Below are 70,313 nucleotides of genomic sequence, written 5' to 3' on the forward strand. Positions count from 1 at the left end.
CAGAAGAGTCTCCACTCTTTCATTCATTCAATTTTATATCATTCTTTTGGAGCTCTAGTTTAGTTCTATGCTCTGAATACGTTCATGTTCTCATGCATTCTAAATGGGTTGCATCACCTTCGAGTGTCAGTCAGCACGTGCTTACCTTGGTATTCGGGGAATATCGAGATCGGGACGTGTCAATGTTAAAGTTTTATCTTCCTTCCATTTCCATTCACCCACTCTCCTTCAATTCGAAACCAATTCACGTACCTAATAGTCCTTTTGAGCTCTCTCCTGAAATGTGGTGAAAATAATAAGGAAAATCTTTCACAAACAAACAAATATATGTTAATTTTTAAATTTGAAACACACAAATGTAAGTGACACTTGATATTACACGATAGTGATATTTCTTTTAATTTGTAAATAAAATGTTTTGAATTTAATTATTGTGAATGCCAAATTCGATTTCAATTTATTTTATGAATATATGATTTATACAGAAGGAAAAAAAATGACGTAACCAACGGCAGTGTTTTGAGAGTTTTTAATCATTTTTTAATCGGCGGTTAAATAATCGGTGGTAGGCGGGTGAAGCTATGGCCCGCTCTGCTCTGCGTCGCACACAGAGAAGCTGGGAGGGCAGAGATGACTATTCTCATCAAGTCAACCTTCTCTCTCACTCTTGAATTGTTGCATACAAATATCCAAAATTAATTTTTCTCCTGCTTTTCTTTATTTTGTTCGTGTTGGTACTTGGTATTGCTGCTGCTGTTGTGTTTCTGTTTAGGTTCTTGCCTTTGGGCTTTTGGCTCTCTCTATCCCTCTTCCTTTTTCTCAGATCATCAAACTTCATACTTGATCATCAACAACCACGTATTACAAAAAAGAAAAAAGAAAAAAGAAAAAGAAATTCTTAGACCTAAATTAGAATAGGGATTAGGGGTCTCTCTCAAATCAAAGCATCCTTGGACCTTGACCACCACAACTCTATAACTACTCAAAGCATTAGGTATGCACTTGTTTCTTTTTTTTCTTTCTTTTCTGGTAATTTAGTTTAAAAAAGCATAAACCTTTTACTAAACTTAATAATTGGGCATGGTTTTCATTCACAACTATGTAATTTACTCAACTTTTTGTTGAATCTGTCTGAATTACCAGATTAATCTAATCTAATCGAAACCCTGATCTGTGCGGTGATCAATCTGGATCCACCTCGGCCCCGTGGAAGACACTTCGTAAAGATGATGAATTTGCAGTTTCTTAGAACGCATTGTTTCTGGGTTAGGTGTTGTTGTGCTTTATCTTACCGATCCAATGCTCTGATTGTGTCTTTTTCACTTTACTCTGCTCCCTATTTCTACTGCTTGTAGTTCAAGTGGGAAATGCAAATATTGCATTTTGTAGCTTCTTCCTTAAAAGCTGACATCAAGCTGTTGGCAACACCTAGAGTTCAGTGATTCCACATATTAGTTTTGTTGATCCGCAAGATATAGGAAAGTTGGAATGTTTGATTCTAATTTCCAGTTCTTAGTCGAACGTGATAATTTTTGCTGCTCTAGTGTATCTTACTGACCCAATCTAGTGTAGTTTGTCTACAACATTCGTGCAATGCCAACACTTGCAGTATACTACACATGTGTAGTTAGAAAACAGTTCAGTTCATTTCCTATACACTTTGCACCCGTTCATTTTGGTTTTCTTTTGATTTTAGGGCTGATTCAGTTTTACCGCTAGTTTGTGATTGTTGGTGTGCTGTTCTAACCGTGTGCTATCTTACTTTGGTGCAGTAGGAGGATTTAGGTCAGATGGCTGACAGTTGGCATGGAAACTATGATACTGGCAGTCAGTCAGATGACAGCCATAAATTTGAGAGAATGCACATAGAGCCTATTTATGATGCATTTTTTTGTCCTTTAACGAAGCAAGTTATGCGCAATCCTGTTACCTTAGAAAACGGTCAAACATTTGAGCGAGAAGCAATTGAAAAGTGGTTTAGGGAATGCAAGCAGAGTGGAAGGAAGTTGGTCTGCCCACTGACACTACAAGAATTGCAAAGCGCTGAGCTAAAGCCTAGCATAGCGCTGAGGAACACCATTGAAGAGTGGAATGCTAGAAATGAATCTGCTCAGCTTGATATGGCTCGACAGTCGATGAATCTGAGCAGCTCAGAAAGTGAAGTTCTTTTGGCCTTGAAGTTTGTCCAGCAAATCTGCCAAAAAAGCAGATCAAATAAGCACGATGCCCGCAATGCAGGGCTGATACCTATGATAGTTGACATGTTGAAGAGCAGCAGTCGTAAAGTAAGGTGTAAAGCCTTGGAAACCCTTAAAACTGTGGTGGAGGAGGATTCCGATAATAAGGTAATCCTAGATTTTTCTGGTTCTCTTTTCGTTTTCCATGAAATTGTAAACATGGATGTTTTGTAGGGACTCATATTAATATCTGTTTGGTTTTGGTTATAGGAAGTATTGGCTGATGGGGACACAGTACGAACTATAGTGAAGTTCTTGTCTCACGAGCAATCCAAAGAGAGGGAGGAAGCTGTATCTTTGCTGTATGAACTATCCAAATCTGAAGCCTTATGTGAGAAGATTGGTTCAATTAATGGAGCGATTCTTATTTTGGTTGGAATGACAAGTAGCAAATCAGATAACATTTTGACTGTTGAGAACGCTGACAAAACACTGGAGAATCTGGAGAAGTATGAGAACAATGTGAGACAGATGGCTGAAAATGGTAGACTGCAGCCTCTTCTGACACAAATTCGTGAAGGTACTTGTACTTTCTCTTATCTTTACACTTTTCTCAGTATGTTGCTAGAAGTAGGGCAACCAAACAGCCAATACTCTTTGGACAATTTATTTCGCACTTAGTGATGGGCTACAAGGCCTGCAAATATGGTAAAGAAACATTTATTTTTATATATATGCTTTTTTCAAAGACAATACAAAAAACCGTGCTGAACTGAACTATCGTAATTTCTGCACCTTGCCTATCGTCTCCAGTCCACCATAGCTTGCACGATTCTGATGAGTATTTGACCCAAGATGAGTTTTCCTACTTATGAGACAACTATCCATTTTTTATTTTTTGTAATAATTAATGTTGCTGTCCAGCCTATGACTTCTTGGTCTAAACTCGAGTACACATTAATTTCCTCTATTTCCACCTCTGATATTGTAGTTCATGGGGGGGTTTTGCTGTATGGTGGACTGTTGGTATTAGTTTGAGCTATACTTTTCTTTTATTGTTTTAAACTAAGATATTTAAGTTTTATCTCTCTTAAAAAAACTATGTTGAGCATAACTCAAATTTCCTTGTTGACATGATTGCAGGCCCTCCAGAAACCCAACTTTCGATGGCTAATTTCCTTGGTGAATTAGTTTTGGACAATGATGTAAAGGTCCTAGTGGCTAAAAGTGTTGGTTCAGCTTTGATCAATATCATGAGAAGTGGTAATATGCAGTCAAGAGAAGCAGCTTTGAAAGCTCTCAACCAAATTTCATCTTGTGAGGCGAGTGCCAAGGTGCTGATAGAAGCAGGAATACTTCCGTCTCTGGTCAAAGATCTCTTTACCGTTGGGACTAACCAGCTTCCTATGCGATTGAAAGAGGTTGCTGCAACAATTCTTGCTAATGTTGTTAGCTCGGACTATGATTTTGATTCGATCTTGGTTGGACCTGATCAGCAAACGCTAGTCTCTGAAGACATTGTCCATAACCTACTACATCTCATTAGCAACACTGGACCAGCAATCGAGAGCAAGCTTCTCCAGGTTCTTGTTGGACTCACTTGCTCTCCTTCAGCTGTTCTGAGTGTTGTTGCCGCCATTAAAAGCTCCGGTGCCATTATTAGTTTGGTGCAGTTTATTGAGGCTCCACAAAAGGAATTGCGTGTGGCTTCCTTTAAACTTCTCCAGAACCTCTCCCCACATGTGGGTCAGGAGCTAGCTGATGCCCTACGTGGCACAGTGGGCCAACTTGGAAGCCTAATTAAAGTCATATCAGAAGATATTTCAATCACTGAAGAGCAAGCAGCAGCCATTGGCCTCGTAGCTGAACTTCCGGAGAGGGATCTAGGCCTTGCCAGGCAAATGCTAGATGATGGTGCCTTTAAGCTGATACATTCTAGAGTAGTTAAGATCCGCCAAGGGGGGAGTAAGGGTGGCCGCTTTGTGACGCCATTTTTAGAAGGACTTGTACGAGTTCTAGCAAGGGTTACGCTTGTGTTGGCTGATGAGCAAGATGCAGTTGCTCTGTGCCGTGAACTTAATCTTGCTGCACTTTTCATTGAACTTGTACAGGCCAATGGACTGGAGAATGTGCAGATGAGTTCGGCAGCAGCATTGGAGAACTTATCACAAGAATCCAAAAATTTGACAAGATTGCCCGAGTTGCCCACACCAAGTTTCTGTGCTTCAGTTTTTCCATGTTTTAGCAAACAACCTGCCATAAATGGATTGTGTCGGCTTCATCGTGGGACGTGTTCACTTAGAGAAAGTTTTTGTCTCCTGGAGGGACATGCTGTGGAAAAGTTGGTAGCTCTTCTCGACCACACAAATGAGAAGGTGGTCGAAGCAGCACTTGCAGCACTCTCTACTTTGTTGGATGATGGGGTTGATATTGAACAAGGGGTTATGGTGTTGTGTGAAGCAGAGGGTGTGAAGCCTATTCTTGACGTGTTGTTAGAGAAACGGACAGAGAATCTGAGGAGGAGGGCAGTCTGGGTAGTTGAAAGACTATTGCGGAGTGATGAGATAGCCTATGAAGTTTCTGGGGATCCGAACGTGAGCACCGCACTTGTTGATGCCTTCCAGCATGGTGACTATCGAACGCGGCAGATTGCTGAACATGCCCTGAAGCACGTTGACAGGTTACCGAACTTCTCTGGTGTCTTTCCGAACGCAGGATAGGCATCTTTCCGGTGGTTTTTATTGTTATAGTTTGCGAAGGTGCAATTGGAGGAGGGTATATATTTGTTGTATACAGATTTTTTCATTTGTTTTTAAGGATGGTTCATGGTGGTGTGTCCATCGACTTGGGTCTGTTAATGAACTGCTTTTTGCGTAGAAATTCCCAAGGAAAGTTGTGTTTACGCTCGAGTTTCGTCTTTGGACGCTTATGTTTAAATTTACAAGTTTTTTTGGGATACCCTTGAAACTTAAATTATATTCCGAATTTTACCCCAAATTAAAGCTTGTTAAATAAAAATAAAATCAACAAAATTCAATTCAATTCAATATAATTGCAACATATGAACATGATGCGGGGGGAATAATTATTACAGAATCAATTTCATGAATGTTGGTGAACAAATTACATCCGCGACTACATGAGCGAGCGAGCGAGCATACCATATATTTCCCTACTGGTCGGGGTTTTTATCAAGAACATCCATTCAAACCGTTCAACACTGAAATTGCCAGTAGCAGGTACGCCCACAATGCTCTTGAGAAGAAAGAGAGAACAACAGCGTTGATGATCATGCGTGTAATATTTTGTTTCTGTGATTTACAATGTAGAGAGGACTTTACAGTCTTTACCTTACAGATGTAGCACAGCCATTGACTTGGACAAGCACGAAGAAGCATCCAGCTCGCGAGTTACAAAGTTCCTTGAGATATGACTCCACTTCATCCCCATATCAGACACATCACATGCAGTCAAAAAATCCAATACTTGACCAAATATTTTGAACATCTCAATACCGAATATCACGTTTCTGTCTGCCACAAACGCAGCATTCCAGTCCATTGGAGCGTCAGGATGTATTGAGACCTCGGTCCAGTTAAGGTGCATGAGATCCAGCTCCCATACTTTTCTAACGGCCTTGTTTCTCCGGCCTATCTGACCATCCCCTTCGCACCAGAAGACAGAAAGCATGAAGAGCCGGCCATTACAAGATACCAGTTTTGGGTAATATTCATGAACGCGGGGTGGGAAAGGAGTGGTTTGGATTCCAATCCAGAAACCCCTTTCTATGTCATATCCTGCGAGCTTGTCAGTTTCAGAATAAACATAAAACATCCCATTACAAACAACCCCAGAACAAGCAAACCCAAAGTCCACAGGCAACCCTCGAATTTCTGTCCATTTCTTTGAAACGGAATCATATATTTCTCCAGAATCCAAAGGTTCATCCCAGGATCCAAGACCACCTACAGCAATGAGCACAAACCTTCTACAACCCTTCATGGATGAGTGATCACTTTTTTGTTTCAAAAATTTATACGACTTTCTATTGGGCAACACCAAAGACTCATTGTCGTCAGCAGAATGTCTGTGTTGACGCCTAAGAGAAAGCCTGTGAGGATCTTCATAAACCTCTGACACTCCACCTACCCGTGATCTGGAAATACGTCTATCTTGGCGACTTTGATAACTTTGACTGGTGGAAAAATCTGAAGTTACCTCCGAAACTCCTAAAATAGGCATTGATCTTGCATACTTCATTGGAGCAACTTTGCGCCAAGATTTTGTTAGGGGACTAAACAGTATCACCCCTTTGTGTGTCTTAAATGAGCTCCTATCCACCCTCCCAAAGTTGTTCAAGCTAGAACAACCTCCAACAATGTAAATATCATCCTGGACACTAGCAACAGAAAACATGAACCTTCCCTTTAGAATGCCAGCATCTATACCATGCCATTGGTTTAGAGACACATCCAATGCATGTATCTCCCCAGAGCAATAACCATCTTTAACAGCACCAAAAAGAAACAACCATGGGTTCTGATGTGAGCCTTCCCGTCTCATCTGCAGGAAACGAGTTGTAGTAGTCAAGTGTTTCCATTTCTTGCACACGAGGCGTGCAGTCATGAGACTGGTTAGTGGGAGCCTCACCAAGCACATTTCCAGTATGTCATCTGGAAGAAAAATGTGCATCCTACTATTTCTTATTGATTCTTCAAGCTCAAAATCCTTTCTGTTATGTTTCTTCAAAAATCTCTCCCTCACCCCATACGAGAAGCAATCAACTCCAGAATTATCGGTACCACATATTGGCCTGTATCCTTTGCCATCATCCCTGGCACTGGAAGGCCTCCTCCTGTTACTGGTATCCCCAAAATCATCACCTGTGTCAACGCCTACTCTGCAACCTCCACCCCTACCATACAGAGTAAGACATCTCAAAGATATTCCCCTCACACCATCATCATCATCATCATCATCATCATCCTCATCTCCTACAGATCTCTGATTCTTCTTCCTCAACTTCTGGCTAACACTTCTCATGAGACGCTTTGACACACTCAAAGCTTCAACATCTTGATGAAGAGATTCTCCACCGGATGGTCTCCCAGAGTACATTCTGTTCTGTAATCATTAGCAAGCAAAAGAACGCACTCTCTTGCAAGAGTCATCAACCCTAAAAGATGAAATAAAACCACAAGCATAAGATACTGAGCAAGAGTTGAGTAAACTTCAGAACGTATTTGCACATACGTTTGGCACTCACAAAAATTCATATAGAACACGAGCGGTGAAATCATGTGCAGCAGCATACTTAGCAATTGGTTAGGTTGTTTAAAACTATATGCCCTCGAAAAAAAGGAGATAAATTGAAGCATTCCGTTGTCTAATCACAAGAAAAGAAATTTGATTACTCAAACAAAACTCGGTTGACTTTACAACCTCGCAAATCTTTGTGGCTCCTAAATTCATTAACATCTCATTAACCGATAAAAGACAGGTACTTAAACTTGCACAAAAATGAGAAAACAAGCACAGAACAAACATTCAAATTAAGAATTTACCTTTTTTTTGGTTTCCGGGGTTCTCCCTTTCCCTTCAGTTTTCTGGGCAACCCAACACAGAATACCATATTCAGTCAAAATCACCACACAAGGACTCCACTACAAGACGTCGATGAGATCGACATTTCCAGACACGGAACGTGTTTGGCTGGCGAGAAACGAGAGGAGAGGAGTAATGTCGAATTTGGAAACGATTGATATGGAATGAATTGAAAAGAAAATAAAAAGAAATGGAGAAAATAAAAAAGGGAAAGGAAAAGAGTTGGAAAAGCAGAGGGGGCAACTGAGGGCAGCACTGTTGAGTTGAAGAGAGCGATCTGAGAGCTATGAAATGGGATTGAATGATGGAAAAGAAGATAAAGCGACGAAGAAAGAAAAAAGGGGATGAGATTCTCCGATTTTAAAAATTCAGCTGCAAGTATTGTTATAAAAATTGAATACTGGGAATTTTTTAATCAAAAGAGGTCCGAAAGATTAACGGTGACCTGAAATGATTAATTTTTAAATTATATTTTGTAAATAGTATGATTTGGTCTAATATTAATTGTCATATCAAATGATCATGAAAGATGGTCTAAAATTTGCTTCTTATAGAATTTTTCACAGATTAAAATGTATTATTTTTTGTAAAATGATTGATTACAAGATTCGATTAGTGTACCTGTTTGGGCCCAAAATATTATTGTTGGGCCGAGCAGCAGGATGTGCTCGGCCCAAGGTAATGACATATACTATGGGCCGAATAATAAATCCCGGGCCAGTTGGTAGGGTCGGCCAAATCCTATCCTAAGTAGTCCGGATAAATAGAAAGGGTCGAGGAAGTCCTGGTGCGACCAGGATTCTCGACCGGCAAGGAATAAAGCCTCGAAAAGAAGGAAAATTTAGAATCCCAGTGGGAGTAGGTTTATTCGAGTTAGACTCGAAATGGGACAAGGACTCCCAATCCAAATCAGAATTGGTCTCAAGGAATGGGGTGCTATAAATACAATAAATCATGCAACAGAAAAGCCCCTTCAAAATCAGCATACAATTGCCCTGCGCAAAACCTCTCAAACATCTTGAGATTTTTCCTTTTCTTTTCCTGCCGACACACCTTCAGTTTGGATAAACAGCACTGTGGAAGCACCTGGCGAGCTTCTTCAGTTTGGATAAACAGCACTGCTGCCGCAGAATCAGCCGACCGAGAAGCACCTTCAGTTTGGATAAACAGCACTGCGTCGAGGTCGACCAGTTATCTATCTCAGTCTCGGGCGAGAAGGGTTTTCGAACCTTTGTTGGCAGAGGTCACCTTACTAGCCTTCTCGGCATAGTCAGGTGTTACGAATTGCATTACTCGGCGTACTGGACGCCGACTGGTTTTATGATTGGATACTCGCAAGTAAGTTTCAGGGTTTGGCATTCCGACGGCCGAACTATGTTTACCATCAAGACATATATCACGTTTGAGTACCTGTGCCCATATAGTTTGGTCTCGATTCGACGTGCTTATACTCTGACGAATATAATCACAGTGACCGAATCGGGCTCCGACGATTTGTGAACTTCGCAGAATTAGTAGCCTTGTCTTCAGGCTGTAGAACCCAGAGACCGAGAGTGTTCCTTCCTCGGTCGCAATCGCAAGATAGAGAAGTCAACAACGCTCTCAACGCAACATCAACAAATTTTACTCCTCGGCCAAGCTCGGCCGACGAGTTGGCACGCCCCGCATTCGACCGAAGGACGTAGTTAGCTTATTAGTTACTCGGCCTGTGCGCCACGTAGGTTTTGTAATTTTTAGAGTCAACAGTACCTACACGATTATAAGATTCAGTTAATGTACCTATGCCTTCTAAGCAAGATCACTAGTTTTTTTCATCATCTAAAATAATACAAGTCCAAAGATATACTCTCACTAAAGTAGCTAACTATTTTTCTCTCCTCTTTGGTTTGCGTAGACCTCTTGTTCTCTCATAGAAATGATAAGACTTGGTGACGTGTTTTTTTTTATTTTTATGTTTTATTTTTATTTTGGCAAAAGACTTGGTGACGTGTTTACAAATAAGGTCTCCACACCTATTTAAGTAGATGATGTGAAGTACGAACAAAATGGCTTTGTTAGTGATTTGTAGGTGAATTGTGTGTGGCTTTGTCATCCACCACTTGTTTCTTCTTCTCCTTTCGATGTGTGGGCATTCATATTATTACAACACTCTTCTTTGTATGCCTACATATTATTGATAATCACATTAATTTGTTAGAAAAATGACCAATGTGATAAAATAGTACACGTACGATATGTTTGAAGTTGCGTACTTTTGGAGTGGAAACTCCTCCTCATCGATATCTCTTCCTGATTATATTAAGTTTAACGAACCAATCGTTATAGTGGGTATTGGAATTTGTCTTAACTTCAATTACTTTGGCCTTTCTAAGCTTATGTGTATTGAAAAGCTTTGAAGATATACATTTAGTTTTATCACCCTTGATGAATATTTTCTTCATTTGAGCAATACAAGTTGCATTATTTTCATAAATGATAGTTGGAGTGTTTGTGTTTTACGGTAGACCACATGCCTTGCAAATATGAATGGAACATTGGTCTTAATCAAAGACATTCATGACTAGCTGAGGATATGTATTTCTAAAACATTTGAAAATGTAGCAACAAATGTTTGCCTCTTTGAGCATTGTACAACCAGATCTATTTCCATTGGTAAATGCAAATCATTTTTGTAAGTGATCTTTATGCAGGCTAAATATATTCAGATTATGCCCTAAGATCATGGATATTAGTAAGTTAATTGAAATAGAACAAGCACATGTCTATATATTCATAAAAAATGAAGCATTTGATTTAATATATTGTGTTAAATATAGTAAGGCACATCTTTCACTAATATATGTTACTTCTAGATTAAAGAGGGTGTATTCAATTGAAAATTTGAGAGATTTTAATGGATTTATAAATCCATGGATTTTTATAGAGTTTAATTGATTTGTTGAGATTCCATATAAAATTTTGATTCGATTACCTCGAAATCTCATGGGGAGAGGTGAGATTTGTAAATGCTTAAAATACACTACGAAATATCTCCAATTCCCTCTAATTCTTCAATTTTCTCAAATTCTTTAAAATTAATTTCTAATTGAATACACCTATAATGTTATATAAACTTCTTTAAAATCCTAATTGAATACACCGGATTTCTAAAGATTTTAATAAACTATCTTAAAATTCTAATTGAATACACCTTAAATTTCAGAGAATCACTTAAAATTCTGATCGAATACCCCTAGATTCATTAAAAGAATTAAAATCTCTCAAAATTACAATTGGATACAACCCCTTAAGTATCAATACATCATTTCCATAAGGAGAATGAATGATCTTGTGATAAATTACCCTCCATAGTTGTTTATGGAATAATTGAGTTTAATTCGGAATGGCTATTTCAAAACTGATATCAACAAAGTGGGTACCCATTTTTGGTAAATCGAGCAGATTGTGGTGCTATGGTGGCTTGGAGGTCGTAGTGCAAGAGGGAGGTGTAAACACGGAAAATTCCTGAAACAAGAAACAAGAATACGTGTACAAAATATATTTTTGTATTTAATGATTTTGGGGTTACAATCTCTTTGTAATTTGATCCTCTGATTCTATCTTCGTAGGGTGTAGGTTTGTGGATGAGCTGTTGATCCAAAGGGCCGTCGGGGCTTGATCTAGGGATGAACAGTTGATGAACGGATCTTCGAGGGCTTTTGGGCTTGATCTTGAAGACTGGGTGTATGGATTTCTTCAAGGGGGCCGTCGGGGCTTGATCTTGAGGGTTGATGGATGAGCGGATCTTCAAGGGCTTTTGGGCCTAATCTTGAAGACTGGGTGTATGGATTTCTTCAAGGGGGCCGTCGGGGCTTGATCTTGAGGGTTGATGGATGAGCGGATCTTCAAGGGCTTTTGGGCCTAATCTTGAAGACTGATTGGATGTGTGGATTTGTTGAGGTTGTTGATCCAAAGGGCCATTGGGGCTTGATCTTAGGACGAACGGATGATGAACACTTTCTTCAAGGGGCCGTCGGGGCTTGATCTTGAGTCGGCGGAAGTTCTTCAAGGGCCGTTGGGGCTTGACCTTGAAGGAGGGTTTGACGAAGAACGAAGAGTGTTTTCTTGATCCTTCGGGATTTTGCTTGAGAGCTTTAGAGTTTCAAGGCTTCAAGGTTTTGGTGTGATGTAAATTCCCTTCTTTCTTTCTCTTCTTCTTCCTTCCTTTCTTTCTCCCCCTGAAATGAATGCCTTGGCTTCCTATTTATAGAATTCTAAAACTTGATTTTTGGATTTAAATAATCAGATGAAATAAATCATTTCTGCCAGGTAATGACACGTGTCCTATTTGATGACCTTTCCAATTTATTTCGATTTTTTGTTGAGTCACACGCTACATGTAAAATTTATGTGACACGTGAGCGTTGAAATTTTAATTATTGGTCAACATTCATTTCACCGAAATTTTGATGTCTACAGGAGGTATGGAGATGGAGATGGAGGTCGTGGGGCCGTGGTGGTGGGAGAGAGAGACTTGATCTGCAAGTGGGTTGTTTGATGAGAATCGTAAAGAGAGGTTTGAATATTAAGATGGGGGGAAGGAATAATTGTTGGTGGTTGAAATGCAGGAGTGGTGATGACTATACTGGGGTGGCACGATGAATTTTGGTGGCGGCGGCGATGAGGGGTGGCATGATGAAGGGAGAGAGAGAGAGAGAGAGAGAGTATGGTGATGTGGCGGTCAGAGAAGTAGGAGATATTTTTCATCATTTATATAAAAACACGTGATGTATCATTTTTATTCCAGTTACAATATTTTATATATAGAAGGTTTTAAATTCGAGTCGAATGAATAGTCTATTAAAAAAGGCAAAATAGGTAGCCTATGCGTTGTAGACTGCTTGCGCTCAATTTGCTCCCATCAATTTAGGGTGCTCAAGAAGAGTTAAGCGAAGAAGACCTTTAGATGTGAGGAAACTGTATTAAATTGAACAGCAGCGGTTGGATTGGACAAAATCTGATTCAAATTTTGAACAGAAAACTCTGATGATAATAATTATTTCAAAAGATAATCATTCAGAGAATTGTCTTAATTTGTAATTTACTTGATTTTGTTCCCCCTCCTCAATTGTCATTCAATTTGTTGGAACTTGTGTTTTATGTGGGACTTGGAGTCCCACATCGCCCAAACACTCCTTGAACATCACCTTTATAAGTGAATGGACTCACTTATAGTTTGAATTGATTTGGGCCAAAGCCAGGACTTTGGGCCTTAGACTTGGAGGGTTTGGATGCATATATTAAATGTCAAATATGGGCCTTGGGCCTTGGGGCTCGGATGGACGAAAAACCCAAGTATCATTTTTACGTTTTTGATCTTTTCATTCAGTTTTTTTTTTTGTTGAAATGATAAAACCGATCATGGGCTCGGATGGACGAAAAACCCAAGTATCATTTTTACGTTTTTGATCTTTTCATTCAATTTTTTTTTTTTTGAAATGATAAAACCGATCATGGGCTCGGATGGACGAAAAACCCAAGTATCATTTTTACGTTTTTGATCTTTTCATTCAGTTTTTTTTTTTTGAAATGATAAAACCGATCATGGGCTCGGATGGACGAAAAACCCAAGTATCATTTTTACGTTTTTGATCTTTTCATTCAGTTTTTTTTTTTTGAAATGATAAAACCGATCATGGGCTCGGATGGACGAAAAACCCAAGTATCATTTTTACGTTTTTGATCTTTTCATTCAATTTTTTTTTTTGAAATGATAAAACCGATCATGGGCTCGGATGGACGAAAAACCCAAGTATCATTTTTACGTTTTTGATCTTTTCATTCAGTTTTTTTTTTTTGAAATGATAAAACCGATCATGGGCTCGGATGACGAAAAACCCAAGTATCATTTTTACGTTTTTGATCTTTTCATTCAGTTTTTTTTTTGTTGAAATGATAAAACCGATCATGGGCTCGGATGGACGAAAAACCCAAGTATCATTTTTACGTTTTTGATCTTTTCATTCAATTTTTTTTTTTTTGAAATGATAAAACCGATCATGGGCTCAGATTTACGAAAAACCCAAGTATCATTTTTACGTTTTTGATCTTTTCATTCAGTTTTTTTTTTTTTTGAAATGATAAAACCGATCATTTATGAACGGTTTCAACTGCTCGTTTATGAACGGTTTCAACTGCTCATTTATGAACAGTTTCAACTGCTCGTTTATGCCATTATATATGGCTGTCGGATCAGAAACAAGATACAAATCTTCCATCAAATTCTTCACAGTTTACAGAGAAACACCACAACTAATTCGCCAAGAATCCGAGTTCGAGTGCAAGAACTTGGATTAGATAGTTGTATCCTGCAAGATAGACGTCCAAGGACTGCTGCACTCGTGTAGGGACGAATTTCTGTCTTAGGAGATTGCTTCTGCAAGCCTCTATCTTCAAGAAATAAGTCAGTGATTTGTGATTTTATATATAATCTCATTAAGTGTTTATGTTCTAATATATTGTGTTTGTCGTTGAGTTTTTCCATTTGAAATAAAACTGTGCAAATTGTTATATAATATACACTTGACATTTGATTGGTTATAACACAATTGTCATTACAAAACAAGCATTTGCTGATAACAAATACTGCTAAACCCTGGCTCCTCTACAATTAGCCGAAAAGATAGCCTATGCTTCATAGACTTTGCACTCCTCGTCAGCCGGGTTTGTCTTGCAGAAATCCTCCAATGGGTCTCCGCTTCCCGCTTGTGCCGTGCCTGGCCACTTGCTTGCCACCAAATGTGCCAAATCCACAACCCTTTGACTGCAAAACATAATGATCCACAGGAAGATCAACACTCAATCGCATAGATAGTGACTTAGCATTCGACGCAACATTAACTTTGTTTAGTGGACAACTCTTCGTAGATTTGTAATGACTGATCTCACCTGTATCCCCATTCGTTGTCGTACCAGGCCACCACCTTGACCATATCATCACCCATGACCATGGTCAAGGAGGAGTCTATGGTGGAGGAAATATCCGTGCACCTGAAGTCCACAGACACAAGAGGAACGTCGCACACTGCCAATATTCCCTTAAGTGGTCCGTCCGCTGCCTTTCTGAAGGCTGCATTGACATCTTCTGCTGAAATACCCTTCTTTGCAACGTTGATCACAAGGTCAACCACCGATACATTAGGTGTTGGCACACGGAGGGCAATGCCGTTGAGCTTGCCCTTAAGTTGAGGCAGCACAAGGGACACAGCCTTTGCTGCACCAGTGCTTGTAGGGACTATGTTTAGCGCTGCCGCTCTAGCTCTCCTTAAGTCCCGATGAGAAGCATCCAAAAGCCTCTGGAATAGGCCGTGAATAAAATTATAATTCCAATATACAATAAGATTGAACTACATATATCACCACACGATGCTACTTGTTCCATCGTCAGGAATATCAAAATGTCAATGCTTGATCGTAAACGAAAGAATGAAATCTGTATGCAGAGGAGAATGTAGGCGCCATTCATTACCTGGTCTCCAGTGTAGGAATGAGTAGTTGTCATGGTTCCCTTGACAATGCCTGCAAATTTTCATAAGTAAGAAATGATTAGTCCTCGAAGGTGTACCGCTGAACATACAAATGACGCCTTACCGAATTCTTCATCCAGGACCTTTACGAAAGGAGCCAGGCAGTTTGTTGTGCAAGAAGCGTTGCTGCAGATACACACACAAATAAAACTTTTATACCTCTACAATATGAAGTGAATTTACTCCGAGCTCAGTAACTGTTTTCTTTTTGCTTTTCCCCCTCTCTATCTGAGAACACTGACCTTACAATGTTGGCAACGTTGTGGTCATAGTCTTTTTCATTCACCCCCACAACATAGGTAGGAATGTCTGCACCTTTTGCTGGAGCTGTAATGATGACTTTCTTGGCACCTGCTTGGATATGTTTGCCGGCACCAGGGCCATCCACAAAGACTCCTGTTCCCTGTATGGTTTCAAATTCTGTTATATAAGGTGCTATTTACTATACTATCCAAGGCTCCGTGCTAAGTAAAGACTAGACTTATTTTGTAATAGATATCTGGGCAACCTCGGTCTTGATATTCAAGTATTAAGAACAGCATTCGGTTACCTCGATAACAATGTCAATGCCCATCTCAGTCCATGGAAGCTTCAGGGGATCTCTGTTAGAGACAACCTTGACGGGCTTACCATCAACGCTGATGGTCTCATTGTCCACGATTTTCACGTCTGCTTTGAAAGTACCCAGCATTGAGTCATATTTCAGCAAGTGCGAAGCCTGCATTCAGATTAAATTAAATTTCAGTATATATACATTTTCCAAAACCATATTAATTTAAGCTAATATAATTCCAATAATTTGGTTCTCCAAAAGTATATTAAATGAAAATAATACTCATAAGTTCCCTTACGTTCTTGACACCACCGCTGTCATTAACAACAATGACTTCTAGGGGTGAGTCCTTGCGGCCATGCCAGCATCGGAGGAAGTTCCTGCCAATGCGTCCAAATCCATTGATTGCCACCTTCAATTTGGCCACTGTTTCACCCTTGACAGGAGCTGGTCCTGCAGTCTGCTATGAATCAAACAAAACATTATAAGTACAAAATCAATATAGCAGAGAAACCACCCAATACATAATGTCGATCAAAAGTTAGCGTCCTTGGATCATATTGGCCATTGCCGAGAGTCCACAAAAATATTTTCTGGAAATGGAAATGTAACCCTTTGTACTGAATCAATGTGTTATAGCCGATATCGTAAGCATGGTAGATGTAGCACTTAATAGTTGTGAGGCATCACGACACCATTTCAGTTTGTTAAGTGCAGATATGAGTTACGGTTTTCAGACATGGCTTTATTGTGCTTGTGGTACTGGTTCAGTCAATCAACTAAAGCTCAGAAGCATGCTCAGAATTCGGTGAATCATATCTATACGAGATGTTCTAAAGAAATGTAAAACAGATTGCATATATTGCCTAATGAAATGAATAAAAATGGGAAGATAAAACCTTGGGAGTAAGCTGGGCAGCCACAGCATCAAAGAAGGATTGTTCTCTGCCATTGCTTGCATAGGTCACACATGAACTCGATCTTAGTCCTGAAAACTCACCAACTTCACGCCTCTGCACAGCTAAAAAAGAGTAAGCAAATTATACCAAACTAGCAAAGCCAATAAATAACACGACGCAATGAACCCTGCTCAGGAGAAAGAGAGAGACCTTGGAGAAGCATTGGATGGGAAATGAGTGGGAGGGCTTGGAGGGAAGCCTGGTATTAGCCGGGACTCTTAAAGAGGTGAGAGCTGCGTGTGAGGCCATGGCTGCAAGCAACTAGAGCTAGGGGACTGACTTGCCAACATACATATATATATATATATTTATTTATTTATTTATACACAGTTGAAATGCTTACCATTGGCATTGTGGACGTTACCTTATTTTAAATTATGGTTGCAACTGGATTAAAGGAACCTGTGGTTATAGCATGGTACATGAAGACATAGGAGATAAGATCATGTCTAATGTCTATGGGCGGATTACTTCCACCCCTCCCTTCCTAGAATGCCCCTTCGTCGAATTTCTTTCGAGACAAATATAGAAATCCGACCCAAAAACAAACAAAAATACAAGAAAAATTATTTCCAGGAAAAGAAAAGAAAGAAAAAGGCATGCAACAACCAAGTTGATTAGAAGTTAGAAGAGTATGCTCTCCTTTGCACCCGAGTTTAAATCCCCCTCTCCGTTGTTTAAACAATCTTGCTTATATCAAAAAAGGCATGTAATAGCCACAACTAAGGACTGAAGATCTCAGCCACAAAGCATGGATATGGTATTATTTTGTTCCTTTTGTTTTTGTATAAAGTATATGGTATTATTTTACGGTACAAATTACTAGAGAAAAAAATACAGCTGAAAAGGAGAAAAATCCTATATTTCGCATCGTCCAAATATTAGAAATTTTGAGATTCCACAGAAAAGAAATACTACACTGATTATTGATATCGAAACACTGAAATTCATGAAATTTAGAGCGACTCATACAACAGCCTCAACTTCTTCTGAGTTCACAGATACTTCATCTGGGTCGTCCTCTGATCGGAGCTGACCAGAAACATCATCAATCGCAGAGTTCAGCTGTGCTATCTTCTCAGCCAGTATTTTTCGTGTTTTCTGCGATGCAAAAACATATGAATAATGTGAATTTGCAAATAAAGAAAGAAAAGAGACAGAAGATTACGGGATTAGAATCACAATGGTCTCTCTCCCTATAGTCAACATATAACCGAACATTTTGGCAAGTAATGGTTATTGAAGATAATTGAATTTGCAAAAACAGATGAACAATGTGAATTTGCAAATAAAGAAAGAAAAGAGATGGAAGATTATGGGATTAGAATCACAATGGTCTCTCTCCCTCTAGTCAACATATAACCAAACATTTTGGTGCAAAAACAGATGAATAATGTGAATTTGCAAATAAAGAAAGAAAAGAGACAGAAGATTACGGAATTAGAATCACAATGGTCTCTCTCTCCCTATAGTCAACATAAAACCTAACATTTTGGCAAGTAATGGTTATTGAAGATAATTGATAAAATTTGAAACAAATGACCAAAACCACAACAACAACAAAATAGCATTTCAGCATCTCCAAAGAATGCGTAAATATAGGGAAAAACAAAGAAAATTAACAAACAGAAAGCAGCAAAGGCCATTTCAAATAATCCTCGTAATTGATTATGTAAAGATCGGGACAACCATTCAAGGGAAACTTCTCACCTCCAAAGCTTTGTCTTCATCATATATGAACTTGGGCAATTTTCTCATCAGATCCTTTCGGTCAGCTCCAGCCAGTGCTTTACTGATCTGTTGATTAAAAAGGAAAACGCTCAGTGGGAAAAATGGTTTCATTAGCTTAATGCAAGGGTGCACCAAGTAAAGAAAACTCTATAGCCCACAAACTGCAAGATTTATATATCACAGAACACAATCCACAACAGTTGTGCGGTACAGAGTATACACTTAACGCTTTGTTAAAGTGGATAACTCATTACTAACAAAATATAAACATTAAGAAAATTAAAATAATTGACTGATGAACAAGATGGACACAAAGTAGCACGGAACAAAATAACAATCATATGAGAATTTGCGGGGAGGAAAAAAGGTAATTAATATAAAATAAGAACAGCAACCTGAGGTGCATAGACAGCGCCCAGTGTGCCAACTATAAGTCCTCCCAAAACAAAGCCACTAACAAAGATCCCCGAACTGTTTGACCTACCACCATCACTGTAATTGCACAAGTAGGGATTGACATTACAATATTACTGAAATAACATGTGGTGAAACTGAAAATGACATATAATGGCCAAAATACAAAATTGAATTACGAAAGACCATATCTGATATCAACGATATTGTAAGATTGTCAAAACACCACCAACTGACAGCTGGGAAAATGAAATTATTACTATTCATTACTGAACACAACACTGGATGGTGAGAAAGAGAAATTAAACAGGCCTTTGTGTAGGAGAGAAGACACAATGTGACATATAATAATACTCTCATCACTTCAAAGGTCTGTCACCATTATCTCCTTTATTTCAAAATGGAGAGATTGTAATTCTCTCTCATTTCTCATTCTTTCATCATAGGAGAAGACAAGACACATGAAAATATATTTTCCAATCCTTCAACCAATTTGTGAAACAGGAATGTGTAGCTCGTGCCGTGAGGTGTTGGTTTAAGTCCTGCAACGAGTAATTAGGCAAATATATCTTATAGAAAACGAAATTTTGATCTCATTTATATCTTTTACCGATTTAATAGTTTGAGTTATGATAACTAACATGTCCAGAAATCTGATCAATTATAATCATCATATACATATTGTCGGGAAAGACACAAATCCAACACAACAGAACTCCACTGAGAAAGTCATGCTTAAGGAAAATCAGCAGCAACCATGGATTTTGCATTAAACTAGTAGCATGTGCCCTGAAAAACAGTCGTGATCACAACGCAAGACCAAACGGAATACCTATATGCAGCCTGAACTGAGATAGACCTCTTGGAGTTAGAAAGTTGAATTTTCCCAATACGTTTTGAAGTGAGCGAAAAGTTTGTCGGGGTCACACTCCCAAGATACTGTTGTGGTGGGTTCAGAGAAGATCCTGGCGAAGAATTTCAGAGGAACAGAAAACGAACCATTATTCCAAATCGAGCTCAAAAACAGACATAGTGCACAAATCAATTACTTTCTGACATGGAAAATGTCACAAGAATGTTAAACGAGTTCTAACACTCACGACTTAGATGATGGAAACCGATATATATGTAAAACCCTTAAATCAGCAGGGGATATTTTGAATAAACTAGAACCACTTGCACACCTGTAAGCTACAACAGTTTACTCCCAGATTACAGAATATCGCATCGAAAAATCTAAGCCTAGCATCTATAAGATCATGGGTCTCGTAAATCGAGAAAAGATTTTTTAGGAAAAAAAAAAGAGAAAAGAATCCAACAAAGCAACGAATCGAGTTCTAGTTTAATTAGATGATGGGGAGGAACTTACCTGTAAGAGCCAGCGAATTGGAAACAGCAGCCATGCTTAATGCTTTGAGGTCTGGATTTCGCACGCCACACCAACAAAGAGAGTCTCCAATGTAAAGACTGTCGGGAGAGTAAGGAATTAATCGGTTCGATATTAACAGTGCAATGTTGCTTCTTTGATATCTCAAATGTTGACAAAGAAATTAATTATTAATTAATATTTTTTTTGGGAGCCTTTTAAGAGACACAAATATATGGAATAGGATCCTCTCCGGATCCTCTTTGTGGGGATCCGAGAAATCAATCAATCATGTTTGTTCATCATACATCGTGTGAATTTTAAATTTTAATTTTAAAATTAAATATAAATAGTACTCAACAAAAACTAACCGCACGATGTATGATGAACGAACACGATTGATTGGTCCCCTTAATTCCCACAAAAAGGATTCGGAGAGGGTCCTTGTCCCAAATATATACTATATTTTGCACAATTCCACAACTTTTAAAACATTTCAAGGAGGGACAAAAGATCCAATAACAGAAATCCAAGCCCAACATAAAAAAACCATAAAAACGAACCTTTAATAAACATACATGTTAACCATTACATGACAAAAAACCATAAAAACGAACCGGTTTCCCTTATTCAATACCTTAAACTAATGGCTTCATCTTCCTCAAACCTATCATTTCAAACACTATCATGCAAAAGATACTTTCGCAAAAAAAACCCTAAAATCTCCATAGATTGCGATACTTTCAAGCCGGATTTTCAGTAAGTGGTACACACGTTTAGCCAGATTTCTAGAAGATTAGTGTTTTAAAGGTTTTTCTATTACTCAAAATCGTTTGCATGATTATATTTCAAACTCTGTAAAAAATGAATGCATTATCAAAGTTTTGGTTGCATTATCAAGCGTTTTTGCACTTGTTTTTGCAAATACTTTTGGAAAACTGTCAAAAATGCATGCATTATCAAGTGTTTTTGCACTTGATTTTACAAAAAATTCAGTGTTCCAATTCGAGAAAAAACAATTTCAGTGTTTTGGTTTCACTTTTTTAGTTTATATGTATACTGATTCTTCAACAACATTTGAAAAAAAAAATGAATATGCTTCTAAATTTTGTGAGTAAAAACATTAACCGTCTAGTTTGATGCTGTACTTTGTACTGATGCTGCACTTTGTAAATTAATTATGGTTCTACTTTCAGTTTGTAAATTGGTTCTGCACATAAATATGTTGTAGAAAAAGAAAAAAGGAATCTGCATCAAGCTTGTGTTAAAAACAAGTATGCATCTACATTGTGCGTTAACAACCAATTCTGCATCTACCTTGTTTGCTAATTGATGCTACATGGACTTGTGCGCTAAGTGATGTTGCATATAGCTTATGTGCTAAGTGATGCTGCATCTAGCTTGTGTGCTAAGCATCTGCCCTTTGCATTTAGTTTGTCATTTACATGACTTCATATTATTTAATTAAAAATTATACTCATTATCGTTTCATTTTTTTATGAAGATGTCGCCAAAAGTAAAATATTTTGCAACAAAAAAGAAATCAACTCAAAAACCTCCTATCGTAAAGCGTCGGGCGACAGATGATATGTTCAAATAAGACTGAATCTCATGGCCTTTGCAGAATTATTACAAGAGCTCAAGCCAAAACTTGATGAAAAACCAGAAGTTTTGGCATTCATATATAAGTCACCTTTTTGCAAACTTGTGAAAGCTTACGTAAAAGGTGAATTACAAATGAAGAAATTAGATTGCGATGTTATACATATAGTGAACTGGTATGACATTGAACAGGGATGTTCAAATTCAAAAATGGATATTGCAAAGCAAATGCTGATGATGCCCAATGCATATTTAGGATCCCAAATCGAGGCAGAGAAGCCCATCTGTCAACAAGAGACTCAAGAATCCCAAAGCCGAAAGAAAACAGATTTGTTGATAAATACTTCTCAGCAATGACAATAATCGGTAGAAGAGAAATTGCACAAGCAATTCAAGTTGCATTTGATACTGGGACAACATAAGGGAATTAAGATGCAGCCTGCCTTATAATTCTATATTTGCTCAACACAAATTTGCTTGGGAGCTCAGCAGGGAAACTCCCTTGTAGTTTGGCCAAGAATTGTAACTCCATCAATAACATAAATTAGTACAACTGGGCCAAGGAAACGGTAAGATACTTGATGGAATCAATTGATAGAACACAGAAAAGGAAAATAGACAAACAACCAACCTTCAGTGGCGCTATTGTGCTTTTACTAGTAAGCAAACAAAAACTAATAAAAAAAAAAAATCAGTTTTGTCTTATTTTACAAAAATATACAAATCTTTAACTTTTATTTTGTCTACAACATTGGTTTTGTGATCACACCCCAATCATCAAACCAATAAAAGGAAAGGATAAATGCTTGCCAACAATAGTGAAGTGGGATTTGGCAGTTTTGCATGAAAAAATCTATAAAGAAGCAAATGAAAATTTGGAGGTAAAGCTGATATTGCATACACGTTTATGTAAAACATGATTCTACATGTACTTTGTGTGAAAAAATATTCTGCATGTGCCTGTTGTGTGTTGTTTTCAAAGTATATGTAAACACAAAAATTCTGTAACGAATGAAACGAGAACACATGTATAAAGTAGACTTGTATTGATGAATTTGTAGGGTTACAATCTCTGTTTACAATTTTCCTCTGATTCAATCTTCAAATTTGATGTAGATGCATAAGTTGTTCATCCAAGGGCTGCGATAACTTGATCTCAGACAAACGATTGAATGATTGCTTCAACTTTTGAGCTTGAAACGATGCTTGGATAGTCTTCACCTCAAAGTTGCGGCAAAGGTGATGTTGATGTAGGATTTCGTTGATTCAAGAGTCTTGGTGACTTGATCTTGAATCAAATGTCGTTGCAAGTTTTGAGCTTCTTGATTCTTCGGCTTTGGTAGAAAGAAAGCTTCGGCTTTGGTTATGCGTTCTTCAAAGAGAGCTTTGGCAGCGTATTAGACTTCAAAGATTTGGCATAAGTTCTCCTTTTGTGAGAATTTTGGACCTTCAATGTAGAAATTGTTGACCTTGAATGTAGAAATTGTCGACCTTATGCTTATCTTGGGACCTTGTATTTATAAACTTCCAAAGCCATGCCTTTGGGTGGATTTGGCTTTGATTTATGTCTTGATTCGTCCATGGGAGAATTTAGGCATGTTTTGTGTCTTAATTTCAGCCATTTTCCCTTGCTTGGCCGAATTATAGGGCTTTCTTGCCTATTGTGTGAACAATGCTTTCTTGCCTATTTTATGAACAATCTTCAATTCTTGCTTGTTTTGTGAATATGCTTTAGCTTTCATTCCAGTTTTGGGAGCAACTTGGACCCTTTGCTGATTTTAAGAGGGATTTTCTCCCATTTGCCTAGTTTTGGGAATGCTTTTGAGTTTCCTTTGCTTGATTTATGCCATATGTCATTGATGACTTGTCTATTTGTGAAGATGCTTTAGTTTTCTTTCCGGTTTTGGGAGCAATTTGGGTCCCTTGTTGATTTCAAGGAGATTTCTTCCCCTTTGCTGCATTTTGGGAATGTTTTTGAGCTTCATTTGTTTGATTTGTGCCATATGTCATTGATGACTTGTCTATTTGTGATGGGTCATATGCCACGCGGAATTTTGTCATGCATCATTTGTATGCAACGAAATTTACATGTCTACATGCGGTTAACTAAAATATGAGTGATGTTATGTAGTTTCTAGAGACTTTATAGACTCCGAGCAATATTTTCACTAACGATAAAATTCTGAACATAATATCAATAGTCCAACCTGTTAACCTTCCTGCATCCTCTAAAAGATATTTTCTAAAAAGAAAATATGAAAAAAAAAAAAAAAATTTAGTGAGAAGAATTGAGTGTAAATGTAAACTACAATCAAAGGTTAAATATCTATCTACAATTTATGTGATTATAGTGACTAATTTCGAAGTTGAGCCTTTTATGAAAGTTGTAAAGCTTGTCAATACGAGCATTTATATATATATTTTTCAATATTTTTCACACTTCTACATTTATTAGTATTTATGTGATACTTGAAAGACAAATATGTTTTTATGTTTTGAAATAATATATATGTGACAATGTGTTATGTATATACTAATTTATTATTATCCTTTTCATTTGATTATTTATTGATTTAAAATATATTTGCTTTGACGGGTAACAGGTCGAGTCAGATTACTCATTAATATTAATAGGTCGAGTTAGGTCGGGTCATATTACTTGTTTATTATAATGGATGTTTCGTTGAGATAAACAAGATGTATTCTATCATAACTCGTTATAGCCAAGAAAAAAATGCAGCACCAATAAATCCATGAGATATTATTTGTAAAATGGCACATTGAGTCCTGTTACATGTCATAACCTGTTAAGATATCGGATATAACATAAAAACGATATGAACACAAAAAACACGATACAAATGTCAGAGGTAGGCAATGGCAAAAAAGCAAACCAGCCCACAAAATACGCAACAGCCCATAGCCCAACTCAAAAGCCAACCCCCAGGCCCCAGCCCAGCCTGTGAGACGCAGAGCCTTCGTCCTCCTCGTCCTCGTCCTCGTCCTCGTCCTCGTCCTCCACTCCTTTTAATTTGCTCTTCTCTTTCCTCCTCAACTATTTTTCTTCGACAGTCGATGCTTGATTGATGTGGCTGTAAATATCAACATTATCCCAATTGAAGAGGTAAATTCGTTGCAGCTCCAATTCAATTGCTTCATTACTTGTCTTTCCATGACCATCTTATTCTCGATAACTCGTTTTTTTTTTTTTTTTTTTCCTTCTAATTTTACAGGTTTCCTGAGTTGTGGGCATACTCGATTGCCTTCACAGGGGCATCAGCATATGTGTATACACACACACACACACACACACACACACACTTTATAGGTTTTGATTCTCTGAGTAGTGGGGAACCGGCATATATCTTAATCTCATTATGGATCCCTCCATTATGCAGAAGTTGCTTGAAGACGATGAGGTTCTCTCTCTCTCTCTCTCTCTCTCTCACATCTGTTGCTCTTAATTTAAATCTCTACCTTTGAATATGTTAAATTCTGAAGCTTTTTTGTTTTTCTTTTTGAATTGTGCGAAGGACGAAACCATGCATTCGGGGGCGGATGTGGAGGCCTTCCAGGCTGCCCTCAATAAGGACATTGAAGGAGATGTCTCTGCTTCCCAGCCATCTGATTCCGACTCCGGTATACCTTATTTCTCACTCAAACAGCTTAATCATAGACCTTTTGCTGATTACCCTCTCAACACTTTGTTACAATTATATTACTTTTCATTATTTGTTAGCTTTGGTGTTTCTAATTTCGGAAAGCATCAGTATCTTGGATACAAAAGCTTCAATTTTCCATTTGATGTTTGTTGCGATTCTTATATCTCTTGGAACAAAATTTAGATCAGATTTTCCACTCTAATTGACTCTGCTTGCATGGTTCTTTTTATGTTAATAGTGTTCGGCATGAGTTATTCAAATATGATCTTAGGAAGGATTTTACTAATTTCAATTGTTTATTCTGTGAAGACCCCATAAATTGTGGACCAAAATTTGGGTCTGTATGGAAAAGGTTGCAACTTTCCATCCTTTTTTCTTTTGGTTTACGACAGAAATTGCGTTAAAGTTACTCTTCACCCTCATTCTACCCATGCTATTAATTTAAGCCTTATGGCGTAACTTGCCATCTTTACTTCTATTTTGATCCTTGAGTTCTTATACTGTAAGTGGTTATAAATTGAAAATTGAAACTAAGCATCTTCATCTTTCTTGCCTGTGTCCAACAAGGTCAATACCTTGGAATTCTAGTCGTGTACTCCTTTCATCAATGCCTCTCAAATTTCGGTCGATATCTCACTTTTACCCCTGGAACTTCAATATGTGATAAATTATTTTGAATTAGTATGTTTGGATTATCTAGGGCCCTATGTAATCGGCCAGACATTAAGGTGCATATTTATAGATTGCATAGCCAGTTGATGATTAAACACTTCGGTTTTTCGAGCTTCCACCTTTCTTTTTTGCCGAAAAACCATATCCATGTTAGAATTAAGTTGTTTTTCTTACTTTTCTTATGGGTTGCGCTTGCATGTAAGGCAATCATATTTTGAAATGAAGATGTAGATTTTCTATGGATTGGTCTGGATAGTTATTTTAACCTAATTTCAAATAGAAAAAGAAGCCCTCTTAAGAATATAAAAGTGATCAGCTAAAGTAATTCATTCCTTAGTTGCTTCCAAAGATTCAAAAGACCTCGAAGTTAAGCCATATTGAGTGAAAGTATAATTCTTCTTCACTTTTGTTTTAGGCTGATGTTATTGACACTCCAAAAAACTCATGCACTCCTCATAATTGTATTTTTCTTTCGAAATATAGAAGGTTTGGGTTGCACAGTGAGATTTTTGGAGTGCCAATTACTGCACCCTTGTGTTATAAACAAATGAAAAATCCAAAAGAAGGTTTTTTTTTTCCTTTAAGCCAATCAGCATTCTTGGAAAAACACGAGAAACTTTTTACTCAATATAACATGAATGCACTATGTAATGTAAAAAATTGAAAAAATCCTCGTTACCCAACACCTTGCTTGAAAGAATACTAGTACAACAACAACAACAACAACAAAGCCTTTTCCCACTAAGTGGGGTCGGCTATCTGAATCCTAGAACACCATTGCACTCGGTTCTGTGTCATGTCTTCTGTTAGATCCAAGTACTCTTAAGTCTTTTCTTAGAGCCTCTTCCAAAGTCTTCCTAGGTCTTCCTCTACCCCTTCGGCCCTAGACCTCTATCTCATATCTTCTAACTGGAGTGTCAGTAGGCGTTCGTTGCACATGTCCAAACCACCATAACCGATTTTCTCTAATCTTTCCCTCAATTTCGGCTACTCCTACTTAACCTCGGATATCCTTATTTCTAATCTTATCCTTTCTCGTGTGTCCACACATCTAATGAAGCATCCTCATCTCCGCGACACCCATTTTATGTACGTGTTGATGCTTCACTGTCCAACATTCCATGCCATACAGCATTGCCGGTCTTATTGCCGTCCTATAAAATTTTCCCTTGAGCTTCAGTGGCATACGACGGTCACACAACACGCTAGATGCACTCTTCCACTTCATCCATCCAACTTGTATTCTATGGTTGAGGTCTCCATCTAATTCTCCGTTCTTTTGCAAGATAGATCCTAGGTAGCAAAAGTGGTCGCTCTTTGGTACTTCTTGGTCTCCGATCCTCACCCTTAACTCATTTGAGCCTCCATTTACACTGAACTTGCACTCCAGATATTTTGTCTTTGACTGACTTAGGCGAAGACTTTTAGATTCTAACATTTCTCTCCAAAGGTTAAGCTTCGCATTTACCCCTTCCTGAGTTTCATCTATCAACACTATATCATCTGCGAAAAGCATACAACAAGGAATATCATCTTGAATATGTCTGTTAACTCATCCATTACCAATGCAAAAAGTTAAGGACTTAAAGATGAGCCTTGATGTAACCCTACAGTTATGGGGAAGCTTTCGGTTTGCCCTTCATGAGTTCTTACGACAGTCGTTGCTCCATCATACATATCCTTTATAGCTTGGATATATGCTGCTTGTACTCCTTTCTTCTCTAAAATCCTCCAAAGAATGTCTCTTGGGACCCTATCATATGCTTTTTCCAAATCTATAAAGACCATGTGGAAATCCGTTTTCATATCTCTATATCTTTCCATCAATCTTCGTAAGAGGTAGATTGCCTCCATGGTTGAGCGCCCTGGCATGAACTCGAATTGGTTGTCCGAGACCCATGTCTCTTGCCTCGGTCTGATGCAGGACATGAAATAAGATCATCGAAAGATTCAATACATTTGGCTTTTGAAATTCAGCCGATATACATGGAATACAAGGGCTCTGAAGTAATGAATTTTATGTAATAATTCAATCTTTATTGAATGTAATAAATATATGTTAGTGGGGTAGATTAAGTGGGTTAATATTAATGAGTTCATTAACTCTAGTAATGATGCATGTATCAGTAATTATTAAGAGGGGGTTTAAGCATCTATAAATTCATGTATTCGTAAAGAAAAGGGGAGAAGTTTGAATTATCATATTGATATTTGAGTTGTAAACTTGTTTTTTATGTGCCTTTCTCTTGTTTGAGAGTTTGCATCTTTGTTCTTTCTAGTGTCTACATTGTAGGCTGGTAGTAGAACCAAAGTTTATAGGGTTTTCAGGCCTCTCCTCGCGCTAGGAGATAGTGGAGCCTACCTATCAATCCTATTTTTCATTTTATTTCATTTCTATTTACTGCGCCCTGCATTAGTCTATGCTCAATGACTCTCTCCTAGAGCTTCATTGTATGCGGGAGAATGGGTATAATGCAACGCTATATACTCATTAGCTTAATACCCCTATAGTTCATGCAATTTTGTACATTCTTGTAGATAGGCACCAAAGTGCTCTTTCGCCACTCATTTGGCATCTTCTTCGTTTTCAAAATCCTATTGAAAAGGTTTCGTCTCTCCCAAGACTTTCCACACTTCGATTGGTATATCATCTGGGCCCACTGCTTTTCTATGCTTCATCTTTTTCAAAGCTACAACCAGTTCTTCCTTCCTAATTTGGTAGTAAAAGGAGTAGTTTCTACACTCTTTTGAGTTACTCAATTCCCCCAAAGAAGTACTCCTTTCATGTCCTTCATTGAAAACATTATGAAAATAACCTCTCCATTTGTCTTTGACTGCGTTCTCTTAGCAACAACCTTTCCATTCTCATCCTTTATGCACCTCACGTGGTTTAGGTCCCTTGTCTTCTTTTCCCTTGCTCTAGCTAGTTTATAGATATCCAACTCTCCTTCTATAAACTAGCTAGAGCAAGGGAAAAGAAGACAAGGGACCTAAACCAAGTGAGGTGCATCAAGGATGAGAATGGAAAAGTTCTTGCTACAGAGAACGCGGTCAAAGGTCTCAACTGAGCCTGGACAAAGACGTTTCTTTCATGGGAGAGTATTATCCAGTAATAAAATAAGGGAAATGATTTCTACACTCCCCTTTTCTCCTTCTGCACACACCTATTATTTTTGCCCCTTGATTTGCCTTTGTTTGATTTGGTCCAAAGGCCAGAAATAAGCAAGGTGTACATGGGAGAAAAATGGTGTGTGAGATTCTTTTTCCTAAAATAAAGTAAGTTGCAAATTTGCCTCTAGAATGGCCATCAAACAAATGTTTTATTGAGATTGATTGACCCAAAGGTTATGACATCATAGATTTTAGAAGTTCATTCTTCATGTTTCAAATTTTGGACAGATACCAATATACTTGTCATCCTATTCAACTTCTACTTATTACATCGTCATCAATTTATTTTGGGCATTTTCTAACCCTAAAAATATCTGAAGTGATTTGAAAAGTTTGTTCAACTGGTTGTGCCCACAATCTCTAGTTAATTGTCATGGAGTTTGCATATGTTCATACCCAGAGTAATGTGTGCAACTGAATAATGCAGTGGTTTTGTCTCAAGGAACCAATATTACTTCCAGTCAGCCATTACCACAGTTCCAAACAACTGGTCAGGATGAAGGTACAGCGTGCCAAATGCAACATGACCAAAAAATTGCACAATCACAAGAACTGCATTCATATGAAATGGAGCTAAAGCAACAAGGATCTGTTGCTGAGAATATGCAGCTAAAAAGTGATGCCCCACAGGAACTTAGTCACTTTTCATTGTCCCAGAAGCAACCCCAAGGTTATCTTCAACAAAGGCAAGCTGAACAAAAACCCCTCCAGGTACCTGAAACAACTAGCATGCCGATTTCTGGAAAAATTCCCATCTCAAAACAGGAGCAGGACATTACACCTACTCCGCAAAGTGAATCTCAGTACTTAAAGCTTCAGAGGATGAGCAGTCAACAGGCAATGATCACTGAGCAGCCAAGCAACCCAATGAATCGTAGTAAACAAGTACCATTTGGCCTGTTACTGCCTGTCCTGTTGCCCCAGCTTGATAAAGACAGGGCCATGCAACTTAATACTCTATTTGGTAAACTCAAGGTTGGTCCTACCCTTCTATATCAATGTGTTTGGTTTTTTGTTATATTTTCTGGTTCTGACTGTTTCTCAATTGTAGAACAATGAAATCTCAAAAGACGCTTTTGTTCGGCACATTAGAAGTGTTGTTGGGGACCAGATGCTCAAATTGGCAGTAATGAAAGTACAATCGCAGGTATGTGTATAATGAGTTTAATATTATTTGAATGAAGTTGTAATGTATCCTTTTTTGATAAACTGAAAACCAGCATGTAAAAACCTTACAGCCAGGTCCTAAACACCAGTTACCGCCTCCGGCTTCGGTGCAGCAACAGCCTCCAAGGATGCCATCTACTAGTGCGGGTTCTACACAGTTCCTTGATCCTCGTTCATTTGCACTCCATCAGAGAGGCACCAAATCTCCGACAGACCCATTGTACATTCCATCTTCAACAGTTCAAATGCAGTCTGATTCAAGCCATTCAGTCACTGAAAACAGTGCTAAAACACTTCAGGAGGCAGAACATCAGTCAGACTCTCATGGAATGCAAGCAAGTCAAATGTCTTCTTCTAGTGTGGTAGCTGGGAATCAAGAAAGGGATCGCTCCTCAGGTCCTATGCCAATACTTAATAAGCAGCAACAACAGTTGCATTATCCACAATCATCCCTTTCCATGTATGGAAGTACTGGTGGTAATTATCACCCATATACAGGCACAGGTATCAATACATCGCCTCTCAAACAGCAACCTCATGATTCGCAACTAATGCAAATCCCACAATTTCAAAGCATGGGTTCAGCTCAGTCAGGTGGGGAAACAAAGGGAGGGAATGTTATGGGTGTGTCCAATTTGGAGAGGCAAAATTCGATGAAGGACCCTAGTAGAATGAAGGGTGGATCTGTTTCTCACTTTACAAATAATTCAACTTTACAACAGAATATAGCTCCTTGGAAATCATCAAATAAAGAGCCACATGCTGGTCCTTTGTCATCAATGCCTTCTTTTGTAAAACAGGAACCGACTGATCAGACTGCTGAGCAGCAGCACAAGCCCCCATTATCTAATTCACAGGAATTGCCTTCTGCTGCGCAACTTGAGCAGGGGAATGCGTCACCTGGAAATACAACAGACGAGTGTTTAGATAAACAATCTTCAAGAATGGGGCTTCAAGCATCAGTAGGCATTGGGACTTCATCTTCTACAAGCATAGTGCCCCCGAATTCTGTTTCTTCTTCCATGACAACACAAGCTGATCCCAATGTCTCGGTACTTTCGTTCTTCTCATATATGGTTCTCCGCTAAATATGCATTATTATGTTGTGTTGCCGACTTATTATGTTTTTTAGTGATGTGTTTTCTGTAAAACAAGAGATAATCTATTTTGTTACAGTGTCTTGTAATTCGTATCCATTTGCGCAGGTTATGTTATATTTTAATCGATAACAATATGCTTTATGGCCACATTATATTGTTTTATTGTGCCACAACAACGAAAGCACATTTTCACTCTTTGATATACTAGGGGATTTCACTTGGAAAAGAAAATGTTCCATACTAATGGATTTGGGTCCATAACCATGGGTTCTCTCTGATGCTGGATGAGTTAGGGAATTGAAATGAGGTTGTTTTAACTTTGTTATATGATTTAGTTACCTGTTTGTAATAGAATTTTAATTACTTTCCTGTTCCTAGTAGATTTAGGATTACTTTATTAACATGTGCTTTGTAATTCTATAGACAGACTTGAATGATTGATTAAACAGATTTTTCTCCCGAGTATCTTTATCTCTGAGTCTCTAGTCCATCTTGATCTTCTTCTCAACAGTTCTGTTTCTAATCCTGTGTCTTTTTTCTGGATTCTCGTCGACCTATCTATTTCTTAAATCTTTCTGTCTTCTAGTCTTAAAATTCCTCTAGTTCTTGTATCTTGAATCCTAGTTCTAGTTTTGTTCTGGAATCCCTGTCTATATTCTAAATTCTGGTTACTTGTTCTACATCACAAGTTCACAACCAGTCCCAGCCTTCAACTGTAACATAAAAAAATGGTTGGGTGGACTAACTTCATGTTGAATCCATTTTTGCCTCATTTTCTTTGTGCTGAAATATATGTACCTTTTAAAATCATGTGTTACTTGATATGTTGATTATCTTTTCACTTAGTTACTTATCTATTTTTGCCAGTTAGGCCATCGAATACCATCTGGAACTTCTCTTGCTGGGATTAGTAATAGAGCACCTCCCAAAAAGCCTTCTATTGGCCAAAAGAAGCCTCTTGAAGTACTTGGTTCTTCACCACCTCCGTCAAGGTATAATAAATCCATATTGTTGTGTTGTATCGTGTGGATGATTGATTTCATTGCTTCTTCAACATAACTTTCTGTTAAACCCTTGCACATTTGGATCTCTTTCAGTAAGAAGCAAAAGGTATCTGGGACCTTTTTGGATCAAAGCATTGAGCAACTGAATGATGTGACTGCTGTTAGTGGAGTTAATCTCAGGGTACAGTATCGTGTCATTTCAAATCATCTTACTGTGGAGTATAAGCTAATTAAATGAACAATTTCTATCTTTAAGTAACATGCTCAGAACCTTTTGAATTTTTGATTTAAATAGGAAGAGGAAGAGCAGCTGTTTTCTGGGCCCAAGGAGGATAGTCGAGCTTCTGAAGCATCTCGAAAGTTTGTGCAAGAAGAAGAAGAAAGACTGATTTTGCAGAAGGATCCCTTGCAGAAAAAGTTGGCAGAACTTAGTTAATAAACTATCTATCTATTTATCATTGATTTGTTGAAAGAGAGCTTGGCACACCAAAAAGTCATTCTGCACTTTTTATTATTGTATAAGGCATATGTTGCACATGGAGGAGTGCAAGATGACCTTTTTGGAGTGCCAATAACAGTTCCCATGTTAAAATTACATATTTGTTCCTTTCATGAAGGAAATTGATATCTGAAATTTATGCTGGTCTTGCAGTGATCAAATGTGGACTGAAAAGCGTAAGCAATGATGTGGAGAGGTGCTTGTCGCTGGTGAGGTGCTAGCTGCTATGTTCTTTTCTATTGTGATAAAATTCCATGTTGTCTTACTCTTAAGACGAATGAATTTTCAGTGTGTGGAGGAAAGAATGAGGGGACTAATTAATAATCTGATCAGACTGTCAAAGCAGGTTTGTTTTTAGTTTTTTTTCTTCTGCTGAACATGAATTCTCTTGCATCATAATAATTGCTGACTTTGAGTGAATCTCCTTCCGCAAGCGAGTTGATGCTGAGAAGCCAAGACACCACACTATTATTACCTCTGATGTTCGGCAGCAAGTCATGAATCTCAACCAGAATGCCAGGGAAGAATTTGAAAAAAAGCAGGCCGAGGCAGAAAAGCTCCGAAAGCTTAATGAAGTGAGTGTCTAGTATGCATCTTACATTGCTATTCTTACAAGGCAACCATGGTATAAACTACTACTGTGCTAAACACACAGAATATTTTTGTATGAGTGTAGGGGTGTTTATTTTTCTCAAGTATTTAATATGACTGCATACAGCCTGAGGTTAGCAATGGAGTTGATGGTGATAAGGACAAGGATGAAGGTCGTTCTAAATCATTCAAGGTATTGAAACCCTGCTCAGCATTTATATGTTTACCTCTACAATAAATAGAGAGATTAGTCCTGTAACTTTCTGTTTGATATAGCCAAACAAAGAGGAAGATGACAAAATGAGGACAACAGCAGCAAATGTTGCTGCCCGAGCTGCTGTTGGAGGAGATGACATGTTGTCAAAATGGCAACTTATGGCTGAGCAAGCCCGGCAAAAACGTGAAGGTGGGATTGATGTGGCATCTGTGTCCCACCCAGGTAAAGATGTAAACCGCAAGCCTACATCAACAGCTGGAAGAACTATGAAGGACAATCAAGAAGCAGAGAAAAGAGGCGGTGGAACTCCTGTTGCTTCAGCTGGTAAGTTTCATTAAGCTTGAATATATGTCTGATCATGATTTTGTAGTTTGTAGTATCCATAGTCATTACCTTGGATGCTGCTGCACCAAACAAGATTCAAAGTACCATAGAGTATGCCACCGTCGTTAGTACTGTGTTAGTGCTAATTGTACGAGTTATGTTGGCAAAGGTGATGAGATTGATGCTAGTAGAGAATGCCCGCACCTTGTGATGCAGGAGCATCCAAGGCTTTCCAAGACTGCTGCTAATAGGGCCAGCTAGCCAACTAGGGCAGGGTTCTAAGTAGTCTGGGATTTTAGTTATTTTCTTCTTTTATTATTTCACTTCTTTACTCTTTTTGTTTTATGTTTTGGTAGATGATACTTACAAGGAATGGATTTAGAAGGTATGGGTATCATTCTTGTACATGTGTTCATTAACAACCAATAGAATGAAAAAGTAGATGGGTCCATTGATTTTGGGTATTACATATCTGAAAAATGAAGGTATGAGATACCCAAGGGGGTTTCCTTATGTTTCTCATTGGTCATGTGACATTTTAAGTACTTTGGAGGGCTAGGATTTATTAGGTGTTTTGGTAATTGAATTATTAAGACACTTTGAACATGCAGTTTTTATCAGTATATTCCAGAAAATCATATTAAAGTTGTTTTGGGTCCCTTTGCCCTAGAACTCAAGTATATCCCTAGTTATGAAATAATCAAAATACAAAAGCATATAAAGTGCTATATACCCATTAAATTTTCAACATTATGGATCCTGTGGATAGGATGTTAAGGAAACTTGCGGCTGGTGGTGGTTTTCTTCTAACTTGAGGCCTTCTTCTGCATTCTCTTTGCTAATTAGATGTTTCTTTTCTTTAATTTTTGCTATTTTGGAAAGCTATTCACATGTAGGCATGTGTGAGCTATATAATAAGATTATCCAAGTTCACGAATCATATTATAGTCATCTAACGGCTTTAGTGAGATGTTACTGACTTGATTATATTGTTATTTTTGGCACTGCATCTATTATGAAATCATCCTTATCCGTTGTTACTCGCATATTTATTTATTTATTTTATTTTCCCTAACAGGGACTATTAGGAAATGTGGAAGGAACCAAGTTATTGTGCCTCAAACAAAGGTGGCTCGTAGTATATCTGTTAAGGATGTGATTGCTGTCCTAGAGAGAGAACCTCAGATGTCGAGGTCTACTATGATATATCGCTTGTTCGAGAGAATTCAATCGGACAGCACTGGTGAATAAAGCTAGAAGTTTGAAACCTTGTAGCAGAATGATAGAAAGGAAAAACAAGAGTCTTTGAACCAACCCAGTCTATCGGACTGCCGCCAGCCGTGTGCTTTCCGGGGTCATTATTTATTCTTCTGATTCATTTGGTTGTAAATGTAATTATGGTGTTGTTGGTAAGTTTGCCGAACCATAAGCTTTTATTGTTGGTATAGGCAAACGCTGGCCGATGTTGGTTTTACTATTTCTTCCCTTCATTTGTATACTACAAACCCTAACCCTGATTAGCAATTACCTGTTGGTCATGATTTATCCGAAGGGATCTCATCTGACGTGTTTTTATTCGTTACAACTTTCATACTAATCTATTAGTGCTAAAAGTCAAATTTTAGCATTTGGTTGGGCGAAAAATAATGTGATGCGCAATGACAAAATCAGAATGCTCAAGTGCTAATCAGTTAGTATTTTAATATGGCACTAATAGCACGTTTGGGCTGGGCTCAGTCATCAGTATGTCCCACGATCCAAACCGTTTTTTATTGTTTAAATCCTTCATTTATGGATTAACTTTACAAAAATTCGTCTAAACGAGAAATTGTTTGGTCAGGCTTTTTATTTATTGTCTTGAACATTTCTATCATATTTTGAACAGCACTGTGTATTTCCTCGTGTTACCCTTGGAAGCATAGATCTTCCAAATGTTGTTTGTATGTTGTGGTTGATGTTTCAATGTGACGATCATAGTTGTAAGCCGACAAACCGGTTCTAATTGAAAATTAAATATTTTTTGCGTTTGTTTCAAATCAATTCAATATTCTGACACACGTAGTATGTGACACACGTAGTATGTGATTAAAAAAAAGATCTTTCGCATAATTAATGAAAGAGTTGTTAAACTCACACCAAAGCATGAAACACAAACTACTGCCAGTTTCTTATCAAATAAAAATGTAAGAATAATTGAAAGAAAAGTCTCTTGCAACCTATATAAAATATGTATTATTCACGTTCTGATTACAAAATGTTCGTTTGATAAACAACCTAAGGATTCAATTACAATATTTACATGTAAGCATGCATTGTTGTTAGTTTCACAATTTTGAGAATTTGGATTTTGACTCCTTGTTTCAACTCCAATCCAATTCTACGCACTTAAATTGCAAATTAATAAACACGTCATAAGATGAATGAAAAAAATAAAATTAGTCATCAAATTTAAGAAAGAACAAAGATGACAATAATTGATTTTTGACTCCATTTACTGAAAGAATGAGTTGAGTTAGACCATATTTTATCCAAATCACCAGAATTACTGGCGACTAACACTTGTACAAGGATTTGATGATTTATTGATTGATTGATTGATGAATTTGCTACTGCTAGTTTTCATAAAATTCTGTTAAATAGTAAAGTGTTGTAGGCATAATTTACAAAACAATTATGAAGGCCAGAGAGAGGTTGCGGCACATTGAGAGAAGATAGATGTGTAATTGTGAGGTGTGTTCTATTCCACCCTATTGTGCCTTTATTTATAGTAGTAGGGAAGGTTAATTCCTTACTCTAATAGGATTACAACTCTAATAGGATAATATCTAGTCTAAGAGATATGGTAGAATCCCAAAAGGATATCCTAGATATGTTAGGATTTACACAATCACATTCCTAATCTAATAGGACTGCAACACTCCCCCTTGAGTGTGTAAATACTTAAATAAATGGTGCATCAGGTCTTCAGCGTTGAAGTAAGTACAATTGATGAAGTCATCGGCACAACGAGCGAATGTGAGTCTCAAATCAACGGAAGAATGCTTCAATCTCCTAATGCTTTGTTGATGTAGATGTAGATGCAATGTGTCTTGGCATTGACTTTGTTGATGTATCATGTTTTGGTCAAGTTGAAACACGCTGCATAGTCTTCATGGATCGTCGTTGGGACTCAACGATGGATGAATACAGCAAGTACTTTGAATATGCTCAACAAGAGCTCTCAATCATTTCTCACGTGTGGCGTAGTGAAGTAATGTGAGTCTTGGAACGATTCGAAGGTTTCGCAACTAAGGTCATATTGTGAACCTCCAAGATATTGCAATATTCCTTAACGGTAAAGACATAACCATTCGGGGATGTGCCTTGTGCGGGTCTGATAAGTAATCAGCGTTAGCATAACAAACAAGGCAAGCATTATTCCAAGGATCAGGGGGTCGGATCCACTCGAGATGCGTTGGGATTAGCCCAAATTCGTAGTACCTTCATGGTGGCGAAAAAAATCTTTAATACTAATTCAATGGTTGCGAGTAGGCGTGGTACTGCATCTTTACCAACAAATCAACAGTGAAGGAGATGTCCTATCTAATGCAATAAACTAAGTACAACAGAGCACAAAGTTGAACTTAGATATAGAATTTCAGATTCCTTAACCTCTTCAAGGGTCTCATTTGCATAAAGTGTATGGAATATCATAGGTATGCTCAAAGGTAACACCTTCAGGGTGTAGTTCGACTGGTAGACCAAAGTACCGTTAGAACAATGCTTCAACTTCAGGTCAAGGCATAAATGAGTTTCCCAAGATCCTTCACCTCAAATTCCGTCTTCAAGTGCAAGGTAGTTTTCTCAAGCTCTTCTAGAGTCTTAGTGAGATTCATGTTATTTGTCATAAACTATAACTCTAGCAATTCAGAATAAGACTTCATAGTTTAACACGCAAAGGCATTCATTCATATCCCTAACTGATCAAATAATCACTTAGACGGGTATATCACATCTGCTGGATTGCTTCAATCCTTAAGTGAACGCCTCAAATGAGTTAAGAAGGTGTTCCGTGGTTTGGAACTATTTGAGTCAGTCCATGTAATTCTTCAAGAACTTACATGTCAATCTCCGTATCTACATCCCCATGGAAAAACACTAACCACATTTCATAATGCTGTAATCAATCATAGGGCATTTGAGAGAAACCTTGCGCCATAATGCGTGCATCATATCACACTATTTCATTCATCTCATTACGTTTCCTTTCCCACTAGTAACACAACAGGGTTACCTTGGGTAGTGTAGGAACGATAGGTCCAAAACACACTTTGGTAAGGAATTTATACCTGGATTGTGATTTCGATTGTCCAATCAGTTCTACATTGTCACTAATTAACGAAACACCATTCGATATCATTGCTTTTCATTTATGTTGGTAGCTACCATATAAGTGAAATCATCATCGATGATAATCTCATTTCAATTCCATTATCTCATCCAAACTAGTATACTAGACCAAGAACTTCAAGTCTCAGGAGTAATCCGAATTAATCTCATGAGATGGAAATAATTTGAGACAGCGATCAAGTATAGATTCATTTTGTGTTGTGTCTTCCTCTTATAGGGAAGTGAATCCTATGAACCGAGCCATTTGTTTTGCTTCAGGCCAAGACAGATTGATTGGTTATTCGCCGGTGTATCAGACCGTCCAACAGGGGTGGCACATCCTTTGAGAATGTTGACTCGACATCCTTTAAGTACGTCTATCCTTGCAAGCATGTTTGCAGCTTGTAATGATCTCGTCACTTTAGCTAGATCAGAGGAATGCGTCTAGAGCAACATTTTGAAAGTTAGAATTCATCGCACTTGCTTATCACACTTGTGTGATATGGGGATCGAGATGAAACATAGTGGACAACATCCAAGCAATTTTGTGTCGTTTTATAGGAACGTTGATGTTCTTATCTCCCCCTAACGGCAAGAAGATTGTCTCATTGAAGTGACAATCCGCAAATAAGTGGTAAAGAGATCGCTTGCAAGGGCTCTAAGAGAGCTAGTGTGAAGGAGAATCATGATTGACAAAGATTCACAACCTTCTGTAAGGACCCATATTGGTATGTTGCGGCGGTGCAACTTGGCACATGGAATGCACACCCAAATGTGTAAATACAAAGTGTCAAGTTCATACCCAGTAACCAACTGTAACGTCAAATAAGTTGTGGTGGCAATGGGCCTCAAGGTGGACCAACATAGCTGCCTACAAGATTGCATTGCCCTAGGCAAAAACCGAAAGCTTGGTGTGTTCACCAAGGTTTGGGCGATCAATTAAATTGCACTTCATGATCGCACTACGAGGTTGTTTTTGGGTGAACATGGGAAGTCGATGTTCAATTATAAACCAAAAAACAAAAAAAAAAAAGGCGCAATAAACTTTATCGAAAACCATCGATATAAACTCTCCGGCATTATCCAATCTTCCAGACTTCATGGGATAAGTAGGGTGGTGAACCCTTAAAATCGGCCAAGAAGTTTAGCAGCAATGTGTGTGGACAAACATGTAACCAGTTTGTCGATTCATCAACCAAAACCATAAGTATTTATATGGTCCGCATTTTAGTTGGATTAGTCCACATATATTCCCTTGAATCCACTGTGAAAAGAGGTTCATTTCGTATCTTTGCTAAGGATGATGTAGAAAATCAATTTCCCCAACGAGTAGGCTTGGAAAATTATGCTTGTAAGCATAAGATCCTTACTTAAAGTAAGGAGATGCATCGTAGCATCATTGTTCAACCTAAGTGTCCCAAATGGTCGTGCCAAGGCAAGTAAACTGCTCGAATCACCAAGCTCTAGGCCGGCCACATGTGGTGTATCCTGATCGAGAGGTAGCCTATTGGCCTTAAAATGAAGCTTTGGGCTCATTTTTTGAGGCGGTGCAAAGATATTTCACTCTATTTTCCATCAGTGGTTTTATTCATAATCACTGTCATCTCGAATATCCTTAATGCTTAATGACGTTCTTCCAAAATGAAGAGAATATAATGTCTCTAAAATGGTAATTTAGTACCTTTCATACAACGAGAAGCATTCCAATGCTCTTAATCAGGTTGGATAGACCTGAAGTCTTTGCTAGAGATGTGATTTACGTATAAAGTTAGTGTGCGTAGTATTGCATTCATCCGGACAACTAACTTTCCCACATTCATACTTAATCACGTATTTAATTAAATTCGGTCACATGTTTTAAGAAACGTGATTCAATTAACTCATATTCGAGGGCAATATCAATAAGATTATCCATAACTAAAACAAACACCAAATGTGAATCCAAGAACATAAAAAAAAAAAAAAAATGTTCACAAAGTAAATGGTTTGCTAAGGGGATTCGGCCGACAAGGCCATCCATGTCAAAATTCTGCTCTTCCAACGATGTTTGGTGGAGCAAAATTAGTCTCACATATTGACTACGAGAATGGTACTCCTCAATGACATTGGTAAAGGCACGAACATGTGCATAACCAATGATCTATTCCATTAAGACAGAAGTAGATTCTGCAGGGTTAAGGTTTGGAAATATTATCCCTTATTTTTGAAGTTTTAGGTCTTAGGTGCCAAGGATCATGCTTTGGGCATGATGCCACACCTTGACAGGCCCTGATTCTACCATATGTTGTAAATACAAACTCAAAATTAGGTTGTGAGAGGGACATGCCTAGACTTGGGTTTGGTAGGCTCCAGTCGAAGCTGAAGAGGTCTATTCAGTAGGCCTCTGTTGAAGCAGAGCAATACCGTTCGATGCATCTCTGCCAGAGCAGAGCATGCCCTTCGGTGCATCCCTGTCGAAGCAAGGCACCACCATTCGGTAAACTTTAGTCGAAACAGGGTCTATATTGTTTGGTACCTCCTATCTGAATTGTTGAGGTACCTTTCTCTCACAAGTGTGATAGTAATCAGATTTAAGAATTTGGTAAACTTCCATTTCTCAGCTTCTTGATAGTCAAGTGGAGATTTACGTCCTGTATCCACATAAAATGGTTTCTGATAGAAACGTCCAAATAAGGGAAATCGAACTTGTGATGGTTCGACAATCCACTGAATTGGAGGGAACAAGATTATGATTGGTTCTATGGGAATGAATCATCCTTAACCTTCAAAGTTAGAACATTCGAGTTCTAAGACATGGTTTTCATGAAAAACGTCGGGTTTTCATGGGTGTATTGTTTTAAGAAAACTTTGGGTTTCAAAGGCACTATATTTGAAACTACAGGTTAAATTTAGTTTATGAACGGTTAGTTCATAAAAGAGAGGTTCCTGCAAGAACACATAACACAATATGATGATTGAAGTGTAGTGGATTTGAGTTGCTTCGGGAACTCAAATATGAGGGCTTCGAGACTACGAAAGGATATCAACGGTTCAAAGAAGAAAAATAAATTATTGAATCGTTAATGTCCAAAAGTGATCTTCAAGTCAATAATTTTGGATTTCTTGTCAGATTAATGGATTACTGGTCACTTTTAATTAACTCAATAGATCGGGACCAAACGAGGTCGATCGTGGAAGCAAAAATAATAACATGCGGGTCTTATTAGCTTCAATTGGCGGCGGGCCAAGTGACAAGTGAATTATAACTTAATTAGGATTACAACTCTAATAGGATAATATCTAGTCTAAAGATATGGTAGAATCCCATAAGGATATCCTAGATATGTTAGGATTTACACAATCACATTTCTAATCTAATAGGATTGCAACATAAAGTATAATTTCGTATGAATTAATTAAAGTAAAATTTGGGTCACCTCTCGCCAGCACATTCAAAGTTATAGAGATAAAGTCTTACAGCCTTGCAAGTAAGTTGGAGCTTGAAACTTACAGAAACTGTTTACTTTAAAAATCCCTGCAAATAAATAGAGACAGAGTCCAAGGCTATCTTCTTCCTCCTCATCCTCCTCCCCTCCACCAACCCTGGAATTGTGTATTATATTGTTTTGTATTGGCTCCATTTAAAGCAGGTGGTCTTCTCTGCTAATTGAGTTCCCACTCTAATGCTTTCCCTACTTGTCTAAAAGTGAAATTACTGCTTCATCTACTAGGTTTCATTATGAGAGCATGTTAACGTCCATTTGGAAAATTGTGTTAAGTTAAGTTGCAACTATTGGACTCCAATAATTGAAGCATCACATCATGTAGGTAATAACTTACAGTTGTGTTGTTGTATTGTAAATTAGTCAAATAGATTTAAAATCGACAAGTTTGCATTACCTAAGATATTAACATGGATTATTGGATCTATGCTTTTATGAAGCATTGATAATTTGTGTTATTGTATTGTCACATAGTCAAATATATGCAGATTGTGGCTGTAACCCTTTTTTTCTTGGTAACTATTGTATAATATGCCTTCTTTGCTTCTTTTCTCAAGAAGGACATGTACGAGTATGTGGCTATTGGTGTTTATTCTATCTTGGTAAGCTAACTGCCCCTCGTAGCCCTCAAAGATAAATAAAATAAAATAAAAAAACCTTTGCTCAGATCATTATCTAATTGTTTGAATCTTGGTGTTCAAGCACTTGCTGTATTTATACTCTATGTTCAGTGTACAACAATTGATCTTTGCTAATCCTGCTATACTACTTGAAGCTAACAAGATAGTTTCTTACAGAGCAAACAATGACATAGATATTCCTGGTTTGTATGGTCTACATATTAGCTGTTTATTTCTGCAGACATTGCACTTAAGTATGACTTTTTGTTCTCTAGAATTTCTAATTGAAGTTGTATTCTTATTAGGATATGTGTCTTTCAATGACGAAGGAAATTTGGATAGGCATGGTTCAAGTTGGTGTTCAAAAATAAGAGGTTTATTGTGCTGTTGTTTTGTAAGAGAATATTGTCACAAAGATGAAGATCTTTTGCAGCCATAGGAACAATCTGGAGAGGATGCTCTCTTCTGCACTTTATGCAATGCTGAGGTACGAGATGGCTGGTTATTTACATTTCAACTTTGAGCAATTTTCGTTTTACCTTTTTATTAGAGGTAGCAGAGGATGTAAACCCTTGACGCTAACTTGCCACCCCCAAGGAGATTAAGTGGGGAGATATATCTAATTATTGCATGCAAGATTCAGTTTCTATACTGCTGTCAGATTATAGGAAGCCTTGTCCTTGATGTCGTGCGAGTCGTTATATGCTATTCTAAAGGTCCGTAAGTTCAGTAAACATTGTAGAAGTTGCAATAAATGTGTTGATGGATTTGGTCATCATTGTCAGGTAATTTCTTACTTTCAAACTAACGGTGTTCATCACTGTTACTCTACGGTAAAATGTTTTGTATTACTCCTGAATATTAGCATCTTTAACTATGCTATGACACTAATTCTAGTTATTCAGTTTGCTTCCTTATTTAGTACCTTAGCGTCGCTAATATCATCAATATCTTTGGTGTAGTGGCTGAACAATTGCGCGGGGAGGACAAATTATATCACGATTGTGTCCCTTATGGCTGCAAGCCTTGCTTGGGTATGGTTTTCAATTGTTTATTTTCATAAGAAACCACGAGGATTTGGTTTACTTACATAATGCTTTGATCTTTCTATCCAAATAAATTTATTTCTCATTATCCTTTTTGCATGTATGTCACAGCTTATTGTTGATTGCGGTGTTGGTATCGCTGTCTTTGTTCAATGCTTTGTTGATAAAAAGGATATGAAAAATCAGATAGCCGAGAGACTGAGAGTTGGGTTTTCCTCGCCCCTTTTTGCCGTTGTGGTGGTATGTTTGCTTCCTGTGTGTCTTCAGGTTATTTTCATTACATATTCAGATAATATGATGACGTCCAATTCCTTAGTCTGCTCGCCTAAAATAAAAATTTCTAGGTCTTGGTTTTGTAGTTGAGGAGAATTCTGGCAGATATTGAAATAGCATCACAAAATGTATATATGACGTCTGCAGGCCCTTTGCACAACAATCTCTTTTCTTGCCATTTTTCCTTTGTGAGAACTATTCTTTTTCCACATAGTTTTGATTCGAAAGATAGATTTGTTTAGGTACCCTATTCCCTCTCCCTCTGTTCATATGCATGTAAAGCATATACAAAAATCTTTTGTTTTGATGCAGGGTATCACAACATATGAGTATGTTGTTGCCATAAGAACACAAAGTGAACATCCAGGACCATCTATAGATGGAGGTGATTAGTAAAGTCTTCCATCTTTGCCAACCAGTTCAGTTGTTACTGCCATAAGTGGAAGAAGCTCTCGTGGAATGAACTTGCAGTATAAAGGTTTGGTGCACCCTTCCAAGAATCTTTATGGACCACCAGGTACTGTACTACCTTTACTTCTAATATTATTATGGAATATGGTGTATTCTAATAGAAGCACATTTTTCTTATAAAAATGGAAAAAAGGGTTTCTTCGTTTTTTGTGGAGAATTTTATATAAATCCCATTGTAGATGGCTAACCTACGAACATTATTTATGAGTGATTACAATGACAATGGGGTGTGAAATTGATTTTGTAGTTTGCATGAATGTTTTAAAAGGCGAAGGTGTAAGCTAGGCATTTCATGGATAACCCCACCTAGATGAAAGCCTTAATGCCTAAAATTTTAATATACATTATGTATATAATTTATATTTATAAATGTAATAGGGTAAATCTCAGTTTACTACCCTCAAGTTTCGTGGTTTTCAACATTTGGTACACGAAGTTTTTTTCGTCCCAGAGTTATACTTCAAATGTGAATTTTGGGATAGTCTCATACATTTGTTAGTCTGGCTATTAAATCTCTTGTTAACTGATGACATGGCGCCCATGTTGATAATGATTGGGCATCACGTGTCATTAAGGGGTCCATGTGGGAAAAAATTTAAAAAAAAAAATCCTGCCCAAATTCTTAACCTATAACTGTGTACTGCCTTCCTTTTTTTCCTGCCAAATTTTTTTGGAAAAAAAAAATTAAATTAAATAGGAAAAAACCACAACTTTCTATTCCAAATCTGCAAATTCAATTCCAAATAAACTTTCAATTCTAAATCTGCAAAGACATTGAATTAGGCTAGAGATGGGTGCATCTTTTTGCTATCTCTCACGACCTTTTGGTCCCCTCACTGGAAAATTGGAAGGTCACAAACCACCCTCTATAGTTGAAATGTGAAACAGTGGACCCGTGACTATGAAAAATGACTGCTCATTTGAGATTTGAGTCACCTTGGAGTAAAGCCACATACTCAACAACGTCTCTGTCTAAACTGTGGAATCCCTAAATCAAAACATACTATAATAACTTCAAACACTGGATTCGCAGATCTACGTGTATTAAAAAATTCTGGTCTTCTTCAATTTCAATTAGGTTCTCAAACCAATCAGGGAACTTCCTTCCAAAGACTAAACCATTAAATCCCACACTATAAAATTTCTGGCGGAACCTTCCGCAGAAAAACCACGCTGAATTTTTTCGATATTTTAAAACTTTTTGTTTCAAAGCGGCGAAACCTTGAGATACTTTTCACTTGTGCGAGTCTGAGACCTTACTTCTGCGACTACTCGACTTTTGTGAGTTCTTATCCTGACAAAATCTCCTTAACTTAAAGTCTCCTCTATCTCAAAGTCTATTCTAAAAAAAAAAAAGAAAAGAAAAGAAAATTTATATTATATTTAGATTTTTTGTTTTTATTAGAAGAGAGAAAGGGTACGCTTTCTAGAAGATTTGCTCGGGGTTGTTCACTTTCACTTAGTCGCCTGGTATCTTGAAGCCTCTTTGCTTTCAGGGGTAGGATTAGAAACGTCTGAGAGAGAGTTCGCGAAAGAATCGTGTGGCGCGATGAAAGGTTTCCCGTTGGGGTTTCTGGCCCCCTGGTTTTCACCTAATTGTGGAAGAGGGGAGGTGAGTTGATCATCCACTCTCTCGTGCGCCTTTCTTTCAGCTTGTTCCTGTTTGTCTATTCGGGACAGGCAGGCAACCCACATACATGAAGAGAAGAAGAAAAAAGTGGGGAAGGTTCTGCCAGAAATTTCATAGTGTGGGATTTAATGGTTTGGTCTTTGGAAGGAAGTTCCCTGATTGGTTTGAGAACCTGATTGAAATTGAAGAAAACCAGAATTTTTGAATACACGTAGATCTGCGAATCCAGTGTTTGAAGTTATTCTAGTATGTTTTGATTTAGGGATTCCACAGTTCAGACAGAGACGTTGTTGAGTATGTGGCTTTACTCCAAGGCGGCTCAAATCTCAATTGAGCAATCATTTTTCATAGTCACGGGTCCACTGTTTCACATTTGCAACTGTAGAAGGCGGTTTGTGACCTTCCAATTTTCCACTGAAGGGACCGAAAGGTCGTGAGAGATAGAAAAAATATGCACCCATCTCTAGGCTAATTCAGTGTCTTGTGACCTTCCAATATTCCAAGTTGTACACCCTCCAAATCACAAGAAAGTATCAAAAGACCATAACTTTAACAACTAATGGGTCAAGATGTTCTTCCAAAATATAAGTACACAATTAAACCAAAATAAGAGTACCAAAAACACCAAAGATCTGTCCAAAACACTAAAGATCTATCCAAAAGTTGTTTCCATAAAAACTAAGAGCATATTCAACCATGACAAAATGAACACTTAAACAACCTAAAGCATTAAATCAGCATCATGGAACATTTATCCTCCTTTTATGACCTCTTGCAGTAGACTTTGAAGTGGTTTGAGAGGCTTGAGTTGGCTGAGGTGAAGGTTGTGGAGCTTCTTGAGTGCATGGCTGTGATGACTGAGAAGGTTGTGGTGCCTTAGATGTTGAGGCCTAAGTAATGAACCCATAAAACATTAGCACTCACTAATCTACATTTCACAAATAATAAATTCACTTAAGAAATGAAAAATCAACAATAAATATCAAAATTATACCCTATTTTTCTTGCTTTTTCTTCATTTTCTAGCAGCTGAAGGAGGATGAATTGTTAGGCATTTGGCCTTGTTGTGTCCCGAGCCCTTGCAATTAGGTAGCACCTTCTTAAAAGCCGGTATTAAACCCTTTTGTTTATTAGAATTGAAAGTCCAACAATGCTGGTTCACAATTCCTAAGTTAAGCAACCAGCAGTTCCAGAAACCAAACCCAACGGTCTTTGTTCTCGAGCTCTACTATGGCATATGCAATAACCCAAGTTTAGTTATTTGCATCCATTCCCACTGCAGACAGTAATTGGCCCTTGAACACTCCTTTCAAGTGACAACCATCCAACCCTACAAGCTGCCTACATTCATTCTTAAATCCATTTTTGCAAGCCCCAAAACAAATATAAATCCTTTGAAATATCAGATGAGCATCATCATAGGGCAACCCCTTCATCTTAACTGTACTACCAGGGTTTGTCCTCCTAAGCTCATCATAGTACTCCCATAACTTTGTGTACTGATCCACGTTACTCCCCTAAAGGATTTTCAAACATTGTGCTCTCACTCTGTAAGCTATCTTAAGGTGGATCTCAACCATTCTTTCCTCCTTCACTATCTCCATAAATGTAGTGATAGGCATGCTTGGGTTGAGTTTGAACTTTATCCACATACCATCTTCAACCTCATCTCCACTTCCTTGTTCTCCCTCAGTTGCTTTAGCCTCATGTTCATCATCACCATTGTAGGCTATGTCTTTAAAAAGACATAGCCCTTTTTCTAAGTGATTAGCACCCCCTTTTGCTCTACCCTTCTTCAGTTTTGATCCACTTCCCTTTGTAATCGAAATAGCCACCCTTGATTCCTCAATATCTTCTATAGTGACACCTTTTTTTAATATGCCACTCTCATCTAGATTCATCAAAAGCTTATGTTTCATGGCAGCTCTCTTCGGACTTAGATGTTCTAGGTACATTTCTATTTCCCTAGTCCTTGGAACATACTTGCACATTTTACCCACATCTTGGTCCCATTCAATAAGCCTTAATCCCTCCCTATAAGACATCCCAGGAATCCTATAGTGATACAAGATAAACCTGTCATATCCTAACTTCTTAAACATTTCATCAATCTCGAAAAAAGACATGAAGTCTTTGTCTACATAATCAAACCAAGCCTCAAACCCTCCCGTATATGCATTTTCAGACCACTTCACACCGTGGTTAATTTTAAGGGTAAATAATTCAGGCATGCCTGCAAAGTCAAGGAAAAAGGTTTTAAAAACCAAAAAGTTAACTCAAAACATTAACTTGTAGGACCATGAGAACAAAAAGGTGAAAACAAAATAATGGGGACCATGAATACAGGGTTTGTTTAAGGGCTGCATATGAAGACAAAACCACATGCACATTGAAAACAATTAACAAAGTAGGAAGCCCACTACAAAACACAATTCCAAAAACTATAGGAAAAAAAATGGGATTAGAACTCACAAATCCCTAAAATTCAAAATTGAAAAATTGGAAAACCTAAACCCATATTATCTACACTTCGAAAAAGGTAGGTTACTTACAATAAACTGGTGTTTCAGCTACTTCAATCCTTCTTTTTTGTCACCCCATCACAAGCGATGGCTTCACGACAACCTTGCCTAGAAACGGTGCCCTTTCTTTGATGTGCAAAAGTCTGTGCAACGTACGACGGCATGCGACCAACAGCGAGTTGGACCGACAACAAGGTGGAGTGATGGCGAAGAAGTCAATCTTTGATGAATAAACTAACAAAGCTCTAAAGATATGGCATAAGAATGCTGCTATGAAGAAAGGGAGTGTAAAGCCAGCAGCTAAGCCATCTTCAGGTGGCAAATCAGTAACAAGGCCGCCGCCAAAGGCTAAGATGGACAAAAACGCATCAGCTCCTGAACACACAGCTAACATCATGGCCAACATAGATATTCAAGGAAACAATACTGACCTCCTATTAGGATCATGATTTTTGCGATTATAGCAGTGAATGCGGGAGAAATACAACATTGAAAAACTTGAGGCTTCGGAAAGCTAGCAAGAATACCATGATTTGTCACATCGTGATTCATGACATCTTGCAAATTCACCAAAATTACCTGAACTTAATCTTGTATAGTAGCACTAGCAGGCCAGAACCCATCATAATGTTCCTAATCTGTGAGCAACATGATCGATCAACTCAAGATTTATGTGGTGAAAACATTCCCTTCTCTTTGTATGTATTATTATTTCTTCATTCATAGTTTTCTTTTAAAACCAAAAATATCAATCAACTACATTGATTTCTTGTGCTTTAAATTTTTGAGCTATTAACATAAATTCCTTCTGAAATTTAGCTTGATTTCATTTTAGATTTTTTAATTTCATAATTTAGATCTTACCCTAGGCTAGGCATCACAACATCTATCATTCTTTTATTTATTTATGAGAGCATTGTCATACTGCTGTCTATCGTTATTGTTTAATACACTGCTTAATTTGAATCTTTGTTATTCTGGACAAAAATCTTCAAAAGATTTGAACTGTTGTTTGTTTTCTTTGATAGTCATGATTGAACATGTTACAGCTATTGGAGCGTAAGCATGGCAGCCAAATCATGCCACTGATGCAGCTATGTTGAAGAAGAAGAAGAAAAAGTTTGAATTTTAGCTAACTGTTTGTTTGTAATTGAAGGTTATAAATTTGTAATGAACGGTCAGGATTATAACATCTTAATGGTGTATAACTTGACTTGTGTCTAGTTTGTTTAAGGTTAATTGAATGCATGTGTGTCACACATGATCATAGTCATGGTGCAACGACTATAATGCCTTGTTTTTTGCTGAGTTTTGTGGATCGAATCCAATAAAGGTTTGAGGAGCTATGAACTCCATTTCTATGTGAATTTCATCTTTGTAATACCTTCTTCAATATTAGCTCAATTATTGATTGATTTGATTACAAATGCATCTTGAAATCTAGCTCAAAACTATCCAAAACACTAACATGGCCTCAGAGCTAGGTTGGATTTGAATCTGGGAGTGAATATGTGAGTGTTCATCTGAGTTTTTCAACAAAGAACTCAGACGCACAAAAATGATTGGATCTAGCACTGATCGTTGAGCACCAATCTTCACTAGTGTCAACTATGAATTTTAGTGTATCAGAATGAAGACTATTTTTAAATCACATAATCTATGGAGCTTTGCGGAAGATGGATTTGTTTTGTCGAAGGAAGGGAAGGAGACGGATGAGAAGCAACTTCTTGTAGCTCAAGATCTCATCTCCAAAGATGCAAAGGCTTTGGGATTGATCCAAGGAACTGTGAGTGATGAAATTTTCCCCCAAATCGCAAATTAGAAGGTTGCAAAAGATGTTTGGGAAGACTTTAAGCAAGAATTCAAGGGTGATGCTCAAGTTATAGCTGTGAAATTACAAGGTATCTGTCATGACTTTGAGTATGCTAGGATGAGGAATAATGAATCTCTCTCTGATTACTTAACAAGATTATTTGCTCTTATGAATAAGATGAAAATGTTTGGTGAAGCTTTACCAAACAAGTGACTAGTTGAGAAATTGTTAATTAGTCTAACTCTTGCATATGATAATATTGTATCTGTTATTGAGGGGACAAGGAAATTAGATGAGATTGATCCAAATGAGATTGTTGCAACTCTAAAGGCATTTGAGCAAAGGTTGAAGAGACATTCTAAAGATGAGGAAGTAAATGAAAAGGCATTTAGTAGCCTGAGTATCCAAAGCAAGGGTGGATCACGGACCACTGGATACAAGGATAAGAAGCCTTAGACGTTTAGAGATAAAAATGGTGATACCAATTTAATGACAAACCTCAATATGCAGCAAAACCCTGGGTTAACAAGGAGAACACAAGGGAGACATGTAAGATTTAGGGTAATATGCATTATGGTGAGTTCATATTCAAGGGAAAATCAAAATGTCACAACTGTGGCAAATTCAATCATTTTGCTAGAGATTATAAAAGTAAATTTGTTCAGCAGGTTCAAGTTGCACAACAAATAGAAGAGGACACATATATGTTCTTTGCTTGTAATTCTACTGCAATAGTCAAGGGTGAGCATGTTTGGTATATTGACAGTGGATGCAACAATCACATGAGTCTATGTTGATTAACTTGGATAGAAATGTCTCAACAAGAATCAAAATGGGAAATAGACAACTTGTTCAAGCAATTGCAATAGGAACATTGTTATTAAAACCAAGAGAGGTGTTAAGTATATTAAAGAAGTAATGTTGGTGCCAGGACTAGATGAAAATCTCTTGAGTGTGGGTCAAATGATGCAGCTTATTTGATGATGATCAGGTTGCAATCTTTTAGGATGGAAACTTAGAGAGTCATGTTGTTACAGTGTAAATGACTGGGAACAGGTGTTTTCCACTACTAATGGAAGACATGAATGGTTCTGCATTGAAAGCAAGTGTTGAAGGTGATGCATAGGAATGACAAAAGAGACTTGGTCATCTAAACCTTAACAGCTTGCAATTATTGTCTGATAAAGAAATGGTGTTAGGCCTACCTAAGCTCAAGAAGACATCTGGAGTATGTGAAGGGTGCATTACTGGAAAGCAGCATAAAGATGCTTTTAGTAAAGAGTTAACATAGAAGACAAGCAACCATTGGAGCTAGTACACTCAGATGTGTGCGAACCAATGCAGGTCACAACATTTAGGGGAAATAGGTCTTTCTTAACAGTCATTGATGATCCTACCAGGATGTATTGGGTTTATTTTCTTAGTCACAAATCAGAGGTGTTCAAGGTATTCAAGAAATTCAAGGCTATGGTTGAATTGCAAAGTGGTTATAGAATTCTAAAACTGAGAAGTGACAGAGATGGAGAATATACCTATCATAAGTTCCAACAGTTTTGTGATGACATGGGGCTTGGAATGCAATTAATAGTGGCATATTCTCCACAACAAAATGGTGTTGCTGAGAAGAAAAATAGGACCATTGTTGAAATGGCCAAGAGTATGCTTCATGACAAGAAACTACCCTATGAGTTTTGGGGAGAAGCAATCAATATTATTGTGTATCTTTTTAGTAGGTGTCCAACTAAGGCAGTGCAACATAAAACTCCATTTGAAGCATTCAGTGGGAGAAACTAGAAATTCAACACTCGAAAGTGTTTGGTTGTATTTGCTATGGTCATATACCTGGACAATTGAAGTAGAAACTTGATGAATCTTCTCTGAAAGGTACTTTTGTTGGCTATGGAAAGATGGAGAAGGGTTATAGGATCTACAATTTGCAAAGAAAGGTCTTCCTTTCAAGAAGTGTGATATTTGATGAAAATGGTACCTGGAATTGGAATGCTGAAACTGCTAAGAAGTTAACTTTTCTAGTAAGTTTGAATCTACCTAAAAAAGATAAGATGTGTTTAGCACCTGAGATTGATCAAATGTCACGAAGAGAAGAATATTAGCTGGAAGGGAGTGGAAGTCAAACTCAGGTGGTCACTGATACTAAAATTGATGGTGGTGAGATAAGCTCAATCAAAGCCACACCAGTTAAGGAAAAGTCACTGAGTGAGATATATGCTAGATTTAATGTTAGCTTAAACCTAAAATTTTTAATGATGCTGCCTTTGATATAGCTTGGAAGAAAGCTATGGAATTTGAAATTGACAAGATTGAGAAGAACAAGACCTGGGAATTGGTTGACAGGCCATCAAGCAAACTCTTATTGGAGTGAAGTTGATTTAGAAAACTAAGCTGAATTTGGATGGAACAATTTAAAAGCACAAAGCAAGACTTGTTGCCAAGAGTTATACACAGAAACTTGGCATTGACTTTAATGAAACTTTTGCTCCTGTTGCAAGATTAGACATCATTAGGACTCTTATTGCCTTAGCAGCTCAGAAGAAGTTGAAGCTATTTCAACTTGATGTGAAATCAGCTTTTCTTAATAGTGTATTGCAGGAAGAAGTTACATTGATCAACTTGAGGGGTTTGTAGTGCAGGGTGCAGAAGACAAGGTTTATAAACTTAAGAAGGCTTTGTATTGGCTGAAGCAAGCTCCAGGAGCCTGGTATGAGGAGATTGATACTCATTTGCACAAATGTGGGTTTACTAGAAGTCCAAGTGAACCAACTTTGTACATCAAGTTAAAGGGAGAAAATGAAAGCATCATTGTTTCTATTTATGTAGATGACATTATCTACACAGGCAGCAATAATGAATTGCTAAATGAGTTCAAACAAGACATGATGATGAGATATGAAATGACAGATTTGGGTCCTTTGTATAATTTCCTTGGAATGGGAATCTTGCAATCTGAGAGTGGAATCTTCATTAACCAAAGAAAATATGCTATTACTTTACTGCAAAAGTTTGGATTGAAAGACTACAAGCCTGTTAGTACTACATTGGTTGTCAATGACAAACTTAAGAAGGATGATGAATGTGTGAAAACAGATGAGAATGTGTAAAGGCAATTGGTTGGGAGTCTTTTGTATTTAACTGTCACTAGACCTAATATCATGTATGCAGCTAGCCTACTTGCTAGATTCATGCATGGTCCAACCAAGAAACACTTGGGAGCAGCCAAGAGGGATCTAAGATACATTTAAGGCACATTAGACTATGGGATTTAGTATAAGAAAGGGAAGGAATCAATCCTAATAGGCTATTTAATAGTGATTAGAGTGGAGATGAAACTGACATGAAAAGCACATCAGCGTATGCTTTCTCATTTAGAAGTGGATCTTTCTCTTGGGCTTCAGTCAAACAACGTAGTGTAACATTGTCAATTGCCGAGGTGAAATACATGAGTGCTACTAAAGCAATAACTCAAGCAGTTTGGTTGAGATTTGTACTTCAAGACTTTAGTGAAGAACAAATTGAAGCCACTCCTCTCTACTATGATAACACATCATCCATTGCTATGACAAGCAATCATGTGTTTCATTAAAGAACAAAACACATTGGAACGAGATACCACTAAATCAGAGAAGCTTTGCAGTCAAACATCATCAACTTGATTTATTGCAAGTCAGAGGATCAACTTGCTGATATTTTCACCAAGGCATTGCCTAAAGATGGATTTTGTATGCTCAGGGAGAAACTTGGACTCAAACCAGCTACCAACTTAGAAGGGAGTATTGGAACATAAGCATGGTAGCTAGATCATGTCACTGATGCAACAACTATGTTGAAGAAGGAGAAGAAGTTTGAATTTTAGCCAAGTGTTTGTTTGTAGTTGAAGGTTATCAACTTGTAATGAACGGTCAAGGTTATAACATCTTAATCGTATATAACTTGACACGTGTCTAGTTTGTTAAGAGTTAAATGAATGCATGTGTGCCGCACGTGATCGTAGTCTCGATGCTTCGGTGGGTTTGCAACGGCTATAATACCTTGTTTGTAGCCGAGTTTTGTGGATTGAATGAAGGTTTGAGGAGCTATGAACTCCATTTCTATGTGAATCTCATCTTTGTAATACCTTCTTCAATGTCAGCTCAATTACTGATTGATTTGATTACAAATTCATCTTGAAATCTAGCTCAAAACTATCCAAAACACTAACAACGTGTACTGGCTAGCTCATAGAAGCTCAAGTCACTTGCTGTACATAACAAATATGTTAAGCATACGCTAAGGAGTTTTCACCATGAATGTTTTCCACACAAATCTGCAGCCTGGTGCAACATTTGAGCTAAATCTGGAGCTTGTGCAAAGTAATTCCGCCTTACGGAAAGCGAGCCTAGCATAGGTTGATTACTGTAGTTAACTTTCGCTCGACCATCTCCCGCCTCTTCAGGTTTCTGTGGGAGAAGAAACCGCCATTTTCATAAAGGTCAATGACTTATATCAGTGGTATCTGCATTGTCTGTATGTAATCTGGACGAATCAGACTCAATTGATGGAAAACTTACTCGTTTGGTTAAAATGCTAACGCAACATATTTGTGACAATCACTTTGAAAAATCGTTTGAATGAGTTCAGTATATAATACAAAGAATTCTTCATCCGTCGAAATTGAGCTCAATCGATCTCCTCACAGAACAACTTAGTTTGAACTTTATCGTACCTAATAATTCATGCTCTAACTTATGAATGAAATTAATCATTTATGCGAATAAACATGATCAAGTTAAAGTTAATACAGTGCATTTTCAAAACCCCCAGAAGCAACTAATCTTCTATTTAACTCACTTTTAACTTCCAGAAAATATTATAACAAACGCAATATGCCTATTTCTTATATCTCGTCAATAAACTCAAGAAGATCGTCAACCTCCTGCCTCAAGGCAGTAATTTTTTGCAGATGTGAAGCAACCCGGTTCTCGATTTCTCTTCCGCCATACTTCTTCTCATAGCAATCCACAACTGTAGAGTGTTTAACCATTAACCTTTCTTCTAAATCTTTCTCCTTCACCACTAGCTCCTCCACCTGTATAAACAACCGCATAATAAATGCAATAATTAAAAGATGCACGGCAATAATACTGTGATAACATTCCGCATGCCATGCAAACCTGGTGTATCGACAAGAATTCCAATTAATTCAGTGGTTGGCAGTACATAAATAAAAAGATAATATAATTCCAACTAAAAGGCCAGCCAACCTTGGGCAGTATATGAGCAGCCTGCTGAGAAGATTGCAAGAATGCCAACAAGGGCTTCATCTCTTTTGAAAGCTCTTTCAACGAACCATCAGCTGCTTTCCTAGCTGCTTTACAAGCTTGGACATCTCCTGTCCGTGAAAGATCACGTAATGATGCTTCCAGCTTATCATGTATCAGGAGGCATCGGTTGATGATATTTTGGATCTTCTGAATTGCTGCTTGCACCTAGAACAAGACAGTAATTACTGTTTTCTTATCGTAAATTATTTAAGAAAGAAAAATACAAGACAAAATCTTACTTCATCCCACTGCAGTTTGGCCAAATAAGATGGAGAAGATTTGGAGATTGACATGTCCACATGCATGTATACAATGCCAGCAACGAAAAGGAAGAAAAATCCAGAAATCAACATCAAGGGCTCAGTCAGCATTGCCAGGCTGTTGAATTTGTAAAAGACCTGCAAATGGAACATACTAAAAGCTATGACAAAATTGAGGACAATATGGTATAACCGGGGAACAGAAACCATGTGAAAAGGCGTCCATTGTCATAGCACATGTAAGGAGATTCGCTTCAATCTTGATTATTAGAAAAGAAGCCATGAAAATTAGTATTAATTGAATCAAACTTAATACATCATGCAAAAATTACGAAATCAGTGAATTAATATCTCAACATTCATGGAAATGAAATATCAATAGGAACCTCAAAACAATAGTAGTCGGATAAAGAGTGAAAAGACGGAAGATGACACAATAAATGGCAGCCAACAGGGCAGCTGCCCAACATGTTATTTTCACTACTATATATAGATAAATATTTAAGTATCAGTATGATGATTGATTCTACACTACAATTACTAAAGAAAGGGGAAAGACAATTAGGCACCTAAAACAGAAAATAGTTTGAATACGATGAAGTAGAAAGTTTGTCAGAAAACATACCCGTCTGATACACTAAAAAGATTAATAGACACTTGCAAGCAACTATAAACTAAAATCCTTTTTCTCATTTAAGCAAAACTGGAAGCTTTAACGTCGAAGTGTCTCGTTTTCTATAGATCACTACAAATGTAAGTTGGTTTTGAAAACATTAACCAACATTAGAACTAAGTAAATGTGTTATTTTAACATTAGAAACTAATTTAATATTCTCATAGCCATCTCATGTTAAATGAGAAAATGTAATTGTTACCTGGAATTTCTGATTATGCTCGGGCACAGCATTAGTCTTTTCCAGTACAACCACTGGCCTTCCAACAAGATCCAAGTGGGAAAATTTTGTCTGTAAGATTCGTACACATATTTAATTAACAAAAGGAAAAGTGAAGCTTTTTCAAAATAAATAAATAAAAAATAAATAAAAAACTAAAAAATAAAAAAAAGAGAATAGGGAAAAGAGAAATAATAAAATATAACTTGGTCTATAATACCTCTCGCGCTTGTTTCAGAGGAAATGGAGCGGATACAGATATATCTCTGGAACCCTCGGGTAGAACAACCTGCAGTTTACAGTCAAAAAATTTAAAAAAAAAAATACAGGAAATGAATTCCAAATAATTTGACTCCAATTCATGCTTTTTAAACATTCCTCCTGATATAACACATCCTACACTATAGAAGGAAGTTATACGAAAACAACTCAGTATGACAATCTAACAAATAAGTAGCCAACAAAAAAGTTGAAGAAAAAAGAATTAACGGATCAAAGGAAATAGTATCAATAAATCATCACATTACCAACCTTCACAATGAGGGTGTCAATGACCACCTCATTCACGGGGCAACCAAAAGTGATATTAAGGACACGTTGTCCATCTGATTCAAACAGAAAATCATGAAGTGGCAAGCCATACCCGATGGTAAAAGCAGTTCTCCAACCACCAAACATAGGATATCTAGGTTCGATTTCCAGTTCCGTCTGCAATCATATATACAAGTTGAGAAAAATCAGGAATAACAACTGGGAATATCAGTCCACACAAAGTAAAATAATTACCTTCTTAGAATCACTCCATAAGTTAGATGTTGAAACATTGCCTATTTCATCCCTATAGTAAACAGAATGAGCTCTCGGTGGCAATTTCGCAACAAGACGTCTAATGGCAGACTGACCTTTGACATGAGGTCTGGCTTGATAATCAAGCCTGCAGAAGAAACAAGCGGAAATTAAATTTAAGCTCCTAATAGCAGAGCACCAAATGACCAACAAGACAAATAAAAAGAAAAAAAAAGACCTTGAAAATTCTCCCTTGCTTTGAGCACCTCCATGGACAAGCTTGTAGTGCTCTGTTACTTGAATATTACCCCAATGGGAAATCTCTATTTCTCGCACCAACTCTTCAGCGACGGCAAAGGGTTGATTGCTCTCAAAATGAACAACTATAGGTGAGTATGAAAGGGGAGAAAGATTCTCATAAGGACCGTATTTGATCTCTGAACCAACACTCTTTGTATTTTCTAATTTTGTATAAGATTCAATTCTCGCATCAGGCAATTTAACACTGAGTGTTTGCACCTTGACTGCATAAGGAGAGAGATAGTATGCGCTTTCCTGAAACACTAGCAGTTGAATGTCAGCCTGAGTAATTTTCTCTGGAAACGGTTTCAATGCACGTGTGAAAACAGCCAATACATCAAAAGTGAAGCTGTCCCCCTTCCCCAGTCCCTTTGGTAAAGAAACAGAATAAAAAATCAAAGCAGGGGGCATGTCATTTGGGTGAACATTTTGAACAGGGTAACTAATACTAGAACCTTTCGCTTTTCCTTTGCCTGCGTTGGGGGTTGCCTCCAGATGTGCCAAATGTTTTGCCTGACTCTCAGGAAAGGCCAACAGAAGTTCTGAAACCAAACTGCTTCCCTCGTTCACCACCTGCAGAGCATGAACGGAACACAATTCAAATTCAAGATATACAGATTTCAATGGTTTCTTATTTATTTTTATTTTCAAACGGTGATAACTTTTCCATGCATTCTTGTAATGATTCTTACCACCCGTGAAATCGAGAATTCAAAATCTGAGAAACTAATTTCTTATTGAGTCTCAAATAAATTTAAGAACAAGGAATCAATATTAACAATTCAATGAATGAAAAGGGTAGTAATGGGGCACCTTCAGTGTGGAAGTGATGCGGGCAATTTGTGATGTCAAATCAATCTGCAACCAGCCAACCAACCAACCAAAAAACAACCAGAGAGCAAACATGAATGAACACCAAATGCAATCTTTAAAAAAAAAAGTAACAAACTTTTGATGAATGAAACTAGAATTTTCGATTCTGAATCATGAAACAATAAAATGAGAAGATGGAGATCTCAAACAACCCAATTCATGGAGTCGGGGAATCATGGAAAGCAGAAACCATGTGAGTGAATTACAGAGAAAAGTGGGGAGAGGAGGGAGACTTACGCGTCGGTCAACCTTGGAGACGACCAGATCCGACAGCACAGGCGCCCACACGACGAAGAGTACCACCAGAAACACATTCACTCTCAAACCCATCTCTTTCTCTCTCTCTCTCTCTCTCTCTCTCTCTCTCTCTCTCTCTCTCTCTCGTGTAGCAAATAGCAAATAGCAAAAGCAAATGCAGCAGCTCTTCTCAGAGGTTTTGGGTCTCTTCAGTCTCGAAACGACGGCGTCGTGTCTCCGAGACTACCGACGAGACTACAGGATGAAGAAATCCTCGAACCAGTTACAGTGAGTGCCAGAGAACCCGACCCATTTCCACAAGGCCCAACTGGCTCAGTTTTAAGCAGGGCACGTGCTGAACTTGACATGCTGTCGCTGATTGGATTGTTGAAGCGAAAAACGCACGTGATGGTCTTCTCTCCCAACTCCCAACTCCCAACTCCCCTCTCCAAAGATAACGAAAAGGACCAGTTGGGAGTAAAAGCAGGTGACTCTCTCTCTCTCTCTCTCTCTCTCTCTCTCTTCTCCGCCATATCCAGCTAGGGTTTTGGGTTTCGGGTTTCGGGTTTCGGATTTCGGATTTCGGATTTCGGTGGTGAGATGGAGACCTCCCTGAGATACGGCGGCGATGCCAAGGCCTTAAGAATCCACGCCAAGCAAAAGCTCCCCCTCTATTGCAAAACTCACTTGCAGGTGAGGTGCCCTTTCTTCCTCTCTTCTCCAGATTTTCTTCAATTTTTAATCTGTCCCTGTTTTTCTTTCTTGGTTGACTGCTGTTGAAATTTATTGCCTTTTCTCTGTGGTAAGTGAATATCAGTAAATTTTCGTGCTTCCAAACCATGATAACTTTCTCAGTCTATAGCCATTGGAGTTGTACTGGAATGTTGGGGACTTCAGTTCAATGCTCAAATTCTTGAATTTTTTTTTTCTGTATGCGTGTCAGGTTCATGGAGAACTAGATACTAGAGTTGGAGTTCCCACTTTTTTTTAGAGCCGTTGTGAGGCGCTTCTACCCCGATGTATGTCGATTTTTCCAATATCTAAGTTGTGCTTACAACAATTTATTTATGTTTGCAGCTCAAGAACAATCAAATAGAATTTTCGATTTTGTGCAATTTATGGCCACTCTAGGCTAACATGGATGCGTTCTTTTTTTTATCATTAATAATAATTGATGTGCATGGTAAGGACTATGGAAATCAATTGTAGTTTTCAGCAAGCCTTGGAGTTGGACTGCAATATGATAAGCGTGAGAAACTGCACTACACTGTCCGTGGGAAGAAGTCGTTCCCTGTGACAATAGATGGCCTGTTAAGCTTTCAATGTTAAGGGAAGATGTAATCTTGACAAAGAATTTAAAGAGGTTGGTACGATGTCAATTGTTTTATTTTGACCTTTGAAAACACTTGTGTGGTTGTGCCCCTTCCTTATATGGTTGCTGAATCAAAACATGCGCTCTCTTGATACCGGCAAAATAAAATATACGCTATCTATTCTCTATCTTTGCTCTCGAGTGTGTTTGTTATTCCTTTGTAGAGTTAGAAGTTAGAACCTTTGTATGTTGACGTTGACTGTAATTCTTCCACAGAGAAACTCCACAGGAGCTGCTGAATTTTCATGGAGCATTTTGAACTTTCAAAAGGACCAAGATGCCAGGCTCAAACTTGGTTATGACTTGTTGGACTAGGTATTGTTGCTTAGCTCAATCTTGATTATGACTTGTTGTTCCAGTCTTGTTTTACGTTGTCGGAATCATTTCATTTGAAATCATACATCCAACAATATCTTCTTGTTTTGTAAATAAAATTCTATTGAATGCATAATTACTAATGTCATAACACAACAACAAAGAATTTTACTTTTGTGCTATAAGATTAGTATACATCTTCTCTTTGTATTCCACTTTTGGTGGACTAAATGAAATATTGGAGTTATTTGATCAAACTCAGTTCCCAAATCGAATCTCCCTCCCACTAGCTTAGATGAATTTAACTAATTATGCTATTGTTTGTCAAAAACTCAGATCCAGTTTTGAATCTTATCCTTGTAAATTGTAATTAAAGGTCACATTGAATGTTCCACTGCGTATTTGTTGTTTTTTCCGCCTTTTTCAGATTCCATATATGCAGATCAGGGAAAACAATTGGACATTCAATGCCAATGGTAATGGAAAATGGAGTGTGAGGTTTGACTTGTGAATAGGGAGAATTTGAACTACTTATTTTGTGGGTCAGATTTGGTGCTGCAAACATTGTTGTGCTGTATTTTACTTATAATTGACAGGCAATTGTGCTAAAACTAAATAGTGAAAATTTTAAGTGGAACATTTAGTGGTCTATTGTTTGATTCTTTTGGCTTATATTTTTTGTATCCATAGCTTCTACCATACAATGGTAGCTGAAAGTTCAAGTGTCTTGAGGCAGAGGTAAAACCAGAGGATAATGCGAATTATATTTGGGGCATATTGGGCAAGAGCACATCACGCGACATCTAAAATGCGAGCTGCTTCTTTTGAGACATTTTTTGAACAGATGGTGTAAGGATGTGGAGTTGTCCTATATCGGAAATGTTAGCTTTGAATGGTTGTACAGTTAAAACACAGAGCACAAGGATGAAACTCTAACCTGTTGAAGGCCCAGAAGCCATGGATGCAGTTGAAGTCAAGAGGAAGTTCTGGAGGAATACCAAGTATTCTACAAACTCCTAACCGTGTAACAATGACTCTGGGAAGCCTCAGTTGTTTCAGTTTCAGGGCTTGCAGGGACCGATATTTATACAAGATATGGGCTAGGGTTTCCGTTCATACAGGAAACCTAATCCCACTTTCTTAGCCTCTAACTAAGGTATCATATTCACATAAAATCAAGGACTATCACTCTTACTGTATTATAAAAAACCTAATATAAGATTGATATCTTAGGAGATCAATTCACAATCTACATTAATCTTTAATATTACATTCCTATTATATGTTGTAGACCATTTGAGGTTGATTTATTTTGGATAAATTCAACATTCTCCCACTTAGTCCACAAATATAATGTTTATGTTTATACTCGAGATTGAAGACTATGTCACTTTAACGGCCATGTAATTGTGATTGCATCCTGTTCTAAATCCAAGTTCCTGTCAAATGCATTTTTTAACATGGAACTAACAAGGTTGTAGGGTTGGATTGACACAACCCAGAAGGTTCATAATCACACATGTTAAGATCCTCATTCACATGAAATTCCGTCAAATTATGATCAAGAGATGAAACTCAACCTAAATACGTCTTCCTTTATATCATCTCAGGTCCTCCATATCGTAACGTAAAAATCACACTTGATGCCTCTTCAAAGCCTATATGCTTGCCAATACAAGCTGTCATCATTCAGTGAATGATTATACACAATCTGCAACATAAACAAACATTGGTAAATATGACTTAAGGCAAAAATAGATGTATTCACCAAACAAGACATGGAATTAAAACTAGACAAAAATGACTAACAATGAAGACAAATGCATGAATTCAAACCATTTAGAAACAAACTACAACTCAAGGTTCTGTGAGAAAACTAGCGTACTTATTTAACTCAAACTATAACCATTTCATACTCCCACTAACTCAGCATATCAAAGCTCGAAATTAATTCCATAAATAATGAACCAATGTCAATGTCTTGACCTTTTCCCTGACCAATCTGTACTTGATATGCATGTGCTTGGTTCCTAAAGACCTTTTGTTGTTCTTAGAATAGAAAATTGTAGCAGTATTGTCAGAAAGAATCTGTAATGGCCTTTTAATGATATCTAGAACCCTAATTCCTTCTATAAATTTTCCTATCCATTCAGCTTGATGAGAGGTAGCCTCGAAACGTGCCTTATACTCAGCCATCAGTAGAGGTTGGAATGTTCTTTTGTTTCATAATTTTCAATGAGATAGCTCCCTTGCGATCATAAATATGTAGCTAGAATTTGACTTAAGTGAATCCTGACATCCTGCAAACTCAAGCTCTTTCTTCTTCTGTAAACTAACTCGTAGTCCTTTGTTTCTGAAGGTACCTCATCACTTTCTTTGCCGCTATCAAATGAGCTTGTCTAGGATTGGATTGATATCTTCCTAGCTCAAGACAAAAGCAATGTCAAGTCAAGTACATACTTGTGCATATATCATGCCGCCTACAATTGATGCATATTGTTTGTCACTCATGTATGTCTTTTCAATCTCAGTTTTAGGACATTGTTGTTTCAATTTGTCACCCTTTGTGATTGGTACTTCACTGCTAGTACAAGTTGACATGTTAAACCTTTTGAGAATTTTCTCAATGTAGCCAATTAGTGAAAGACCATGTAAGCCTCTCTTTTTGTCACGAGTGATTTAAATTCCCAGTACAGATGAAGCTTCTCCGATGTCTTTCATTTCAACGTTGTTAGAGAGTATGAGCCTTGTCTCTTGCGGCAGTGTCATATGTGCTAGCAATCAAAATATCATCCACATAGAGGACTAGGATGATATGTCTCACATTGGACTTGAAATAGATGCATTTGTCTTCTGAGTTTTCAAGGAAACCATGTGATTGTATGACTTCATCAAATCTTAAGTACCACTGTCTTGAAGCCTGTTACAAACCATAAATTGATTTCTTGAGTCTGCATACTAAATCCTTCTCTAATTCTTTAGTGAATCCCTTAGGTTGTTTCATGTAAATCTCTTCTTCAAGATTGCCATTAAAAAATGTAGTCTTAACATACATCTGATGTAGAAATAAGTCATAATGAGCCACTAATGCCATAACAAATATGAATGAGTCCTTTGTTGAAACAGGTGAGAATGTTTCTACGTAGTCCACTCCTTCTTGTTGAGTATATCCCTTGACCACAAGTCTAGCTTTGAACCTTTCTATTTCACCCATTTGAATCTCTCTTTGTTTTGAACACCCATTTGCATCCAATTGGTTTGCATCCTTCTGCAATACTTTAAGTTCCTACACTCCATTTTCTTTCATGGATTTAAGCTCAGATTCTATGGATTTCATCCTTTCTTCATGTTGTAAGCTATTCACTGTTTTCTTGAATATTGATGGCTCACCAATGTTGATGTCAGCCTTACTCAAATATAGTACAAAGTGATATGAGATTGCAGGCTTCCTTACTCTTGTCGATTTCCCAAGTATGGGTTCCCCTTGGCTTTGAACTTGTTCAATGACTAGTATTTGAACGAGCTCACCTTCATTTGATGTATTGAATGGCACTGGATTGTCCATCATGTCATGATTTTTGCTTGGTATTTCATTTTGTACATTGTTGCTTGCAGCTGAAGCAACATGCACCATTTGTACACTATAACTTGCAGATGAAGCAACCTGGTCCAAAGGAACACTGTCAAGCTCCATCTCAGTCGTTGGAGTTGAAGTTTTCACTACATTGTCTTATGTTTTCTCCTAAAAGACAAAACCACGTTATTTGTCACACCAACTGCAATCTCCTCTATTAATTTAATCTTTCCAATTTCAATGAAACTTATGGAATTGTCTGGACAATAGAACTTGTACTCCTTGGTTCTTTCTCAATATCCTATGAAGTAACAACTTACTGTTTCAAGATCAAGCTTTCTCTTTTGTGGATTGTAGGCCCTAGCTTCTTCCTTGCATCCCCAAATTCTCAAGTGTTGTGGGCTTGGCTTCCTCTTGTTCCATAATTCAAATGGTGTTGCTGCCACTTATTCGCTAGGCACTTGATTTGAAATATAATTTGCAGTTTTGATTGCATCACCCCCACATAAATAATGGCAAATTGGTAGTGCTCATCATGCTTCTTACCATGTCCTTCAATGTTAAATTTTTCCTTTCTGAGACCCCGTTTTGTTGTGGAGTTCCAAGATTAGTGTATTAAGCCACAATCCCCTCACTTTGTAGGTAGAGTGCAAATGGTCCAGGATTTCTACCATGTTCAGTGCACCTTCCATAGTATTATCCTCTATTGTCTGGCCTCACTCCCTTAATCTTCTTGTCCAACTGGTTTTCAACGTCATCTTTGGAAATTTGAAAAGTCAGTAGGGCACTGGACTTCTCAAATAACTTTAAGTAACAAAATCTTGAGTAATCATCTATGAAGGTTATAAAATACTTGTTACCATCATATGTAGGTGTAGGAAAAAGGTGACAAATGTCTATATGGATAAGCTCAAGCAATTCATTGCTCCTTGTTGCATCCTTCTTATGTGAATTAACCATCTTTCCTTTAATGCATTCAATACAAGTCTTTGGATTATCATAATCCAGTGAAGGCAGAATGCTACTCTTGCTCAGATTCCTTATTCTTTCAATTGAAATGTGCCTTAGTCTTTTGTGTCAAAGAGTGGATAAAGTCTCATTGTGATTTAATATCTTTTGTCCAACCATGTTTGTCATGTAACTTGGTTCTTTGCAGTTAAGTTTCAACATGTCACCAATGTGTAAACATTTCCAATAACTTGCAAGTTTTGATAAAAGCCACTGTCATTTATTGAAAATACAAACTTCTTCTTAACTATCTATCCAACAGCTCCGATATATAATGAAAACTAATTATACAAATTAAAAGCTTCAAACATTCAATTACCCAGAAATCAAAAATGAAAATCTCTAATATTAGAGAGCCAAAAGTCAAGTTTGGTGTCTCAAGGCTTCACCATAAATTTTTGGACTAAAATCCCCTTGAACAAAAAACAAAAAAAATGCAGCTTGTAAAAAAAAAAAAAAAAAGAATCATACTCCTAAGGGTATTTGAGTCCAAACAAATAACCAATAACCAGATATTCATTCACCAACGTGTTTTGGCAGTTAATACATGTCCCTCCAACACCCCACACCCTACGACCATAACGATATTGTGCTTCACCATGATCGTCCATCTCATTCATCCACATTCTGCTCTGGCAGTTCACAAATCTCACACCTAACACCATATATATGCACAGACAGTTGCAGTCGGCGCTGCTACCACACCATTCTGGAGAAATTCTTCTACGTTGCATCTTTCGTTTCTCCTCCAAGCATGCAATCCTCTGCATCTTCTCTCTCTTCTCCACCTACGCCGCCTTCATTGCCATCTTCTCCAGGTATCCAACTTCCTAATTTAAAAACTAGGGTTTAATTTTGGGTTTTTTTGTTTGTCGTTAATTTGGGAATGGTGATTATCTTATGCAATGGGTAATGATTGTGTGTGTTGATTTAGGACCATCATCCAAATCCAGTTTTGATGTTTCACTCTTTTCGTTTTCTTTGTTTCCCTATTTTCTTTGTTTCCTTGCAGATTTGTGAATAAGGATTGGGACTACAAAGTGGAAGCTCTGAAAAATTTCGTTTTAAATCGTAGTTGTCTCGCCAGTGATTCAAGCAGGTAAAATTGGTAAACGAAATTGAAGTTGTCCCACTCGAATCACTGGCGAGACAACTCCAATTTCAAAACAGAATTTTCCATAGCTTTCACTTTGTATGTGACGACCCGTCTCTAATTTTCTATGTAATTTCTCCCCGAGTGTGTAAATTGATATTTCTGCCCTGGTTGGCAATGTGACGTGGATGTAGTATTCAGCGTTTATTTTATTTTCCTAGTAGTGTAATTAAATAGTACCGGTCGTTACGAACGCGTGAGCACGAGTTAGACCCGAATTGGAGTGGGTAGAAACCTTATCATTTTCTTCTTTTAAAAATTGTCCCGTTTGCCCTCAAATCCCTCGCATTCACTCATTTTTCCCTAAAACCCTCACAACCAATCAAAACCTTTCCTCACACCTCTCCCCCAATCAGAAACTACTCCCTCACTGTCTCTTTTCTCCTTCTCTCTCTCCTTCGCATGTGACTCTCTCCCTTCTGCAATACACACACACCATCATCAAAACTTGCAGATTGAATTCAAAAACACCATTATACACACACCATCATCAAAACTTGCAGATCGAACTCAAAAACACCATTATTGTACTCCTCTCGAACCCGCAAACCCAACCGTACTAGCTGATGGTGAAATGACCGAGTTATGACTCGCCAACTCAGAAGCTCCGACTCTGTGAGTTTTCCTCCAACGAGTTTCAACCCAATTTACAAGGTTTTAGGACATAGGGAAGCTTCTACACAACTCCTAGGGTCCCCAGACTAGGTTTGGAGTCGAGTTGATGTCGAAACAAGCGAGTTCGAGGAGTCAGTTTTAGGTTGAGAATTTTGAGGCATTTTCAGGCCATTTCCTATCTATTTTTGGACTTTTGAAAGGTACAATCTTGTTCTACTCTTCATAAGCTTCATTTCCATATAAAGTGCAAAAAAAAATGGTTAAGAATTGAAGAAGATATGAAGCTTTGAAATTTTTCCCAGTTTCCGGTGAAACCAGACGACGGCGGACTGGTAGAAGCTCACTGAAGAAGACGAAGAATATTCCGTCAAAGTTGACGGAATATTCTAACGGCGTCAGGTAACTTCGTTACTATTTAATGAAATATTCCGTCAATTCTGATGGAATATTCCTAACGTCCGGCAGTCTCTGTCAGGTGTGTGGCCTGCGCGTGTGGCCGTGGGCTAAGCGGCGCATGAGGGCGCATCCGGCCTTCGGGCGGCAAGTGCTTGACATGTACAAGTCCGTGACTTCGTGTAGATCATTTTTGTATATTCAAAACTTCCGTTTGAGCAATGTATGAGAGATTTACCTTATCACATCCCGGCCTAGGCCCTCACCACATCCCAGGCTCGACTCCACTGTAGCACGATATTGTCCGCTTTGGGCCCCAACCACGCCCTCATTGTTTTGTTTCTGGGAACTCACACAAGAACTTCCCAGTGGGTCACCCATCTTGGGAATGCTCTTGCCCGAACTCGCTTAACTTCGGAGTTCTTATGGAACCCAAAGCCAGTGAGCTCCCAAAAGGCCTCGTGCTAGGTAGAGATGGGAATATACATATAAAGCTTACAAGATCCACTCCCCTGGGCGATGTGGGATGTTACAATCCACCCCCCTTAGGGGCCCGACGTCCTCGTCGGCACACTTCCGGCCAGGTATTGACTTTGATACCAAATTATCACATCTCGGCCCGTGCCCCCACCACATCTTGGGCTCGACTCCACCATAGCACGATATTGTCCACTTTGGGCCCTGACCACACCTTCACGGTTTTGTTTCTGGAAACTTACACAAGAACTTCCTAGTGGGTCACACATCCTAGGAATGCTCTTGCCCAAACTCGCTTAACTTCGAAGTTCCTACGGAACCCGAAGCCAGTGAGCTCCCAAAAGGCCTCGTGTTAGGTAGAGATGAGAATATACATGTAAGGCTTACAGGATCCACTCCTCTGGGCGATGTGGGATGTTACTTACCTAGCTTTTTTGAATATGTCCTATTTAATTTATTAGTTTAGTTATTTCACATATAGGTGAAAATTATCTCGAGAACGTACGAGGTCAAGCGAGGCTAGGAGGCTACGATCCAACCACGTACCAATGAGTGGGCATTTTGTTTTCATATATATATATATATATAAACCTTATAGTTTCCACAAATGCTTTTGAATTGATTTATGCATATCATGCCACTGTTGTTTTTAGATTGATATTACGCCTATTATGCCATGATTAAAGATGCTATAAGAAATGTTATAATGCTATGGAACACTAAAACAATCATACGAGATGCACAGGTAAGTTTACATTGTTAACTAGAATTATTGAATGGTTATGGCATGTTTATATTTATGTAGTCTTCTCATCATTGCTACAACCTGATGTTAGTGCTCGCCCAGGGCCAGTGCTAGTCTTTCACGTGTATGTTCACCTATGCACCGCACACTCGCCTTGGATCCAAGTAGGTGTCGGTCCTGTCGTACAAGTTGTATTAGGCAACTCCGACTCATAGTGACCACGATTATCGCTAGTCTTCACGTGATTATAGCACTAGAGCGTACTTATACATTATGCCACAGTCATGTTCATGTTAGAAACTATTTGCATGAACTCGTGTGCTAGTGTAGATTGATGAGCAACATGTTTTCATTATGCTATTGTTGAGATATCGTAGTTTGGCGCATTTCTGTCATCATTGTTAATTACAGTTGTTTTCATACTTATACGTAGTATGATTTTCTGAAAACTATACATGATTTACAGCGAGGGGTTAGTATGTTCGGAAAATAGATGTGTTTTATAAACCTTTGCTTTTGTGCCCACTCACCCTTTTGTTTTTCGCCCCTCCAGGTCTTAGACAGCCGAATTCTCTAAGGCATACAAGAAACTCCAGCGAATTCTGACATATCTAAATAAATGTAGGGACCCTGTCTTGGTTGTGTATTAAGCACTATAATTAGTTCCGATTGCACTCTTTTGTTGCCTAGGCTTTGAATATTTGTATTCTATGGATTATACCCACTACTGCGCACCCACTTTATTAGTTTAAATAAGTTCTAGTTTCAATTTTATTTTTTTTCACATTTTTACATCACCTACACCTTTGGTTATGTCACTTTCAGGTGACGGCCAACATGCCTCGACTTCAGTCGGGGTGTGTCATTGTAGTCTCAATCCTTATTCACCAATCTACAAAGAACAAAGAAAATGAAAAGGTGAAAAATCAAAACTGGATTTTGGGGATTTTCCCTAGCTCTCTAGATGCCCAATCTCTTTTAACAACACACAATAATCTGTCGACGGACTCTATCTTTATATTTTAGTTTGAGTGGCTTGCATTGTATGGCTAATTATTTCTCACACTATCTAATCAAATGAAGGGGAAAGAGTTTTAGTTTGAAAGATGGTCCTAAATCAACACACACAATCACCAGGCATTGTGTAAGATAATCACCTTTCTAAATTAATGACAAAAAAAAAAAAAAAAAAACAACCCCAAAATTAGACCCTTGTTTTTTAAATTGGGAAGATGGCAATGAAGGCGGCATAGGTGGAGGAGAGAGAAGATGCAAAGGATTGCATGCTTGGAGGAGAGACAACAGATGCAGCGTACAAGGATTTCTCTCAAATGGTGTGGTAGCAGCGCCAACTAAGTAACTGTCTGCGCATATAAATGGTGGGGGGGGGGGGG

At 37.9% G+C, this 70,313-nt stretch overlaps 6 protein-coding genes and 1 pseudogene across 8 annotated transcripts; 3 read left to right on the plus strand and 4 right to left on the minus strand.

The window, feature by feature from the left end:
- Positions 1 to 506: 506 nt before the first annotated feature.
- On the plus strand, positions 507 to 5,086 carry LOC137730959 (U-box domain-containing protein 44-like). Of its 2 annotated transcripts, none has more exons than XM_068469978.1 (4): positions 507 to 647; positions 1,773 to 2,345; positions 2,448 to 2,757; positions 3,321 to 5,086. In XM_068469978.1, exons 2-4 carry the CDS (start codon positions 1,791 to 1,793, stop codon positions 4,895 to 4,897), a joined length of 2,442 nt encoding a protein of 813 aa, XP_068326079.1. In that variant the 5' UTR covers positions 507 to 647; positions 1,773 to 1,790; the 3' UTR covers positions 4,898 to 5,086. The 2 variants fall into 2 exon arrangements, with proteins under 2 accessions (XP_068326079.1, XP_068326078.1); XM_068469977.1 differs by having other exon boundaries at positions 539 to 994.
- A 111-nt stretch (positions 5,087 to 5,197) lies between these two features.
- Positions 5,198 to 8,178, minus strand: LOC137730960 (F-box/kelch-repeat protein At5g42360-like). The gene is made up of 2 exons (XM_068469980.1): positions 7,742 to 8,178; positions 5,198 to 7,353 (listed from the first exon to the last, which is right to left on the minus strand). The coding sequence occupies exon 2, from the start codon at positions 7,293 to 7,295 to the stop codon at positions 5,529 to 5,531; it is 1,767 nt and encodes a 588-aa protein (XP_068326081.1). The 5' UTR covers positions 7,296 to 7,353; positions 7,742 to 8,178; the 3' UTR covers positions 5,198 to 5,528.
- A 6,201-nt stretch (positions 8,179 to 14,379) lies between these two features.
- Positions 14,380 to 17,466, minus strand: LOC137732228 (glyceraldehyde-3-phosphate dehydrogenase B, chloroplastic-like). The gene is made up of 10 exons (XM_068471530.1): positions 17,223 to 17,466; positions 17,009 to 17,109; positions 16,799 to 16,912; positions 16,198 to 16,359; positions 15,897 to 16,064; positions 15,589 to 15,749; positions 15,411 to 15,472; positions 15,289 to 15,338; positions 14,709 to 15,115; positions 14,380 to 14,583 (listed from the first exon to the last, which is right to left on the minus strand). The coding sequence occupies exons 2-10, from the start codon at positions 17,105 to 17,107 to the stop codon at positions 14,448 to 14,450; spliced, it is 1,359 nt and encodes a 452-aa protein (XP_068327631.1). The 5' UTR covers positions 17,108 to 17,109; positions 17,223 to 17,466; the 3' UTR covers positions 14,380 to 14,447.
- A 295-nt stretch (positions 17,467 to 17,761) lies between these two features.
- On the minus strand, positions 17,762 to 20,529 carry LOC137732229 (uncharacterized). Its single transcript, XM_068471531.1, has 5 exons — positions 20,373 to 20,529; positions 19,836 to 19,968; positions 18,985 to 19,081; positions 18,569 to 18,655; positions 17,762 to 17,959 (listed from the first exon to the last, which is right to left on the minus strand). The coding sequence occupies exons 1-5, from the start codon at positions 20,404 to 20,406 to the stop codon at positions 17,825 to 17,827; spliced, it is 486 nt and encodes a 161-aa protein (XP_068327632.1). The 5' UTR covers positions 20,407 to 20,529; the 3' UTR covers positions 17,762 to 17,824.
- Positions 20,530 to 24,961: 4,432 nt separating this feature from the next.
- On the plus strand, positions 24,962 to 35,934 carry LOC137732987 (transcription initiation factor TFIID subunit 4b-like). Of its 2 annotated transcripts, none has more exons than XM_068472214.1 (15): positions 24,962 to 25,095; positions 25,205 to 25,390; positions 25,505 to 25,610; positions 29,904 to 30,451; positions 30,528 to 30,623; positions 30,715 to 31,695; positions 32,611 to 32,735; positions 32,841 to 32,928; positions 33,043 to 33,178; positions 33,400 to 33,455; positions 33,536 to 33,592; positions 33,681 to 33,821; positions 33,965 to 34,030; positions 34,114 to 34,378; positions 35,457 to 35,934. In XM_068472214.1, the coding sequence occupies exons 2-15, from the start codon at positions 25,349 to 25,351 to the stop codon at positions 35,627 to 35,629; spliced, it is 2,880 nt and encodes a 959-aa protein (XP_068328315.1). In that variant the 5' UTR covers positions 24,962 to 25,095; positions 25,205 to 25,348; the 3' UTR covers positions 35,630 to 35,934. The 2 variants fall into 2 exon arrangements, with proteins under 2 accessions (XP_068328315.1, XP_068328316.1); XM_068472215.1 differs by having other exon boundaries at positions 29,919 to 30,451.
- A 19,413-nt stretch (positions 35,935 to 55,347) lies between these two features.
- On the minus strand, positions 55,348 to 59,413 carry LOC137731654 (dolichyl-diphosphooligosaccharide--protein glycosyltransferase subunit 1A-like). Its single transcript, XM_068470831.1, has 10 exons — positions 59,268 to 59,413; positions 58,971 to 59,015; positions 58,096 to 58,730; positions 57,858 to 58,005; positions 57,603 to 57,779; positions 57,292 to 57,360; positions 57,054 to 57,143; positions 56,158 to 56,316; positions 55,859 to 56,083; positions 55,348 to 55,683 (listed from the first exon to the last, which is right to left on the minus strand). The coding sequence occupies exons 1-10, from the start codon at positions 59,358 to 59,360 to the stop codon at positions 55,492 to 55,494; spliced, it is 1,833 nt and encodes a 610-aa protein (XP_068326932.1). The 5' UTR covers positions 59,361 to 59,413; the 3' UTR covers positions 55,348 to 55,491.
- Positions 59,414 to 59,816: 403 nt separating this feature from the next.
- Positions 59,817 to 62,457, plus strand: LOC137732303 (outer envelope pore protein 21B, chloroplastic-like; annotated as a pseudogene).
- The last annotated feature ends 7,856 nt before the right edge of the window (positions 62,458 to 70,313 follow it).

This window comes from Pyrus communis, chromosome 4 (genome assembly GCF_963583255.1).
Source record: "Pyrus communis chromosome 4, drPyrComm1.1, whole genome shotgun sequence".
Taxonomy (NCBI): Eukaryota; Viridiplantae; Streptophyta; class Magnoliopsida; order Rosales; family Rosaceae; genus Pyrus; species Pyrus communis.

Bases quoted from the DNA above. Each gene is read 5' to 3' on its own strand.
- LOC137730959 (XM_068469978.1), top strand. From the start codon at position 1,791: ATGGCTGACAGTTGGCATGGAAACTATGATACTGGCAGTCAGTCAGAT. The intron at 2,346-2,447 runs GTAATCCTAGAT...TTTTGGTTATAG, and splicing joins AGGAGGATTCCGATAATAAG to GAAGTATTGGCTGATGGGGA. The intron at 2,758-3,320 runs GTACTTGTACTT...ACATGATTGCAG, and splicing joins TCTGACACAAATTCGTGAAG to GCCCTCCAGAAACCCAACTT.
- LOC137730960 (XM_068469980.1), bottom strand. From the start codon at position 7,295: ATGTACTCTGGGAGACCATCCGGTGGAGAATCTCTTCATCAAGATGTT.
- LOC137732228 (XM_068471530.1), bottom strand. From the start codon at position 17,107: ATGGCCTCACACGCAGCTCTCACCTCTTTAAGAGTCCCGGCTAATACC. The intron at 15,339-15,410 runs GTAAGGCGTCAT...GAAAATTTGCAG, and splicing joins GGTCCTGGATGAAGAATTCG to GCATTGTCAAGGGAACCATG. The intron at 15,116-15,288 runs GTAATGAATGGC...GGCCTATTCCAG, and splicing joins ATTCCTACACTGGAGACCAG to AGGCTTTTGGATGCTTCTCA.
- LOC137732229 (XM_068471531.1), bottom strand. From the start codon at position 20,406: ATGGCTGCTGTTTCCAATTCGCTGGCTCTTACAG. The intron at 19,082-19,835 runs GTATTCCGTTTG...GTGCAATTACAG, and splicing joins TCAGTTCAGGCTGCATATAG to TGATGGTGGTAGGTCAAACA. The intron at 18,656-18,984 runs GTTGCTGTTCTT...TTTAATCAACAG, and splicing joins GCGCTGTCTATGCACCTCAG to ATCAGTAAAGCACTGGCTGG.
- LOC137732987 (XM_068472214.1), top strand. From the start codon at position 25,349: ATGGATCCCTCCATTATGCAGAAGTTGCTTGAAGACGATGAG. The intron at 25,391-25,504 runs GTTCTCTCTCTC...AATTGTGCGAAG, and splicing joins AGTTGCTTGAAGACGATGAG to GACGAAACCATGCATTCGGG. The intron at 32,929-33,042 runs GTACAGTATCGT...TGATTTAAATAG, and splicing joins TTAGTGGAGTTAATCTCAGG to GAAGAGGAAGAGCAGCTGTT.
- LOC137731654 (XM_068470831.1), bottom strand. From the start codon at position 59,360: ATGGGTTTGAGAGTGAATGTGTTTCTGGTGGTACTCTTCGTCGTGTGG. The intron at 58,731-58,970 runs GTGCCCCATTAC...CATGCTCTGCAG, and splicing joins GCATCACTTCCACACTGAAG to GTGGTGAACGAGGGAAGCAG. The intron at 57,780-57,857 runs GTAATTATTTTA...ATATGATTGCAG, and splicing joins TATGGAGTGATTCTAAGAAG to ACGGAACTGGAAATCGAACC.